At 34.2% G+C, this 72,089-nt stretch overlaps 2 protein-coding genes and 1 pseudogene across 6 annotated transcripts in view; 2 read left to right on the top strand and 1 right to left on the bottom strand.

Moving 5' to 3' along the window:
* LOC148308926 (inactive polypeptide N-acetylgalactosaminyltransferase-like protein 5) overlaps positions 1-738 on the top strand; it is a 3,768-nt gene extending 3,030 nt beyond the window's left edge. Inside the window, exon 4 of the mRNA XM_088260892.1 lies at positions 1-738. This exon is cut by the window's left edge and continues 517 nt beyond it. The gene's annotated coding sequence lies outside the window, so the exon portion shown is untranslated.
* Positions 739-13,520: 12,782 nt separating this feature from the next.
* Positions 13,521-44,231, bottom strand: LOC148308925 (nuclear receptor subfamily 2 group F member 6-like; annotated as a pseudogene). Its single transcript, XR_015837616.1, has 8 exons — positions 44,158-44,231; positions 32,050-32,181; positions 24,790-24,905; positions 18,754-18,927; positions 17,690-17,830; positions 15,979-16,446; positions 15,555-15,683; positions 13,521-13,880 (listed from the first exon to the last, which is right to left on the bottom strand). The product of XR_015837616.1 is annotated as a nuclear receptor subfamily 2 group F member 6-like (transcript).
* A 1,903-nt stretch (positions 44,232-46,134) lies between these two features.
* Positions 46,135-71,624, top strand: Jarid2 (Jumonji, AT rich interactive domain 2). Of its 4 annotated transcripts, none has more exons than XM_088260929.1 (16): positions 46,135-46,204; positions 55,085-55,129; positions 59,994-60,190; positions 60,746-60,946; positions 61,656-61,703; positions 62,447-62,583; positions 62,675-64,036; positions 64,394-64,630; positions 64,914-65,112; positions 65,848-66,101; positions 66,514-66,657; positions 67,108-67,274; positions 67,655-67,949; positions 68,298-68,471; positions 69,169-69,276; positions 70,307-71,624. In XM_088260929.1, the coding sequence occupies exons 2-16, from the start codon at positions 55,086-55,088 to the stop codon at positions 70,529-70,531; spliced, it is 3,792 nt and encodes a 1,263-aa protein (XP_088117055.1). In that variant the 5' UTR covers positions 46,135-46,204; position 55,085; the 3' UTR covers positions 70,532-71,624. The 4 variants fall into 4 exon arrangements, with proteins under 4 accessions (XP_088117055.1, XP_088117056.1, XP_088117053.1 ...); XM_088260927.1 differs by lacking the exon at positions 46,135-46,204 and adding an exon at positions 52,584-52,697; XM_088260928.1 differs by lacking the exon at positions 46,135-46,204 and adding an exon at positions 54,047-54,138.
* The last annotated feature ends 465 nt before the right edge of the window (positions 71,625-72,089 follow it).

Raw genomic sequence — 72,089 nt, 5'->3', positions numbered from 1 at the left:
AAAAATTTACGACAATGGTTTGGCAGAAGCACCAAATCTCTGTTCCGAGCTGCAGCATCAAAATTGAAGATAGCTGTGATGATTGCCCATCTTTGTTAAAAGTGGCACAGAAAGAAGAAGAAGACGGGATGGGGAATGTCAGATCAATTCTAGAGCAAACAAACCCTCCAATTATCAACATATCTTCTACTAAGTTTTTTTATATAATTAACTCTCTAAAATTACGAAAATGCGTATAATATAGTTATACTTAAGCATGTATATTTAATATTATACATGCTTAAATATTTTTTTAAACTTAAGCATGTTTAATATTAACAGGACGTTTTTTGTTGACAGGATTTCTTGTCTTATATTCGAAGTTTGTTAAATAGAGGTCTGTTGTATCGAGATTTTACTATATAGCGTAATCCCGGGCACGCGTGCTATGGCGTGCCGACAGTGTTTTGAAAGATACAATCTTTATTATCAGACTGCTCGGAAGCCCGTGTTTATTTTACAAGTTTGATGGTTTACAAACGAAATTCCCGCTTTGATGTGCGAGAATTGCATCTAACTATTTATTTATTCTAAAACATGTTAATAACATAAGTCTCATATTATATAATATTCCCGAGTAATTTCCATTACTCACTTTGGGATTAAGGTTAACTAGACTGAAACACAAATAAAAAAATAAAAAAAGTTTTTTTAAAAGAAAACTTATACAAGGCAAAATGTAAAATATAAAACAATAAACGTGTGTAGTAAATAGGCATATATAAAAAAAAATGTATAAACTAAGAAACCATTCTATCGATATCTTGAGATTTTTTCGATATTTTTCTATAGCTCTATTTGGGTTTTGGCATAATAAAAAAATTCACTTACTATCCCGCCGCTTCCCCGAATGGGTAGGCAGAGAGAGCAGAACGCCACACCAATCTGTCTTTGCAAACGATCTTTGCCTCTTCCACATGCATGTATACCGTACATACCATTCTCTTCATACATACCTGCCGATTATTCCGACTCTTGATCTGACAAATTTTCTTCACGGGTAGAATAGTGAATGTCACGCCTGTGTAAAGAGATCACTTAACCAGTCTATGGCTAGCCAAAATTCCTGTAAGCATACTAAGACTTCCATATTCTCCTTCATCTATGTTGAGATGTCAAAATTTATTGGATATATTTGTTTTAAGCGTTCTTTTCTCACTCATTCGTTCCACATGGCCATGCCATCTTAACACAGCTCTCTTAATTGTATCGATAATGTTGACAACTAAATGAAATAACTCCCTATGAGACGTAGTCTATTATCGTGTCTTTGAGTTTCTTTCAATTATCACAAGGAAATCCTTGAACAGTGCTAAGCTATATCCAATGCTAAAATGTATACCGTCCACTACTAAAATGATTTAAGTATAAAAATAGATTAAGTATAAAAATATTTAAGTATGAAATAGAAATTCACCCATTACTCATATCGCTCACTCCTTTCAAGAACGTCATAAATCAAAAATCGTCAATTTTCAGATGTGCATGTTTTCGGAATGCCCAGAAAATGTGCTATATCCCAGCTAAAACAGCATATTTTTAACTTATTATTTACCCGCTACAGGACAAAAAGCGTTGTTTTTGCATTTTGAATAAAAGGTTCTGATTAATTATTTTTTTAAATATACTAAATATTTTTCAAATGGAGAAAAAACCTTCAGGTTTTACCTTAAAATATCTGTTGCACAGTAAAAAGTTCAATAAGTGGCTTGATATTTATTTTTAATACATAAAGTTATATTTTTAAACTTTAAAAACGTTCTTTTTAAATTTATGACGTTCTTGAAAGGAGTGAGCGATATGTCATATTTTTCTGTCAATCCAGTTTTTCCATAAAATTGGAAAATCCTGTGCTGCTTGAGTACTAAACCATTGTAACCGTTACATCAAAATTCATACTATCACAGTTCCTTTTTTTTATCGAGTCCGTGATGTTCTTTTTAAATGCAGATGCAAATACAATATTGAAACTGAGAATGATGATAACTTTTTATTCACATTACTTACTATTCACTTAAAATTTTTTGCGCCATGTTCTATTTCAAAAATAATTTCAGCCTTTTCACGAATTAAGAGACAATTTTTATTATTAGTAGATATATTGATAATTCGAGGGTTTGTTTTTACTGACCTTCTCTAGAATTGATCTGACATTCACCACCTCGTTAAGTTTACTATACAATGTCTATAATAAGCATAGAACATACAAAATATGGAAACTGTCATAAAAAATCCCCGAAACAAGAATGACGTTCAAAAACTATAAAATAAGTTATTTATTGTAATAAAGTAGGATTAATTATAGAGTAATCCTTATTGTCTTCCAATATTGGCTGTAGTTAATGGAATAAATTCACAAAATATCTGAGGTTATTAAAAATAAATGTTGTAATCTGCAAATGGGATTTTTATTTATTAGATAATTGATATCACTGGGCTACAATGATTTTGTAACTGAAATTTTGATGACTGATTTGGACTAAGTTAATCTACATGGTTACAAGCTTGTATCACATCTAGTTTTGATGTTACAGTTATGTAATTGTTTGTATGGACCCCATACGTTGAAACCGTAATAATGACCGTAATAAACCGAAATGATGTCTCAGTTTGCTTTTAATAAGGTTCATGCTTGGAAAATATTGTTCGAATAAGTCAAAGAGGGGATTTTTGAGCCTGAGCCGCACTTAAAAGGTCAAAGAGTAGCATGCAGCTCCCAAGCCACGTCTTTCTTAGTCTAAAGAGCCAAACACCATGAGTGCAACGGTTTTGAGAGCTAATTTCTACACAAGAAAACCTTGTTTTCAAATAATCAGTTAAAACTAGATATGTTCAATGAAACTAGTTATGTATCATCCTCTTTATTTATAAAAATTACATTTATATTATTAAATTAAAACGTCGTCAGTTTTAGTACTTTGTTGAGAAGTAAAGATAAGACGTATTTGTATTTTGTTTTTGCAATTCTAGGCTGGAATGATTAATCACAATTCACTTTTGACCTTTTCACATAAATATGTAGAACTGAATATTGAAAGAACAGCAAATGCTTTGTTTTAAACTGAAAATGAGTCAAGAATATTATTCAAAGTATATTAATAAATATAAAGTTTATAAATAAATTAACAAAGACATAGAAAGGATAGTGAATGCTGGGAACAAAGTGAATGGTGCACTGCAATCAGTTATAGCAAATAAAAACCTATCAGCGAAAGCTAAACTGCATTACGTAATGGAGTCCTGGTTCCGACCCTAATGTATGGAAGTGAAACATGGAGTTGGCAAAAGAAGGATGAAAGTAGACTGAATGCGGTCGAAATGCGATCTCTCAGAAGAATGTGCGACAAAACGATGTTTGATAGATGTTCGAATAGTGAAATAAGGAAGGAATGCAAAGCTGAGACAAGCATTATCGATAAAATTAAGAAAGGTGTGTTGGGATGGTTTGAACATGTAGAACGAATGAGTGAGGAAAGAACGAAATAACAAATTTATGAGGCAAATGTAATTGGAAAAAGGAGCAGAAGAAGACCGAGAAAAACTTGGCACGATCAAGTATGTCAAATACTTGAAAGTGGTCAGGTTAGGAGTCAAAACAATCGGCGGGTATGTATGAGGAGATACATGAAAGTGGAAGAGGCAAAGAATGTTTGAAAGGACAGAGTGGTGTGGCGTTCTATTATCTCTGCCTACCCCTGCGGCGAAGCGGCATGATGGTTAGTTAGTTTTTTTTTTAAATTTTATATTAATATTATCCCGGGCATCTCAAAGCAGACCACTTTTTTTGTGAACAAATATCATAATGGATTTTCTACAATTTCCCATGCCATCCTTTAAAAATAACTATTACTGTATTTTATAAATATAACATATTATATTTGAATCCTGTGAATGGTGAGTTTCAACCTTTGGGACTTGTTTCAATGTACCTTAGTACATACTTTCATAAAATGTATGATAATAAGAAAAACACATTTTACCAAAAATGTTTACTAAAAACATATCAAAATAAGTTTAAAATCTCTTTTGAGAACTTTTCATAAAATATGGTAAAAAACAAAGATACATGCTTTTTGTCACTGCATTCTTTGCATGTGTTGTCGCGGTACTCCCCACAGATTGGATGTCCATCGTAGATTTTACAAATGTCCCGTAATCTAGAGTCAATGAAGATATCATTTGGAAAAAATGCAGGTTTTTTATTTAAAATATGTGATATTAAGATATGTTGGAACCATATGAAATAATATCGACATTGAGTATGATTCCACTACAGTCCGTACACATTAATTTTTTCAACATTTTCAGTAGCCGGGCCAGATTTTAGAAATCAGATTTCTTTCCGGGCCGTAAACAAAATTTCTTTTATTATTCTAAATAAACATGACATTTATTGTTTTTAAAAAAAAAGGTTTAAAAAAAATTTGAATTAAACATATTAATAAGATTATTGTTAGGCAATAAAAAAAATTAAATTAGTCTCTAGTGAGCGATTCAAGAACAATGTTTCAAAATTGGTTCACATATATAGAACTTCCAAGAATTTGAGTAGTGTGGTTGTCAATAATGGGTAGAATTGGTGAATGTTACACGTGTGTAAAGTGATCACTTAAACCAGCCTATGACGGTCGTCAGCCCCGTAAATGCCCAGACTTCCAGATTCTTCTTCATCTTTGATAAGATGTCAAAAAAAAAATTTTTTTTTTTTTTTAAATTGTGAGACGTCTGATTTTGTTTGTTAGAACTAAGTGTATCAACGTTGGTACGTTAACGATTGATGTTGCTACACGCAAACAGTTTTCCAAATGCTCATCAGTGATTCTTGTTCTTATTTGAGATTTAATATACTTCATTCGACTTGTATCATAGCCACTGTAACTAGCTTTTACATCGCATTTTGACTTTGAGTCGCTCTAGCACTCAGTTATAGCAGCTTGTATTATTATCAATGTGTATATAAAAGTCGATCGCAAAATGTGATTGTGACACGAATATACCATAGAAGAAATTGTGACAATAGTGAGATACTTCCATATATGGGATATGATACGAACTACGAACGATGGAATGTTCTTTTGGTTGTTTTATGTACACTTAAAGAAAAAATGTGTGAAATGCTCTGCGGGCCGCAAGTAGACACTGGCGGGCCGCGGGTTAACCACTTGGGTTCTTGACATAGAACTTACAAAATAATATGGTAAAAGTAGAGTGAGCTTTTTCTTCGCCGGGGTGCCCATAAAAGATATGGGCAAATCTGCAGCGGCCCATTTTATTGCCTGTATGTGGTAAGGGCAAAGGTGTCATTTATGAAAGAGCCGCATCTAAACAGCTCTGAGCCAAGTGAGGGTAGCAAGCCCCATTTTGGAATCTATGGTCTAGCCGCCTACTGCATAGTTTTTTCTTGGCTACCACATACACAGTTTGCTTCATTGCGTTCCAAGTCAAATATCAAATCAAGATTACTTATTCAACACAATAAAACATGTTCGCTCCTTGACCATCATAAACAGCTTACCATATTTTGTGAGAAAATTTATAAGAATAATTTGAAAGTACATATAGAAAGCTTAAAGCATTTGTAATTCATTGAAGATATATGTATGAAGTTTTTTTTATGAAAAAAATCAATATTACCCATCACTCAAAAACAAAACTGTTAACTTTCAAAGTCTGAGCAAATACACAGGTATGATTGGAAAATGGTTGCGTTTCATTGTTGCATTAACGAAATTAACACATTTTTTGTGGGAAACGCTTAAAAGAATCTTTTACATTCTGTTTGATAGAGAGCGGGATACTCTTATAAGCATTCTATTTGCTTTTTTTTGGTAGAGCTTGAGAGACTCTAAAAGACATTGTACAGATCGGAATCGGGTTTGTGGTTACTTGTTATTAGTATACTGAGGGTTGGGCAGTAGACTGTCTGATTACAATTAGGTTTGGGGTTGATGAACGAAACCGCCTTACAACAATGTGTAATTTTAAAACATATGTGAAGTTTTGCAAAATAATAGTTTAGCTTTTGATGATGCAATAGGATTGATAATTCTTTTGTTAGATTGTATTTAATGTCTCATGATAGCATGTGCAAAAGAGGTCAGTAAACAGATAGTAAAGGTCATAAATCTGATGATTAAATGTAAGATATTTTTCAAATGTGTTATTCCAACTTGTCCGTTAATTGTATAATTTTCTTTGTATCAAGTCAATAACCCGATAGTGGAGAATTTATCTCGGGTGGACTTTTGACATATCCTCATTAAGCTGTATATTTACAAAATAAATTCTGCTAACTGCAGAATTTATTTTGCGTATAAGGTGGAATTTAATGGTTCTGTTTACGCAGTTGACTATTTTCCAACGCCATTTTGTATGCATTACTTGCAATTATTTATCTTTAGGTAATTAACGAGTCTTGCAATGATAATAATTATCAATTTTATGAGCTTATTCTTGCCCCGCTTGCAACAGACTGTGACTATTTAACGAAAATTAAGATACGAAAGTGCAGGGGTCAAGCCATTTCTCATTTAATAGCATCACGCCATCAATGTAATCACTATGCTGACTTTCTATTCCAAATAAATACATTAATTAAAATTAATTGCATTCGAATATCATTTTTATTATCACTTTCCTAACTAGCTAACTGTCATGCCATTATTTGCAGGGGTAGGCAGAGAGAATAGAACGCCGCTCCACTCCGTCTTTGAAAACATTCTCCGCTTATTCTCATAATGCATTTCCTCACACATAACCCCCAATTATTCTCACCCGTCCACGCCCAAGTATTTGAAGTACTTAATCATGCCAAGCTTTCTTGGGTCTTCCGCTGTTTCTATTTCAAACTACTTTCACCTCTTATATTTGTTTTATCATTCTTTTCGATCCACAAGTTCAAACCATCTCAACACACCTTTCTTAATTTTATCAACAACTTATGCCAGCGTTGCGTTCTGTCCTTATTTTACCATTTGAACATGCCATTCATCGTTTTGCCACATCTTTATTCGATTTTTATTACGGTATTCATACGGTGATACCAATGCAAAGAAACGTATCAAGATTTTTATTGATATCTCAACATAGATGGAGAAGTCTATGGAGTTGGGAATATGAAAGTCTGGTCATTTACAGGGCTTACATTGCCTGGTTTTAGTGATCACTTTTTACACTGTTTAACATTCACCATTCTACCCATGATTAATTACTTTATTACCTTTATTTCGGCGAGTGCTATATGCTTTAGTTGAAAAGATCAGCTCCATTTTTTAATTAATCTTCTACAACATGCATGGTTGAAATAAGTAAACATTGTATATTTTTTCATCAAACGGTTCGACAGTTACTTTGTGACAATATCTATCCATTTTAAATTTCAATTTCACTTGGGAAATGTACAGATAGATAAATATTATAGAAATGAAACATTTTTTTGAAACAATTTTTTATTATTAATTTATTATGTACAACAAAAATGTAGAACTCCTCTTAAGCTATTTTTTTTGTTTATATAAATCTATTATACAATTATAGTTCTAAATTACATTAAATTAACATCCTTTAGAAGTATTGGAAATTGTAACAAGACGTGGAGTATTCGGGTTTTTCGAGAGATTTAACATATTGTAAGGATCCGGGCGATCTATCTCGATCTATCTATTGCGATCAACGATCTTTATCTATGTAAAAGGACAATATCGATCTATTGAGTGATTATTATCGTTAAGATAATATTTAAAATATTAAAAAAGAAAAGGGTTTTTCAATATTTCAAAAAACATTTATATTTTATTTTAAATATACTTTTAAAAAAAAAGGAAAACATACAAGAAAAGTTCGCACTCGTGAAAAAACACAAATTTAATGTTTATGTATCGCACCCCTAGACCAAAGAGTAACTAAAAAAACACTGTTTTTTCAGGAGAGACGAAAAACGTACCTACAGTGATTCGGCTGTCCAAATTTAAAACACAGTAAGGGACATTTTTTTTGTAGTAGATTTTTTTGCATTTATGGACTAAGTAGACTCTACTTATTCCAAAAATGCAAAAAAAACCTACTACAAAAAAAATGTCCCTTACTGTGTTTTAAATTTGGACAGCCGAGATGTCGCCTTATGTAATACAAGTTTCCTGTTTTTTGTATAAAATTAATATAATGCATATTAATTAATATTTACATTAAAACATTTCACACTAACTAACTAACTAACCATCACGCCGCTTCCCGAAGGGGTAGGCAGAGAGAATCGACCTCTTTTTTTCACCAAAAGGAACATATAGTGCTATATTTTGAAGAATATTTAAGATATTGACAAATCGGATAAATTGATAAATGCGTCCTCGTTCGTAGAATCTGAATAAGTGATTATCTAAAAATCATAATTTTTGAGTTGATACAGTTTTGATCTAGGTGTGCGATATGTTATCAAATACAATCTCGATCTGAAAATTTTAGGATTGCCTCAAAGTGTTAAATTTTGTAGGTGCCTACAATATTTTTTTTTGCATATTCACTAAAGCATAGTATATCGTGTAAATTTCCTGTCGATATGCTGACTACGCTGATATAAAGTCCAATTTGATTCATGCCTCCATACAAAATCTTTAGTCACAATAGTCTTTATAAATTACAAAATTTTCTCAAGTTCGTAATTTTATTTCTTCGGACAAAATCACATGAAAATCATAAAACTTCAACATTTTAATTTTGCAGCAAAAATAACAATATGTCGCTCTCTCATTTCAACAACGTCATATTAAAAAAAAAACTTGATTTTTCAGGAGATCGTTTTTAAAGTTTAAAAATATAATAAAACGTTTTGAAAATAAATATATTGAACTCTTTACTGTGCAACAGATCTTTTTGGGTAAAACCTGAAGGTTTTTTCTCCATTTGAAAAATGTTAAGTATATTTAAAAATTTAATTAAACAATATCATTTCTTCAAAATGCAAAAACAGCACTTTCTGTCCTGTAGCGGGTAAATATTAAGTTAAAAATATGCCGCTTTAGGTGGTATATGGTACATTTTCTAGGCATTCTAGGAAAATTGACGATTTTTGATATATGACGTTGAAAGGAGTGAGCGATGTGATGACACAAAACAACTTTTATATTTATATATTTTTATCTATTTAATGTATTCCATTTTTATTAATGATTACAAATTCAATAAATATTAAGATGTTTTTTATTATTTTTTGTATTATTAAAGGAAGGGGTTATATTTGATATTTATTGATAAAAAATCTTAATAAGTAAGGTATCCGTAACACTAATTATTGCGAATAATGTCCTCGCATCATCACGTTTGATCAAGTGAGATTTTTATGTCATTTTTAATTTTAAACGCGTGTCCAAGTTCTTGTCAATAAGACGATTTCTTGTTTGTTTTTAATAAGGTTCAGGCTTGAAAAAGATTTTTCGCATGAATACGCAGAGTCGAAGAGCCTCCCTTCTTGAGGATATTAGTGCCGCAGCCGCACTTAAAAGGTCAAAGAGCCACACTTTGCCGACCTATGGTCTCGGACATATTTGGTAATATGCATATTTGGCTCGGGCAGATGAGTTTGCCAACCACTGGCCTAGACGTTCTTGGGCAATGTAAATAGACTTCACGAGAAATGTCTACGATATTTTTTCAATCGAATGAGAACGCTTTCCCTTGCATTGGTAGAAATGTAAACTAGGTTCCCTCATGTGGGATTGAACACAGGGTATCTCTTCATCTCTTACTTAACGTTTCCGGAATACTTATTCAACCATAAATAAAAGGTTTAACAAAATAAAACTTTTAACCACGCTCCAGAAGGCACGGGATGTTCTTCGATGCTGCGTATCTCATCGACAAAATATCAAAAAACATCCTGCGGAAATTACGACAATAGTTTAAAATAAAAGTTAAATAAAATAACGTTTTATTTGGGCTAATTGAATTTCGCTAGATATCGCTTTATTGTCGCACGCGTATGGGAACAGAAATAATTGTTTGTCATGCTTATTTTACAGAATGAATTAGCGGGCTCATTGCTGTGAAACAATATCTTTCAACTAACCAAAAACAAACAAGCAATTTTTTATTATGGTTTTTACCCTATACGGTTGTTCGAAGTAAGTGATAGTGCTTCTACATACATATGAGAAAAAATTAAATAATTTTTTTTTTCAACGATGAATTAATTACAGTATTGTACGATTATGAAACAGCAAATCGATAAAAACCAGGAAGTTCTAGGGAACGAGTTCAAGTAGGGAGTTGAGGGCGAAAGGGAGAGGATTATGTATATATATATATATATATATATATATATATATATATATATATATATATATATATATATATATATATATATATATATATATATATATATACTTATGTATATATATATATATATATATATATATAAATATTTATGTATATATATATATATATATATATATATATATATATATATATATATATATATATATATATATATATATATATTATGTATATATATATATATATATATATATATATATATATATATATATATATATATATATATATATATATATATATATATAAAATGGTATGAATAAAAAATGTAATTGTATGGATGTTTAAAAAAATCAGGCAGAACGGTGAACATTGCACAAGTACGCAAATTTATAACTTAAGCTAGCCGATGACAGGTTGCTAGCCGAAAGGAGATGAGTCATTTGAAACATTTGTTTCCTTATATAAAAAATACACATAATTTGAAAAAAATATATTATTCGATACTATTTATTTTTAATTTGTTTTGTAGCTTAACTGTAACTTTTCGACCTACGAAACACAACCCCAATCTGATACAAATTCAACCGTAAACGTTTTATCATATTACCATAAGTTTAAGTATTGTTATTTTCATTCAAACTACAATAGTTTTATTTAACATAAACGATACCACTAACAAAATGATGAAGAGAGGACTTCTAGTACTAAACAGTAAGTTAAACTAAATAAACACAAAAATGGCACATTAAGGATATTTTCAACATAAAGTACGTTAAACTAAATAAACACAAAATTGACACAAAGGGTTATATTAAACATAAAGTACGGTTAACTAAATAAACACAAAATTGACACATAGGGATATATTAAACATAAAGTACGGTTAACTAAATAAACAAAAAATTGACACATAGGGATATATTAAACATAAAGTACGGTTAACTAAATAAACAAAAAATTGACACATAGGGATATATTAAACATAAAGTACGGTTAACTAAATAAACACAAAATTGACACATAGGGATATATTAAACATAAAGTACGGTTAACTAAATAAACAAAAAATTGACACATAGGGATATATTAAACATAAAGTACGGTTAACTAAATAAACACAAAATTGACACATAGGGATATATTAAACATAAAGTACGGTTAACTAAATAAACACAAAAATTCCACATTTGAGATATATTAAACATAAAGTAAGTTAAACTAAATAAACCCAAAAATTACATATTTAGCATATATTAAATAATAGAAAGTATGTTAAACTAAATAATATAAAAGAAAGAACGTTAATATAAAAGAAAGTACGGATAAAAGAAAGTACGTTAAACTAAATAAACAAAATAATGACACATTTAGAATGTATTAAACGTAAAATACGTTAAACTAAATAAACACAAAAATGACACATTTCGAAGAATCGTCGAAAGATATTTCCTGTCATATCTTAAAAATAAATGAACTAGGTTTCAATTCGTAATAACCCATTTATAATGATTGATTAATTAATAATTAATTAATTAATAATTAATTATTTAAAAATTAAATATGAAAATTAATTAATAAAAAATTAAGGATTTAATAATTAATTCATTATTTATTAATTAATTATTAATGAATTAATTATTAATTAATTAATTATTAATTAATTAATTATTAATTAATTAAAATTAATAAATTAATAATGAATTAGTTAATAATGAATTAATTAATAATTAATTAATTAATAAATAAATAATAATTTTATAATTAATTAATTAATGATTAATTAATAAATAATTAATTATTTAATAATTAATTAATTAATAATTAATTAATAAATAATTAATTAGTTAACCACTAATTAATTATTAATTATTAATTAATAATTAAGGAACATTTCGTGCTCTCATTAAAAAATAAATAAAAATAAAATTAATAAAATTAAGAAGAAAAAACTATACTAACTAAACTATCCTAAATCACGAGAACGTGTTGTCAAAAAGTATTCATTTTGAATTATTTTTTTATTGAACAATCTGTTCTGGATTAAACGCAGGTACATGTAACGCAGGTATTGTGTAACAATGTTATAAACATGTTAAAAACACATCTTAGATACTATTGGAATGGTTCCAACTAATATAAAGTTTAATAAAATGAGTCATTATTGAAAAACGGAAGTTGTAAGGCTCACTTCCAAAAATAACTATAATAAAAAATGGACATACATTGGAATGCAGTCTTGTATAAAAAATATAAATAATTATTTTTATTTGAAGTAACCGTTCTTTAGAAAAAAAACAAACTTAATGTTTAATATATACATACATATAAAACAAGTAAAAGGAAATTTATAGTAGTAAAAAAAACATAATTTGACGGTAAGCCGAAAGTCAAATCCCTCTACAAATTATATTTATATATATATATATATATATATATATATATATATATATATATATATATATATATATATATATATATATGTATATATATATATAAATATATATATATATATATATATATATATATATATATATATATATATATATATATATATATATATATATATATATATATATATATATATATATATATATATATATATATATATATATATATATATATATATATATATATATATATATATATATATATATATATATATATATATATATATATATATATATATATATATATATATATATATATATATATATATATAGTAGAAGCCTGTTATAACGCGTTGCCATAACGCGCATTCGGATTTACCCGGGTCTTTTTTTATCATTCTTGTTTTAAGGCGCCCAGCGTACAAAAAAAACACAAAGCTCTGCAAGGTAAATTAAAATAGACCTTAAAAGAAAAAAATGTCAATGTTTTTGTCAAGTAATATTTTGGTGGTCACCCAATCGAAATAGATCAGAAATAATGAATACGACTTTAATAAATTAATTTATCCCTCGTAAATACAAAAAAAACTCTAATTAATGTCTAATCTTTAGGAAAAAAAACAAGCAAGAGATTAATGCTTTCTTTTTTAATTAAGTGATTTTTAATTGTATTTTATAAAAATGTATAAAAGTAAAAAGGAAAATTTTATATATTTTTTTCTACATAGAAATCATAACTGTAAATAATTCGTTTATACTGCGGTGATCACACAATGCAGGTCAGATACCTTCTTAGCAAAGCCGGATTGTAACCGACTACCACTGTATTTCAATGTAACTGAAACTCATCGGTTCATTGAAACAAGATAAAACCTTATCATTCTAGGTCATATTAACTTACGTGACTAAATTATAATGTATGGAGTTCTACATGATAAAGAGTTGTTGCCTAAGGAAGGATGTGCGCACTCAGGAGTCAATGTCCCTGAGAAGGGTCTCTATGGCCACGTCGCCTACGGTGGGGCGGAAGAGCATGCGCTCGAGCTGGCCCCCCGCCGCCAGGCGCGCCACCTCGGGCAGCAGCAGCAGCAGGCGGCCGCAGCGCGCGGCTGTGCCCCTGCAGCGTCAGCAGCGCCTGCCCCTGCAGCCCCTCGGCGCGCGCCGCCGCCCCGGCGCTGCTGCACGCGTCTGCGAACAATCAATCCACTGTGGTCCTTTTTGGGAAGACAGATAACAACGTGGCTCCGGGGCACAAACTATGAACCAAGACCACTTGGTGTATCTTTATGATATTAGACCAAGCCACAAACTATGAACTATGGCCACTTGGTTTATCTTTATGATTAGACCAAGCTACAAATTATGAACCAAGGCCACTTGGTGTAACTTTATTAGACCAAGCCACAAACAAACTATGAACAAAGGCCACTTGGTGTATCTTTATTATAAGACCAAACCACACACTATGAACCAAGGCCGCTTGGTGTATCTTTATTAGACCAAGCCACAAACTATGAACAAAGGCCACTTGGTGTATCTTTATGTTTCGGTAGTCATTTTGTTCCCGATTTGAGAACATCTCAAAAAGGGCCTTTTGATTCAACAGCCAAAGACAAACGAAGACATTCGGATAGTGTGATTCTCAGCCTTTGAGCCTAAAGAGCCGTAATACAGGCACATAATATTAGGTGGCCCAAGAATTAAACCATTATTTTGTATTGTCGCATTATTTTTTTTAAATGATGCTAAAATTACAAAAAACTGATTGGCATCATTATTGACAACCTCTTCCCATCTTTTTTTTTATTCTTGACACATCGACAACATTTTGCATTTTTTTTTATTTCAAGAAGTACTCCATAGACCGAAATAGATGATAGTCAGACGAATCAAGGTCTGGTGTATGTGGAGAGTGAGGTATGTATAACCTTCCACTTTAGGTCTTAATTTTTTACGGGCTTTTTTGATGAAAGAGGGCGTGTATTGTCTTGATGCAGTATTACTCCACTTCGGTTAACTAAAGTCAAGTTTTTTTCTCAGCTTCAGGTAGAGTTTTCAAGTAGACTATTTCTTTCACCTTAAATTACCATTAATTATCCACTTTTCCTCCCAGACATAAGGTGTGCCAAAAAACGGCGGATACTTTGGCTTGGTAATAAAGAATTGCATATTTTATGTTTACGCGGGCTTTTATGTTAGCGGCAGATAGCTCGCGCGACATCCAAATACCCATCGTACATATGCACATTCCATATGTCGCTCACTCCTTTCAAGAACGTCATAAATCAAAATACTTGATTTTTCAGGAGAACGATTTTAAAGTTTAAAAATATAACACAATGTATTAAAAATAAATATCAAGCCACTTATTGAACTTTTTACTGTGCAACAGATCTTTTTAGGTAAAACCTGAAGATTTTTTCTACATTTGAAAAATATTTAATTTATTTATAAAAATAATTAAACAATACATTTTCTTCAAAATGCAAAAACAACATTTTCTGCCCTGTAGCGGGTAAATATTAAGTTAAAAATATGCCTCTTTTGCTGGGATATTGAAAATTTTCTGGGCATTCCAAAAACATGCACAACTGAAAATTGACGATTTTTGATTTATGACGTTCTTGAAAGGAGTGAGCGACGTAAGATCCAAGTCTCCAGCTTAATTCTTCAATTGACGCAAACTGGTTCAAATCTGAACGTTTCAAAATAATGGCGTAATTCCTGGTTCACATATTGAATAAAAGTAAATTAATTCGCCTGATGCATTAGTCCAAAGCGAAAGTGTATCTAGATTCCAGCTTACCGGAGTTCTTTGCCTAAAAATCAATCAGCAATACTAAAATGAATAGTTTCGCTCACCAGGTCGGAAGAGGACGACTGCCTTGAGGCAGGCATACTCCGTGTGGTCGACCCGGATGCACGCTGTGCGCTGGGTCAAGCTGAACAGTTGTCGCGCGTGGTCTTGAAGATCATCCGCCACTTCGCTCTCTGTGAAATAGCGGTAATATCTTATGAACTTATTGTAATTTGCGGTATATCAGATAAGGGTTGCTAACCGCTTATTCACTTTCTCAGTCCGGTTTAAATATAACTGCAATATAGACTAGAAAGATTTAGCTTAATTCTTCAATGGTTTAAAGTGATCGGACGTGAATCGTTTAAAAATAATGGCGTAACGAACTCCAAAATATTGTGATATCTGACAAATTTACGAACAGAGAGACAGTTGTTGGCAACTCTATCCCCGTTGTTATATAAACAGCGCTTATAAGCGCAACATTACCTTCGATTGGCAGTCCCCACTGAGTGGCCGTCAGGATGAAGAGTTCACGCCAGGAGGCCCCTAGTAGCTTGTCCTGGTCAGTCCTCCCCATCTGCATGAACGAGGGGATGGCTCTAGCCCACTTGACGGTGAGGAACAGCACCTGCGCAGCAGTCTCGTGGATGCTCTCACTGAACCTCGGCCTGCCGATGTCCGGGCTTCCGAGTCTTCTCCAAGGTCCCGGCCCTAGCACCCCGGAGCTGTTGAGCACGTACGTAAGGTTCTTGGCCTTGATGAAGATGTCGCACATGTCGTTGAACGCCTTGTTCTTCCTATCCGAGATGTGATGAGGATCGTTCGTACTTATGAACTGACCGTCAGCATCGGTGGTCGTCGAAGGAATGCTGGTGTTGCTCTTTTGTTCGGCCTTCACTCCTTTATCCATGAAAAATGGTAAGTGGGAACTTGTAGGACCATTTTTTTGAGAATCTGTCATGAAATTAAATAAAGTGTACGTTAGACTCTCGAGCGTTAGAAGTGAACTTTTTAGATTTTAGAAAAAGTTCCTTTTATGCAGAACAGAAGTGGAACTGGGCAGGATATATGGCACGTACATCTGAGGATAGATGAACGAAAAAGGTGCTTGACTGGAGGCCTAGAACAGGACGCAGAAGCTTGGGTAGGCACTAGACAAGATGGTCTGATGACATCAAAAAAGTGGCGGGCCTGCACTGGAAGAGAACAGAGAACTGTGGAAGTTCAAGGGGGAGGCCTTTGTTCTATACTGGACACAAGAACAAGGCTGAAGTAAGTAAAAATTTATGTATGCTCTCAATGCATTTCTTGAGGATTTTTTTATTATTTTAGGATTAGAAAACAGTTATGTAGAATAGATGAAAATCTCTTAGATTAAATGAAATTTTTATTTTATTCGTCATTTTCCATTGATTCATCCTCTAAGAAAGAAATGGTGCATGCTCGTGCACTGTCTATGACATATCGCTCACTCCTTTCAAGAACGTCAAAAATCAAAAAACTTGATTTTTCAGGAGATCGTTTTTAAAGTTTTAAAATAAAACACAATGTATTAAAAATAAATATCAAGCCACTTATTGAACTTTTTAGTGTGCAACAGATCTTTTTAGGTAAAACCTGAAGGCTTCTTCTCCATTTGAAAAATATTTAGTAAATTTTAAAAAATAATTGAACAATACCTTTTCTTTAAAATGCAAAAACAACACTTTCTAGCGACAAAACAACACTCTAAAACAACACTCTAGCGGGTAAATATTAAGTTAAAAATATGCCTCTTTTGCTGGGATATAGTAAATTTTCTGGGCATTCCGAAAACATGCACAACTGAAAATTGACGATTTTTGATTTATGACGTTCTTGAAAGGAGTGAGCGATATGCGACGGAGAGAGTAAAAATGATACTCCAACTCCTTCCTTTCAATCATTTTTTTCAACCGTTCAACCAAACGTTCAACCAGTTCAACCAATTTCAAGTTGAATTCGGAGAAGGAGTGTTTCACTTTCATCTGACCCAGACCAATTTGCCCTGCCGCGCCTAAAAAAGTTTCTATAATTTCGAGTCATTTATTGTATAAAGACTGGACCAAAGTTTCTCATTTCGAACACTGGAGAAAGTTCGGTCGTATTTTCAAATAACTTTGTTTTGTGAAAATATGACATAACTTTTCCGACGATCAATAATAAACGAAATATTGACCTGAGTGTCTGTTGTAAGCAGGCATAGTGATGTTGTACGCAGGCATAGTATTGTTGCTGGTTTCTTCGGAGCTGGAGACTTCATCTTCCTTAGCAGCAGGAATACTAGCACTAGGGACCCACATGCTGCGATCGTCGTTCACTGCGTGGAATTAAATGGCAAAGTTGGAATGGGTATATCAGTTCTATACAACATCAGTTTTACACAGTATCAGTTCCAAGTTTTAGAGACGTGTTGAGATCAAAAATAATACTGTATGTACTTCATAGTGTCACTTGTTTACAGGATCACATTCTAACAATTTGATATAGTTACGCAATGCCACCAATGTCTACGATTAAAAATGAATGTTATCATATTATTTTTTGACATCTCATCAAAGATGAAGAAGAATATGGAAGTCTGGGCATTTACGGGGCTGACGACCGTCATAGGCTGGTTTAAGTGATCACTTTACACACGTGTAACATTCACCAATTCCACCCATTATTGACAACCACACTACTCAAATTCTTGAAAGTTCTATATAAATGAACCAGTTTTGAAACATTGTGCTTAAACCAGCCTATGACGGTCGTCAGCCCCGTAAATGCCCAGACTTCCGTGTTCTTCTTCATCTTTGACGAGATGTCAAAAAGTAATATGAAAAATCCTTCTATAATTGGATATAATCCAGATTGGTGAACAAATATTTGGACACACCAAAATGTTGTAAATGAATGTTATCAATTAAAAATGATAATTTGAATTTAATCTTGATTCTATGGATTGTAGATCCTGAAAAGATGGCTCTTGGGTTCAGATCGTAAGGTATCCATAAAAACACTACGTAATTATTGCGAATCATGTCCTTGTATCTCGTTTGAAAGTTTGATCAAGTCAGTTTTGAATGTCGTTTTAGCACGTTTGCAACTTAGTTCATAAAACAAACAACAAAAAATTGCTGTGCAAGAGAAGTCTGTCGGGAAGCCCAGATGCTTCAGATCTGGGAATGCGGTGGGACAGCTTGATCTGAGTGCGACGATCACGAGAAGACACGCGCTAAGGTGGGAGGAGTGGCTCACCTGTGTGCGAAGAGTAGACGGGGCTGTTGACGAACATGGTGGGGTAGATGAAGTGAGGGTTGTAGTAGGTGGTGGAGTTGGCGCGGTAGGGCAGCGGCGGCAGCAGGGGGTCGTGCTTGGGCCCGCCCGGCCCCGACCCCCTGCCGGACCGCGGAGCCCGCTCGTGCTGTACCGCTGCAATAAGGGGTTTTATTGGATAACCTTTGTATGTACAATATAACTAACTGTTGCAGCTGGTAATCACGGGGTTCCATCCCCGTACTTGTGTAATGTAAACGATTGCCTTATTATTGCTAACTAACTAACTGACTAATTAACCCGCAAGGTTAGGCAGAGAAAATATAACGCCACCTTACACCTTACGCCACGTATATTTAATATGACCGGTACCTGAAGCGGAAGGCTGATCACATTTCCTTCGTGAATTTATGATCCAGATAAAACTGCTTCTATACGATGCAGTGGCCTTTGCTCCATTGGGTGCGGATAAGGGCTAGAAGGAAGAATATAGCGCCACACCAATCTGTCTTTGGAAACAATCTTCGCCTCTTTCACATGCATGCATCTCCTCATACATACCCCCCCCAAATACGCCCAAACGCTTGATCATGACAAATTTTCTATTACATTACTATAATACATTCGCATTATAAATTGTTTTTTTTTTTCTTTATTCACTCATTCGTTCCACACGTCCAAACCATCTCAACACATCTTTCTAAAATAATATTTTTAATTTATTTTTGATATTTCTATTGATATCTAAATAAAGAATGAACGTCTTAAAAAAAGTATTAATTTTTTGACACGTCGAACACGGCGCCCGCGTCCTTACAGATATTGCAGACACGCGTTGAACATGGTAGTCGTGTTGATTAAAGATAATGATTCGTAGCGGGTTTTATGCGTTCTGAAAACTCTAAGGGATACTTATTTATGATATTTAAATAGAAAGTAGTATTTCATTTTGTATAAAGCGTGGTTTTCCAAAATTCTTTAATATTTGTTTGAACATCCGTTTCCTACATTTAGGAAAAGATTTAAACACTCTGAAAATATTATTCATAAACAATAAAAAATATATATACTTAAATACATAAAATTGAACACATTAAAATGATAAAAAAACATTAAAATAACATATACTTATGTACTCGAATAAAAAAATTCACAAAAAAAACAAATAAAAATTATTTTTGCCACCCACAAACATAAACAATAAATAATAAGTGTAAGTCCCTCTCCAAGCACAAGGTCTAGTCTATTTATTGGAGAGAACAGCGTTATTAATTTTGAGATAGTAAAATAGAAATATCTAGAAAATTAATTAAATTATTTAAAAAAAAAACTCTTATAACTATATTAAATTAAATATAATTAAAATTAAAATAATGTGCATGTAATGGTAAATAACAAAATAAAATTCCGACGCTTCCGATATCAAATATTGCTGAATCATTGATCTTAACATTAGCGCGGTGCAAGCGGGTGGATGCCGATATTTCCCAAGTAGGGAGATATCTCCTACCTACCTACACTGTTTTTACATTATTTTGTAAGTACCCCCCTCACCAGACGGTGTGTGTGGGCGCCCCACCCTAGCGTAGTGGTGACAATAATGGAAAAAAGAAATTCCGTCTTGTCAGTGTCAAAATCAGCTGTTGTTTTTCACACGCACCATAATTGTTGCAAGACCATCCACCATGTTACTAGGGGTTGTCGATCGTCCGAACGGGACATGAGAACAAAAAATAGCGGGTTGATTATGGAATGTCTTCTTCTATTTGTGCCCTAACATTGGCGGTCACTCTGGCAAAGGTTTCCCAGAACTCCTTCACCCTTTTCATCCCCGTCCAATCTCTTTTCCTCATCCCCTCATACATTCATCTTAATGGGTCACACGAATCTTTCATCTTTGTGGTGATTGATATGCTTCTTTCATAGTCAATCACCACCAGTCTCTTCAACTCGGCGCACCTGCTACAGCGCATGTCGGATATAATTTGGTCCATGTAAGTTAAGCGGGTCATCCTCTGTAGTTTGTCCCTGCACACATGCCTTCTGTGATCACAAGAACCATGCCTGGCTGACTTTTATTATGGTCTATCCATTTAGCTTGCTGTTGTGTTATTATACTTAGAAAGCATCGAGACTTCCCAGTCCTGCTTGATACCTCGTTATTCGCTTTATGTTCTGATCAATAAATCCCCAACATAGCCCCCGTTCTACCTTTTTCTTTAGCCTTTAGCCACTGCTGGATATAGGCCTCTTTCGTATCCTTCCATTTTGCTTCTTTTATGTTTAATTTTGTTTCATTTTTCTACTATTTTGTTTCATTTTTCTACTTGCAGCCAATTTCTACAGTGGCTATGTCATCGGACCATCTTTTTGCGGCCTTCCGACGCCTTTTTTATTCCAAAATCTCCATCTCAAAATTTTAGGGGTCCACCTTGTAGGGTCCTGTATCGCAACATGACCCCCCAAACATGACACTTGAGTCTTATACATACCCGCCGATTATTCCGACTACGCTTAAATATTTGAAATACTTTATCAAGACATGTTTCTATTACCAACTATATTGCCTCATAAATTTGCTTTTCTTCTTGATATTAGCATATTTCCAATATCACTTCTCGGTACGTATGGCCCAAAATACATTTGTTAAGTGTACCTTTCCGTTCACTTAGCGAGAGAAGCATTTATTCTCGCATTGTGGCCGGAAAGCTGGCTGAGTAAAGCTTAGCAATCGATATCCGGAAAAGTATTTGGCCACATTTGGTCGAGACTGTTTACCATCCACACTTCGGGGTGAAGCTGTCATTTCCCAAACACGTTCTGAGACTTGGGTCAATATTTACTTCACCCGGCGCTGTTCCCTCTTTTAACCTTCGCACTCTGTCCCAGCGATTCTTCAACGGAGGGTCACGACTTTTTTTCTTTATTATTTTTTTTCATTTCACAATATAATATAATTATAAGTGCAAAAATATTATATTATTTTAATATAAAAAAGATCCCACAAAGACATGGCTAGTGTGTGGATATACATTTTATTTGAGGTTATAATTAAGGGTATTGGAAAGAATACAATAGATATCAAAAATATACATATATTACGAGTGCTAATATAAAATACAAATATTTGATTTAAACAGAAAAGGTAAGATATTTTAATAAACTCTTTTAGAGGTATCCTCTCTCAAATTCTCTTTAAAAGCTCAGAATTAGTTCGTATGCTATATTAATAGACTAATATTAATTAATCATTTATAACCAAATTCAACTGTTTTTAACCAAACATTAGTCATGTTCTTGCAGTTTATTTCTTCTATTACTATTACTTAGTTATTACTTTTTAACAGGGGTGGCCAAATCGCGGCACATGTGATAATTACATGTGGCATCTTCTTCATCATGTTGAGATATCACAATAAATAAAAGCCTAACAGCGGAAGCTATGGAGTAATGGAAGCTATGTATGAAAGTGGAGTTGGCAAAATAAGGTTGAAAGTAGACTGAATGCAGTCGAAATGCGATCTCTCAGTGCGGCAAAACCATGTATGGTAGATCTTCCAATGGTAAAATAAGGAAATGATGCAAGGTTGAGATTATAATCGAGAAAATTAAGAAAGGTTTGTTGAGAATATGCTTTGGATATGTGGAACGAAAGAGTAAGGAAAACAGTATAATAAATGTTTATAGCAAATTTAGTTATAAATAGGTAGAGGATGACCGAGAAAGACTTGGCACGATCAAGTATTTCAAATACTTGAAAGTGGTCAAGTTAAGAGTCGGAACGACCGACGGGTATGTGTGAGGAGACGCATGAAGTTGGCGAAGATTGTTTTCAAAGACAGAGTGGTGTGGCGTTCTATTCTCTCTGCCTATCCCTGCGGTAGGCGTAATGGTGAGTTTAGTTTTGGTAGAAAGAATATTCCTACCTAAATAATGTACCCAAGACTATCTGGGAGTGGGGTCACAGTAAGATGACCTCGACCAAATTTTCCACCTAGTGGCTCTCTATGACGTAAGCTAATTGTGAAAATAAAAAATATATCGTTTTGAACTATTTTAAATCACCCAAAGTGGTTTTGAACGGCTTTAAACCACTTTCGTGGTATAGCTCTGAATAAAATAGTTCAATAGTGCTAGCTATTTCAACAGAATTGAAACCCAACGATAAATAAGTATATTTTTTATTATACATGACATTTAAAAATCTACAAATAAATACTACACGCTACAAAATAAAAGTGAATAATTTTGTGGGCCACGAATACATTCGAAGGAATGTAATCTGAACTTCTAAATGTTGAATGTTTTGAGTTTAGGCAATGCGGAATCGAGTTTATTTACTGTTTATATGAACTTTTCGATTCTACTCATTTATCACATTTTAAATAGTTGATTTTTTTTTAAATCGCCAAACTTCCAAGCGACTCTGAACTTAGTCCCTACTTAGTCTTCAACTTTTACATTTTTTTGATATATTTAGTAATTCCTGAGTTACAAAATTTAGCTTTTTATTTTTTAAATCCGTATTATTTCAAAACAAATATGCAAGATCAAAGATGTCGTTAGGTGGGGAAGGCAACACAGAAGACAATAGAGATTGGAACCATCCAGACCCCCCTAAATAACACTACACGGCCAACCCCAAGGTAGACGAATCTCGGACAAACCACTAAAGAAATGGACTGACAACTTGGAATCGATATCGCAAAAGGCTAATTCCTCTTATAAACAGACAACAAGACCTACATAAAGAAGAAGAAGATTAATTGAAAGATGGCTTCCTTTTTATTCCCCTGAACACTGAACTTCTAATGGACCCGCGGTACTCTCCGGCTTCAAAAAAACACATCGGATCTCAGTGGTGATTTTTTTAATTGCACACATGAACACATCCTCACATCTATAAATAATGGTAAAAAATGGCACATGGTCACGAAAAATAGTCCATAATGTTTTTTTTTTCAAAAAATATTCTCTAAAAATACTATCTGAAAGTGTCGGGTTGTGGTCCCGCGGTTAGTGTCGCGGACTCTTGAGTTAGAGTTTCTCGGTTCGAACCCACTTTACTTCAATTTGATATCTATTTCATATAAAATGAGCCGCTTAGGCTCTCAGAAATAATATGAAATTGAAGTTTTTTTGTAAAAATAATAAAAACACAAATATTTCTCTTTTTATTAAAAAAATATAATATTTAGGAACCGCAGGTCGCCATTACAAAAAGGTTAAGAAGCCCTGCTCTAGTTCACGCCGCCTCCCTTCACTTCACTATTTAATTGTACAACTCTAATACAATGTCGCTGATATTCATAGAGGATTGAGGGGTTACTGTAACTGCTAATAGGCGTTAATGGACACATTGTCAATTGTCATCAATTACAATATTTTCATACTGCAATCGGTTCTAAGTAAAAAAGGGTAAAGTAATATATTTGTGGCTGTATTTTTGTTATAATCTTTTATGAAAGGAATGTAAGAGATACTTAATTGAAAAGATTAAGAATAGTTCTTTAAGGTGGTATGGACACGTGGGATGTAGGTACGGAAAACGAGAGAATGAATAAAAAGTGTATTTAGCAAATGTGAACTGGATAAATCACAACTGGCCAATTCTGGTAGTTCTTTCTGGATTGCTTCGTTCAAATGGTCAAGTTTTGCACAGTACAGGACTGCATTGATGGTTTCGCCAGGTTACAACACTCGTAATGGACAACATCCTTCCAATCCCACCAAACACTCAACATAAAATAACATTAGCAACCCGATACATCGGCATCAACATCATCTAGTGGCAAAAAACCGCACAGACTTTTTATATGATCTATTATATATATATATATATATATATATATATATATATATATATATATATATATATATATATATATATATATATATATATATATATATATATATATATATATATATATATATATATATATATATATATATATATATATATATATATATATCGAATATATTTTTTAGGTTCGTATAAGTTTATTTTAAAAGACTTACCATCTTTCTTCATGTTCACCCTCAAACACTTTGCAAATCTACATGCTTGGCACTGGTTTCTCCTGGTGACGTCGACGATACACGCATTCCTCTCCTTGCAAACATAATCCAGGTTTCTAAAACCAAAACAATTCAAAAAACTAATTAATAATCTGCTCAGCAGAGAAGCCATCGGTTTGAACAGTGTGCGCTGGATGCGTAACATCCTAATGCGAGCTGAAATTATAGCGACATCTTTAAGTAGAGAAAATTCCCCAATAAGATAAAACCAATTTTATGGCCAAAAAAACGCAAACAACTGTACAAAATAGCAAAAAAGTTATCCCGCGTATATTTTAATTTATTTTTTAGTGATAAGAGTTATCGGTTAGAACGGCGCCACCAGAGCATGATGAAATATTTAAATATTATTTTTTGACATCTCAATATAGATTTTTTTTATTTATTTGTTCAGGAATTGTACAGTTTTACATTAGAAAATGTAAAACAAAAAATACTTACACTAACAATAATAAACATATAATAATAATAATAAAACCCTTATCCGCACCCCAATGGTGCATAGGGCACTGCGTAATACAAACGCAGTGTAATCTTGATGAACACATGAAGGAAAGGTGATCAGCCCTCCGCTAAGTTTATGTAATGTAATAAACATTACATTACATAAACAAAAATAGTTACATTATTAATAATAATAAAGCCAATTAAACAATTACACATTTATGTTAAAATTACAATTAAAAAATTAAGAGATAAAAAAAAGGAAAAAAGGGTGGGAGTGTGTGTGAGGAAGGGAGTAAAAGGGTAAGGGTATAGTATAAAAAATGGAATATGCAGGAAGGAAAAGGAAGTTTTGAAACAATATATTATTACAATTATTAAAGAAAACACTTCGTTTTTTACCACTTGAGTTTTATTGTAGACTACATGTTTCAGAAGTTAAACTTCCATCATTCACGTCTGTATAATATGAATGATGGAAGTTTAACTTCTGAAACATGTAGTCCATAATAAAACTTAAGTGGTAAAAAACGAAGTGTTTTCTTTAATAATTGTAACATGTCTTACCACAAAGTTAATGCCGAAACAATAAATACAATATATTATTTATTAAATTATTTTAAGATTTTTTTTGACAAGTGTTTTTCTTTTACAATTCCATCATGTCATACCACTAATCAGTTTGAAAATAAAGGAAAAATGGAAAGTAAAGGTGAACAATTTTATTTTATTTGTTTGGTAATTTTACAGCTTTACATTAAAAAAATAATTAAAGTAAGAATAATAAACATTACACTACATTAACAAAATAGTTACATTAATAATAATAATGCCACTTAACCTTTCCGGGAGTACAGAAATTGATGTCCGACTTTCTATGGGATGTGAGTTCTTTTTACATGAAAATCATATAGTTTTTTTTTCCGAGAATTCAATGTATCATAAAAATAGAAAGTATGTAAAAATAATTTTAAAAAAAATAAAACTCACTAACTTTAGGTTTTATTGTAAAAAAACGAAAAAAAAATATTTATTTGAAAATTAAGTAACACTATTGTTTTAATCACTTTTTTTTTTTAAATTAAAACTAATGTAAATGTCAATCATGGGTAGATTTGGTGAATGTTACACGTGTGTAAAGTGATCACTCAATCCAGCCTATGACGGACGTAAGCCCCGTAAATGCCCATACTTCCATATTCTCCTTCATCTTTGTTGAGACGTCAAGAATAATATGAAAAACAACTCCTATTATTGGAGATAATCCAGATTTGTATTTCAGACAAGTATTTGGACACATTCAAAATGTTATAAATATTTAAGTAATGTAATGTCCGCTTCCTTAGTGTAATGGTCAGCATGCTCGGCTACCATTTCCCAGGGAGGGTCAAATAAATATAAATGATTTTTTCACTGTAATATTAATTCAATATTACCCTGGACTGGTACCTGAAGCGGAGGGCTGATCACCTTTCCTTCATGTGTAAACGATCAAGATAACACTGCGTTTATATGAAGCAGTGCCCTATGCACCATTGGGGTGCGGATAAGAGTTTTATTTTTTATATTTTATTCATGTAATAAGTTTACGTTATTATGTAATTAAAAAAGGCATCATTGATAATATATATGTATATATATATATATATATATATATATATATATATATATATATATATATATATATATATATATATATATATATATATATATATATATATATATATATATATATATATATATATATATATTATATATATATATATATATATATATATATATATATATATATATATATATATATATATATATATATATATATACATATATAAATAAATATATATATCTTTTTCAGATCGCACCATAACGAACTTAGAATTTCCGATTTTTTGTAAAAAGGTAGCAATATCAATAGCGCACAATAAAGGGCATGAAAACTCACTCAAAGCCTATTTAATACATAAAAATTAAGGCATGAAATTCGAAAGTTCTGATGATTGATTTTAAGCAGTTTGACATCGTCTTACGCTCATCGATAGATCATTTTCAGAAGCAATTGATGTGATTACCATTAACGATGAATGATAATTTAATGTGATGTAAATATTCACAATTTTATTGTCCGTCCACAGGGTCCTTTATGTACTACTGATCAGTGAATAATGATTGTTTAATCTCCCGAATAGTAAGATTATGATGACATTTTAAAACATTGTTTATTCAGTCGGTAAAACATGTAATTAAAGGATAAACGATTTATTTGTGTTGTCACCAACAGACAGCGTTGGTAGTCCAAATCCCGACGTATTCTGGAAATAATCTCTACCCGTAGGTACAATTCTACGATATTACATGGAATTTCTAGGAAATAATATTCTTGGCTTAACAGTAATTAAATCGAAGTTTGTGCGTCTTTTCAAGACTTTTGAACTTTTTTTAAAAATGTTATTTTAAAAATCAGAAAGCACAAGACGTCGCATGAAACTGCTTTCTATTACGTGTTATAGGAAATAAAAAATAATAATATAAAGATTAAAAAGTGATCGATCATTGGCAACAAATTTCGTTGTCATTTTTCAAAAGTTAGAGGTGAATTTAATACCCGAGGAGGGTAAATGAACCAAACTGTGATCTGTATTTACATATTCCTCTCAAACTTTCCCCTATGTCATCTTTCTGTATATTTCGTGACGTCACTCCCCGGGGAAGGCAGGGAAGATAGCTCGACAGTACTCTGATCACACACATATTGGAGGTGGGCAAGATATGGTTATTCAGAAGATTCGGATCAGTAATGATTCGGTCAATAAAGATCGAATCATCTAAAAACCGGATCAGTTGGATTGTGGATCTTTTCGGTTATTTTATAATCCGAAGAGGATAGTAAATAAATCGTCTAACAAAAAGACGTCGGTGAAGGTAGGGATTTTTATAATCAAAGATCATCGAGTGTTTTTCCCGAGAATTTAGAATAGTAACTTTAAACACAAAAGTAAATCCACTCACGAGAAGATATAGCCTATTAAACTTATAAATTTGAAGTCTAAGTAGGGCCATGATAAGCGGGGTTGCATAAGCCATAGCTAGATTTCAGAGTCACTCGGACGTTAGGTAATTGAATAGACAGCCAAGGATAAAAGAAATCGCATCAATTTTTTTTGTCAGTGGGGCATAATTTTGCTACAAATCGTATAGACATCAACGAAAATCAACCAAAAATGGAACCGAATTAATTTAAAAAGTCAGTAAATAAGTAAATCAACGTACGATGGTCCTTTAAGGTAGTATTTTACGAAAATGACGCTATATAATATTGTTAATTATCTAAATTTATTATTTTCATAGGCCATTAAAACCGAATCATTAAAAGATTCATCAAATCGGATATTCATCTCAGTATATCTAACGAATCTGGACGGGTTTCACTCAAAACTGAGATTCGGTCACTCAATTAAGATATTTGAAGGGATCTAAATGATCTGGTCGTTCACAAACGATTAAAGTTGTGAAAATATCTGCTTAGTGTATACTTATGTCTATTTGCCAAAAATTTACTGGACCTTATTTTCTAAATCGCTCATAGAAAAACAGTATTTTCCTAAGTTCTTAACAGTTTGATTCTTCATCACCAATGAACTTAATGTTGATATATAGGGTCCGCCATCTAAAGTTTTTTTTTTCAACTAGTGCTTATTTCGTGAATGGTAACACTTAGCTCATGTCTGATTTGACAGATAATTAGTTTTATCCTTCCGCTGAGCGAATATGGTTGTGTATACGCTTGAACAACGCTGAGAAATATTGCGACATTACTTTGAAAATCATGGTAATGTTGCAGAATGTGTGCGAAAATTGCGTACGGTTTTTGGAAGAAGAGAAGCACCGTCAGCTCCGTATGTTCGTTATCTTGTGAAAAAAGTGAAAGAAACTGGCATCCTCATCGATAAACCAAAGCGTGAAAAGCCAAAAACAGTGCGTACACCCGAGAATATCGATGTTGTGGCAGAAAGTGTGCGTGAAGCGCCATCAACATCAATTCACCGTCGTTCTCAACAATTGAACATTTCGGAGACATCATTGAGACGAATTTTGCATAAAGACCTTGGTATGACGCCATACAAAGTCCAATTGGTTCAGGAGTTGAAGCCAACTGACCATCCAATGCGTTTTCGCTTCGCTGAGTGGGCCTGCGATCGACTTACAGAAGATGCCGATTTTGCCAAAAAAATCATCTTTTCGGATGAAGCTCATTTTGATCTTGGCGGGTATGTAAACAAGCAAAATTGTCGTATTTGGGGCACAGAAAACCCGCACGCATACATTGAAAAGCCGGTACACCCAAAACGAGTCACTGTTTGGTGCGGATTTTGGTCCAGAGGCATAATTGGGCCATTTTTCTTTGAAAATGAGCAAGGAGTGGCCGTTACAGTCAATGGCGATCGTTATCGGGCCATGTTGAACGGATTTTTGTTCACAAAAATTGAAGAGGAGGATATTGGCAACATTTGGTTTCAACAGGACGGCGCTACGTGCCACACAGCCGAAGTTTTTTAGTTTTTTTTTTTATAGCATTTTCAAAAAAAAAAGTTATTTGGCGGACCCTTTATTATATGATAACATTGTATATTTTGAAAAAAAAAGATTATTAATTTAATATTATTTTAGAAAGATGTGTAAAAATCACATCTATACGTTTGAAACATTCAGTTTTTCGATATCGTTGATGTGGTTTTTTGAAGTTATTTTTCAATATGATAACATCAAATGGTAGAATCCTTTTGTCTGACTTACAAAATATCTTCACGGAACAACACATTTACACAAATATCATGGGATACATTTACATAAAAACATAATACGATTCTGCATCTAGAATTAATTTTATTTTTTTCAGTCCTGTTTTTAACTCGATTGTATGGGAGTGAAGTATGGCGTTGGAAAAAGGGATGAAAGTAGACTGAATGCAGTCGCAATCTCTCAGCGCGGCAAAATCATGTATGATAGATGTCCGAATGGTGATATAAGGAAAGAATGCAAGGCTGAGACAAGCATTATCAATGAAAGATGTATCGAAATGGTTTGGGCAGGTGAATCGAATGAGTGAAGTGAAGTGAGAAAAGTAAAACAAATTTATCATGTTAACGAGGTTGGTTATAAAAGCAGAGGAAGACTGAGGAAAACTTGTCATGATCAAGTATTTCAAATACTTGGGCGTGGTAAGGAGTAGAATAACCGTCGGAAATGTATAAAGAGTTGCATGAATGCGGAAGAGGTGAACATTGTTAGCAAAGACGGATTGGTGTGGGGTTCTCCCTTTGGAGAAGCGGCGTGATGGTTAGTTAGTTAGATGGTAAATATTTTTCTCATCGCTAATCAAAGTAAATAAACAAGAAATAATAAATATCGCGCGTTTGCATACCGACAAAAATGACTATAGGTACGTACCTTAGTCATTTTTGTCGATATGTAGTCCATATATTTGTCGATATATAGTCTACGTAGACTTAACGCCACCAGAGTTGATCTGAACTTGGAACTAACACATCCATCGCTTCTACCATATACTGATTGCTAGAAACTTACTACGCAGTGTGTTTGTTAGATCAACTCTGATCGCGTTAGGAGTAGGTACCTTCGCAAAATTTAACAGCAAATAGTATTAAATTATATTAGACTTAAATAATAAACACATGATTTAAATTTAAGCTAAGTTAGTGAATTTTCATTTGGTCCATACTTAAGGTTAAATGTAATATGTATAATATATAATATGTTTATTAAAATTTATTTTATAAGTATCACTTAATATAAGTGATCACTTAACCAGCCTATGACAGGTCATGAACCCAGACCTCCATATTCATGTTTAGGTGTCAAAAAATGTATAACGTCAGATTGGTTGAGAGTGTTTTGTCACACTCAAAATTTACATTATTTAGAAGTTACACATATCTGGGTCCCCTTCAAAGCATTCACCCCCCCAACGCACACACTTATCCCAACAGTGTTTCCACTTTTGGGAACAGTCCTGGAACGCTTATTTTATGATGTAGTTCAGCTCCTTCGTCGCATTTGCCTTAATCTCGGAATCGTCTCAAATTTTCTTCCTTTCAAAGGTCTTTTGAGTTTGGGGAACAAGAAGAAGCTCAAACTGTTGTGAAATACAAATTCGTAAAACCACCATCAAGTATCTTTCAGTGCCCCAGTGTAGGCAGTAAGAGAGTTTATAGTTAGTTAGTTTAGATAGGAGGTTTTGGGAGTGCGTTTTAGGACTCGCAGGGGCTATCTGGAGATCGGATTCATACTCGGTGGAGACCAAATGCCGCCTGCATTATTGCTCCTGTTCTTTTGTACGGCTGTGAAACATAGCATCTTACAAGGGCCCAGATCAGCCGTGTACTAAGCTTTGAGAATAGTTGTTTGCGGCGAATTTTAGGCGTGCGGTGGTTTGACTTTGTGAAGAATGAAGAGATAAGGCGTAGGACGCAGCGAATCTTAGTCACAACTGTCGCGAAGTAAAGGTGATTCAGTTGGCTAGGCCATGTACACCGCATACCTCCCGAGAGCCGCCATCAAGCTTGCCTCTTGTACAAGGACAATTCGTCGACAATTCAACTTTGGAGGATGCAAGGGAGCTGGCGTGCGACAGAAAAGCCTGGAAACAGTTTGTTGACTCTATATGCTCCACATAGGGAGTCGAAATGGTTTAAATAGTTCAGATAGTCGCTCGGTTAAGGTGTCAGTTTGTACAAGTACCTTCGAATACTTCTCTTGAAGAAGCCTCGGCACCCGTCGCAAGATGGTACTCCGTAGTGGCGTCCCGACGCCTTGTCTCCACACACCTCACAGGCCGACTCTGGTCGCCCATTGCAATCCATCACGCAATATCTAGAACAAACACCACGCATTAATTAATCAAAATGAATAATTTTGGATAATTACTATGGCGCCATTTTCATAATATAAAACACAGACACACAAAAAACAAAAAATACTTCTTTTGGTCAAAAAGAACTTTGATTATTATGCAATAAAGTTTACAATCTGCTTCCTTTATCCATATAGTCATTAAATAACAAATCTAATTATAAAAGAGATCTCGTCCTCAGGTTGTTATTATAAACAACGTCACCTAGGCCATCTTTCTGCAGCATCCATGATTTTTTTAATCTTTCTCTAGATGTTTTTCTAGGATGATCTATGGCGATTGCCTGGTAATCAATATGATCAGGATGTTTGCGTCCTATGTGCCCATATCAATTCAATTACTTTTCCTCTACCTTATTATTGATGCCTGTTACATCCAGGCTTCTACGAATAGCCTGGGTGTAACAGGCATCAATAATAGTCAATAATAACTAGCCAGTGAGCTCTTAAGGACACTCCAGCTGACCATCTAAGCAGTTTCTAGTTGCCTAGAGTAGGTGTTATACATCGTCCAGCATTCGGAGCCATGGAGAAGTGCGGGTCTGACAATAGTTTGGTAGTGTTTTTTTCATTATTTGTACCATGATTTATGTTATAACTTAAACGCAATAAAGTAAATACATATTATGAGAAAATAAAAATACATGGTTAAATCGGATATTCCTCAATAGTGTAGAAAGATCCCATCGTCCTATTTATTAAATTATTAAGAATACATCACATTACTATTCTCTCTGAAGTGGCTTCTATTGAATAGACATTTTCATACTCATATGTCCCAAGTATATTATTACTACATGTCAAATAAATATTATTTTCCCGATGGTTAGAAAATAGATAGGTTTGAAATGCGACCGTGAATAAAACATGTCATGTTATGTAGGAACAGTGAATACATATTAAGTGGGCAATACTTTTACCTAATGATGGCAGAGGTGCTCAACCGCTTCGCAGGTTAGCAAACTAAGCGAACGAGGAACATACATAAATTTGGAGGTTGTTCAAGATTTATATATATATATATATATATATATATATATATATATATATATATATATATATATATATATATATATATATATATATATATATATATATATATATAAATATATATATATATTTATATATATATATATATATATATATATATATATATATATTTAATAAATATATATATATATTTATATATATATATATATATATATATATATATATATATATATATATATATATATATATATATATATATATATATATATATATATATATATATATATATATATATATATATGTATATATATATATATATATATATATATATATATATATATATATATATATATATATATATATATATATATATATATATATATATATATATATAAACGGCTAATGACTTTAACAATATTAACAAAAATATGTACAAAACAATAAAGAATACTGTAATAAAAATCATCACTATCAAAAACAATAGATTTTCAAAACAATTCGTCAAATAAACGATTGTTACATACTACAAAAAAAATCAGATAATTTGTAGTTCAAATAATTTGTATCAGCTTTCATAAATCGGTAATTTTATGTCATAAAGAAGAATATGAATAGTTTTAATAATAAAAGGGTCCCTGCTTAATATAAAGCTTACTCGAATCAACCATAGATACTGCCGCAAACTCAAACATGAACCGACGTGTGTTGAGAGGTCAAAATGTAAAAATGACTGATCAGTGGAGAATACCCCGATTTTTTTTTACAAGTATTAGGACACACTCAAAACGTTGTTAATGAAAATAAATAGTCAAATTATAAGCTGCATTAATCATGTTTTCAGGTGTCTCCCAGTATGTAAAATAATAATGTAATCTTGCATACATTTCAATAAAGGGTTTCTGCTAAATAAGAGCTTTCTTTAATCAACCTTAGATGGCTCCAGTGAACTAAAACACGAGGTATCATGAGATTTATGATATATGAAAAAAACTCGAATACAATTCGAATATAATATTTTAAATTCAACGACCTTTTTCACCTTTTTGAAGAAGAATCCAAATAATCGTATTCGCTATTTAAAAGTCACTCAAATTCGTCAAAAAAGGATTTAACAAGAGTTTTTATTTTTCTTTTACAAGGGATATGTTCCGTGGAGTGTGACGACTACCAGGAGCGCATAATACGGGGTGGGTCACCCCTGGCTGCTAAAAGTCGGCAGACATGTCGAGAAGTCAAGCGAACAGGGAACTCGATAGTCACCTCGGGGTTTATAACACAGCACAGTGTGTTGCATCATTAATGGCTTGTGGGAACCGCCACGTGCCTCTGCCCCCCGCGCCCCCCGCGGCCTCCTGAGCCCCCCGACTTGACGTCTGTCCCTCGACCAACCGCTACCGTCGCGCAAAGGCCAAAACCTTTACAACCGAGTACGTCCATGTTTGGGGCAATTAGAGATGAGCGACCGAATTACAAGTAAAACGACTTTTTGTAAAATAAGTCGTTATGTTACTTTAATCGGTTAAAGAATAAGATATAACATTTTGAGAGTTTCCAAATACTTGTTCACAAATCTGGATTATCTCTAATTATAGGAGTTTTTATTCATATTATTTTTTGACATAATGTTTCGAAATTGGATAATATAAGCTTCCAAAAACTTGAGTCGAACTTGTTTCGAATAGTGAAATAAGGAAGGAATGCAAAGCTGAGACAAGCATTATCGATACAAGTAAGAAGGATATGTTGAGATGGTTTGGACATGTAGAACGAATGAGTGAGGAACGAACGGTAAAACAAATTTATGAGGCGAATGTAATTGAAAAAGGGAGCAGAGGAAGAGCGAGAAAAACTTGGCACGATCAAGTATGCCAAATACTTGAAAGTGGTCAGGTTAGGAGTCGAAACAATCGGCGGATATGTATGAGGAGATGCATGAACGTGGAAGAGGCGAAGAATGTTTACAAAGACAGAGTGGTGTGGCGTTCTATTCTCTCTGATGATGGTTAGTTAGTTGGTTAGTTAACAGTCGTATGCCCCGTAAATGCCCAGTGTTAAATATTCTTCTTCATCTTTGTTGAGATGTCGAAAAATAATGAATAATATCATTTGACTCACTACTTGTTACTTACCATAAGAAACGCTAGAAAATATCATTTTCATTTTATTATTTTAACTTATTATTTGACCAGTCAATTTATTTTACAACATTTTGAGTGTGTCTGAATACTTGTTCACAAATTTGGAGTATCTCCAATCATAGGAGTTATTTTTCTTTTTTTGACATGTCATCGTTGAGATGTCAAAAAATTAAAATGAAAAATAACTCCTGTAATTGGAGATAATCCAGATTTGTGAACAAGTATTTGGACACGCTCAAAATATTGTAAAAAAATGAGACTCCTTTCAACAACGTCATATATCAAAAATCGTTAATTTTCAGTTATGCATGTTTTCGGAATGCCCAGAAAATGTACTATATCCCAGCAAAAGAGGCATATTTTTAACTTAATATTTACCAGCTACAGGGCATAAAATGTGTTTTAGCATTTTTAATCAAAGGTGTTGTTTAATTATTATTTTAAATATACTAAATATTTTCAAATGGAGAAAAAACATTCAGGTTTTACCTAAAAAGATCTGTTGCACAGTAAAAAGTTCAATAGGAGGCTTGATATTTATTTTTAATACATTTTATTATATTCTCAAACTTTAAAAACGATCTCCTGAATAATTAAGGGTTTTGATATATGACGTTGTTGAAAGCAGTGCTCGATATGTGCTTAAAGTTGGTCACCCACTCAAATAAAGACTGGAATATTATTATTGTTGCTGCGTTTGATATGTTGAAATAATCTTTGTACCTAGAAATTCCTCACTCTGCTTATTCATGTGCTTATTTTATCTTAAACGTTTTTGCTGATACTTTGTGACACACATAATAGACATAGTAAAATAAAGCTCAAACAATGTTTATAACCACTTTTATTTTAAGTACTTTTTTCGAATCGGTACATGTCCATCCCTAAAGGTGACAAGGTGCTTGTCAAAAACGGTTGGAAAAAAATACCAAAAAAAACAGATTCTCGTTATTTAGATAAAATTAAGAAAGGTGTGGTTTGGACTTGTGGAACGAAAGAAAGAGAAATAACGGTAAAACAAGTTTATCAGGCGGATAAAGCACCAGAAGAACACCGGGAAAACTTGGGATGATTAGGTATTTGAAAGCGGTCGGCGGTAGCTGAGGCTTGTGTACACCGTTTATCATGGTCCTACTTAGGCTTTAACTTTTTAAATGTCATCAGGGTCAAGCCCTATCCATTCTTGATGATGCATAGGGCACTGCATTATATAAACGCAGTGTTATCTTGATCGTGAAGGAAGGTGATCAGCCCTCCGCTTCAGGTATTAGTCCATGGTAATATCGAGTAAATATTAGAGTGAAAAAATAACTTATGTTTATTTGACCCTCCCCCCCTGGGAATCGAGCTCGGGAGCTACAGTACAGTAGCCGAGCATGCTGACCATAACACTACGGAGGCGGACGAATACTTATGAACATTATAGGTAAGGACACTCGTTAAAGAATGATTTTAAGCAATTCAATGGTTCTAAGTTAGTAATCAAGTTACTTACATACGAGAATATGATTTTATAGGTTTATAATTTGACTCGTGTAATTTAGTACCTACGCGATTGGGTACATACTGTCGCGTTTACAGCCGCGACATATTGTGGTCTGAGCAGTAATGACACGTATTACAGTACAGCCATATGTTAGCGTATTTCTACCCCCGGATGCCAATAATGCCGTGATTCATTCACCCTATAATCATTATTACTTACTTACCGCCCTGACAGATAGAAATGTCCGAATCGAACCGATATTTACGTCATATTTGACTCCAGAAATTATCTGCGTGAATAATCAAAGGGTCATTTTTGACAGCAAATCAAACAGCGCTGAGTATTTTACGACTAGATATTAAATATGCATTAATTCATACTAATTTCAGTGCTTCAAGTCACTTGTTCACATTATCATGCAATCTATTATTCCGTTTTTTTAATCAAAGTACCTACTATTCCTCCTCCGTTTTCTTCCTAACATAGGGCGTTTGTCCACTACACAAAATTACACGGAATTTTACCGTCCGGCACGTCAGTTAGCGTTTTGAAACGACGATTGGCTTGGATTAGCTTGTGCTTTTGTACATCTTTTTTCGGATCGGTGCTCTTGATCGTCTAAATTCGCTCACGCTAAACTATCGTAGTCGCTTTCATTTTTCAAAACCAGACTGCCGGGCGGTAAAATTACGGGTAGTGGACAAGCTCCCATAGACGTAAAAAACTGTAAATAAAAACCCTTGTTTTTTACCAATTCAATATTTAAAACACGTGTTCTCATTTACAATTTTATCATGTTTTAGCACTAAGTGAATGCCAAAACCATAAATAAAGACTTAATAAACATTCGAATACAACTTTTATTATTAGCTGAACCCAGACAAAAAGAAATAGAAACAAAAAGAAATAGAAATAATTGTATTTTTTATTATCTACAAAAATACTTAAATTTCATGCAATTTATCAAATTAACATCGCAGGAGGCTAATCCCTTAAAAACAGGCCACAAGGCCTACACCAAGAAGAACTTTGTAATATTTTATGTACTTTATTTTTGTCCGCCTCCGTAGTGTAATGGCCAGCACGCTCGGCTACCGTTCTGGAGGTCCCGGGTCCGATTCCCAGGGGGGGGGGGTTAATAAATATAAGTGATTTTTTTTCACTGTAATATTTGTTCAATATTACCCTGGACTTGTACCTGAAGCGGAGGGCTGATCACCTTTCCTTCATGTGTAAACGATCGAGATAACACTGTGTTCATATGAAGCAGTGCCCTATGCACCATTGGGGTGCGGATAAGGGTTTTATTATTATTATTATTATTGAAGAGATCAATGTGTCATGCAAAAAACGCAAATAATCACGAGCATATATGTATAAATAGTCGCATGCACGATAGGTAAATGATTGTCGTTATGCACAAAATAACCAATCCGTAATCTAATACTCAGATATTTAGGTTGCAGGCTATCAAAATGAACTTATTTATTAAAATGAAACAATACGAAAGGTGACATTGACTTATCGAATTTTACAGAGTGCATTGCACTGGGTACGAGATGATAAATGAACAATAAATCCCATATTTATTTATTTATAGATTTGGCGTTTAATTTGTAGAACTCCATTTTTATTTATGTATTAAATGTTAAATCAAAAAAAAAATTTACAACATTTTGAGTGTGTCTAAATACTTGTTCACAAAATCTGGATTATCTCCAATTACAGGAGTTATTTTCATATTATTTTTTGACATCAATTCAAAGATGAAGAAAAATATGGAAGTCTGGGCATTTACGGGTCTGACGACCGTCATAAGCTGGTTTAAGTGATCACTTTACACACGTGTAACATTCACCAATTCTACCCATTATTGACAACCACACTACTCAAATTCTTGGAAGTTCTGTATATATGAACCGATTTAGAAACCTTGTTCTTGAATCACTAGAACTTCACTAGAGACATCTATTGGTGAGATGTAAAGAAGCTTTTATTAAGCAGAAACTCTTATATTAGTATGTGAGGTCCGAATCCTGGATCATAATCACACACATGAGAAACGCCAGAAAATACAATTTTTTTACTGAATACTGTTTTTTTTGTTTACCAAGTTGCATTTTATTGATAAAACATGAAATATAAAGTTTGTTACAATTGTTTCGTCTAGTTATGGAATTCACTAACGAACATTCGTTTGAAAATGCCATAACCAGGCGAAAAAATTATCAAATAAAAATAATTATGTGTTTTTAACAGTAAAATACAACTTAGTAAACTCAAAAAATCAGTGTTTGATTTAACATTTGATACATAAATCCCAAACTTGTTTGGTGTCTTTTGATTTGTGGACTGACCCCTTTCTGCACAATACCTGCAAACTTTGTCACATCATGACATCCCTTGGGAAAATTTCATATTTTAAACGCGTTTAGAATAATCATATGAAATACAAAAAAATAAAAAAAAATAAAAAAAAAATAAAAAAAGTGGATTATGATATTTTGAGTGTGTCCAAATCCTCGTTCACAAATATGTGTTTCTCCACTTAACAGTTTATTTTATATTGACATCTCAACAAATATGAAGAAGAGTATGAAAGTCCTGGTATTTACAGGACTTACTACTTGTCCAAAAATTGAGTAGTGTGGTTGTTAGTCATAGATGCAAAGGAATGTTACACTATAGAAAATGATCACTAGCCTGCGACTGGTTGTAAGCCCTGTAAATACTCAGACTTTTATATACTTCTTCATCTATGTAAAGATGTCAATATAACAATACATGTACATATGTTATAAATTGAAGATAAAATTAAAGATAGTTCTATGATGGGTTTTACTGTACGTGCATTTTTAAATGGGACTTCTTAGGCTGCGATTCGATAATCGATGGTTGGATGAGAATGAGACTAAAATTTCAAGGACGTATCACGTTTACTATTTCATTTCGCATTTCGTTACATGAAAGAGAAGAAAGATGTAACGTAGAGAGAACGAGAAAGAGAGCTATACATTTCGAAATCACGGGAGTGGAGCAAAAAAATCATGGACAAACTATTAATATTAAAACAATTGAAGCACCAACCAATGACAGTGCAAATATTGAATGAATAGAATGTTTTAATGCAAATTTTGTATTATAGTTTTCATTTTGGGACGCTCTCTTTCTCTCGCTCTCTCTCTCTCTCTCTCTCTCTGTTTTCACACAAAATCTCTCTTATTTTTTATGAAGTTTCACTTTTATCGTGTGTTCGGTTCTACACGCAAATAAAAATAATATATTATTCATAAAAACCGATTATTACGTTTTTTTCAAAAAACATATAGATTTAACGTAATCACATTTGAAAATTGGGATATTACTTGATGATATTTGTAAAATGAAGGTATATTTACCTGAACTTTAATTGTGATTTCTTAGGCGCGTCTGTCCCAAAAAAATACAAATCAAGTTTGAGTTTATTTAATAAGTATGATATGTTATTTTTTATTGAATGATAGATATTCATATCTGTTTGCACTTAGCGAGGTCGTTTAGAGCCAAAAATCATCAAGTTACAGTCCCACCACTTTCCTTTCAGCCGATTAGTCCGACTCCTGACATGCTTATGTTAAGCTTTTCTCGATCTTCCTCTGCTCCCGTTTCCAACTACATTCACTCCATAAATTTGTGTTACCGTTCTTTCCTCACTCGTTCGATGCCCATGTTCAAACCATCTCAATACATCTTCCTTGATGTTTTTGATAATGATCATCTCAGCCTTGCATTCTGTCCTTATTTTACCATTTGAATATCATTCACTTTGAATCATTCACAAGTGATTGCCTTTCTACCGCTCATTCCTACACCTATTTATGATATTCATACGGTAATACTAATGTAAATAATAACAATAATAATAAAACCCTTATCCGCACCCTAATGGTGCATAGGGTACTGCGTCATATAAACGCAGTGTTATCTTGATCGTTTACACATGAAGGAAAGGTGATCAGCCCTCCGCTTCAGGTAACAGTCCAGGGTAATATTGAATAAATATGACAGTGAAAAAATCACTTATATTTATTTTGCCCCCCCTGGGAATCGAAGCAGGGACCTCCAGAACGGTAGCCGAGCGTGCTGACCATTACACTACGGAGGCGGACAATGTAAATAAACGTATCAAGATTTTTATTGATATCTCAATGTCATCTTTCATACATCGTTTTGCCGCACTGAGAGATTGCATTCCGACTTCAATTACCGTCCTTATTTTGCAAATTTCGTGCCTCTCTTCCATACATAAGGGTAGTTTATACATTAGCCTTTGCTGTTGCGGGACCAATGGCATGGAATGCCATACCACCAGTTAAAATGTGAGAGTGATGACCTTTAGGACAAAAATTAAAACGCATTTGTTAGTTTAACCACACCCACAATCAAATCAAAGTAAAGCGCCCTTGAGGTAGTATTTTACGAAAATGGCTTTAAATCAATTATAAATTATGGAAAGAAAGTAGAGGAGAATAGTGGATTGGTATAAAAAAGTTTTTTAAAAAACCCAACTCTGCTGTATTACCCGTCTTCAATCTTCTGTGTGTAATTTGTGTGAATGTGCTGTAATTTTTCGCAATTTTAGCCTAGGACATTTTCAGATAAAAATCGATATTTTCTTCATTACCAAAAATGTTAAATATGTATATAATAATTGTTTGCACGAACAAAGAAAATTTTAAAGTTCAAAAGTAGATAAACCTTAAATTTATAGTTATTTCGAATTTGTACGTATTTCTATTGATAATATCGTTAAACGTAGCGAAATTAGTTTTAGTTAGCTTATTTTGTCCGCCTCCGTAGTGTAATGGTCAGCACGCTCGGCTACCATTCTGGAGGTCCCGGGTTCGATTCCCAAGGGGGGTAAAATAAATATAAGTGATTTTTTCACTGTAATATTTATTCAAAATTACCATGGACTGGTACCTGAAGCGGAGGGCTGATCACCTTTCCTTCATGTATCAACGATCAAGATAACACTGTGTTTATATGACACAGTGCCCTATGCACCATTGGGGTGCGGATAAGGGTTTTTTTTTTTTTTTTATTTATATATCATATATATATATATATATATATATATATATATATATATATATATATATATATATATATATATATATATATATAATGCTTATGTCTACTTGAATAAATTGGTAGTGGTATTTTCATTTCTGATGTAATTTTGGACAATTTTATGTGGAGTACAGCTCGAAAAAATACTAGAAATTTCTATTTTAGCGGAGCGAACGAGAATGGATCTTATCTCTTCTATCGTAGGTATAAATTTCGATAACATGTCAAAGTTTAACAGGATTTATGAATACTAATGTAAACAATATGATACAAAGCAATTTGACATTGAAAAGTCATTCGATGGACGTACATTGGCTAGAACAATGTCATGAGGGGTGAAAAGTCATCAAATAAAAATAAGATGCGATAATTCAACGAATACACAGTTTAATCTAACAATTCGCTCACTCCTTTCAAGAACGTCATAAATCAAAAATCGCTAATTTTGAGTTGTGCATGTTTTCAGAATGCCCAGAAAATGTACTATATCCCAGCAAAGGCGGCATATTTTTAATTTAATATTTACCCGCTACAGGGCAGAAAGTGTCATTTTTGCATTTTGAAGAAAATGTATTGTTTAATTATTTTGAAATGTACTAAATACTTTTCAAATGCAGAAAAAACCTTCAGGTTTTACTTGAAAAGATCTGTTGCACAGTAAAAAGTTCAATAAGTGGCTTGATATTTATTTTTAATACATTGTATTATATTTTTAAACTTTAAAAACGTTCTCCTGAAAGATCAAGTTTTTTGATTTATGACGTTCTTGAAAGGAGTGACCGAATTGTCAACTCGGAGACTATGCTAATCAGAGCTTTAAGCAAAAAGTAGAGTAGCGAATTGAACATTCATAGGGTCATTCTTGATAAACAAAACATTCTTATTTTTTTAATTTTTATATCGCCTGTCCAACGTAAAAACCCTGTATACGACATTTAAATTCAGACACTTTCAATAAATATTTTGAAGTATTTTTTAGGCGCGTTAATCGGCTTGGATCAGACGAAATAGTGAAACGTTTCCCCTTCTCCGAATTAAACCAGCAGTGAAAGGAACAAGTGAGTGAATCGTTTCTACTCTCCGTCGCATGCGTCATAGACAGTCTGCGGGCATTTCTCCACTACACGGAATTTCACCGTCCGGCAGTCCGGTTTTGAAAAATGAAAACGACTACGACAGTTAACGTGATTGAATTTACGCGCAACGTGTTCACGCACCGATCAAGAGCTCCGATCTGAAGAAAAATGGACAAAAGCACAAGCCAATCCAAGCCAATCTTCGTTTTAAAACGCTAACTGACGTGCCGGATGGTAAATTTACACGGAATTCCGGGTAGTGGATTGGCTTGCTCTTGATCGGTGCGTGAACACGTTGCGCGTAAATTCGATCACGCTTAACTGTCGAAGTCGTTTTAATTTTTCAAAACTGGACTGCCGGACGGTGAAATCCCGAGCCATTGCATTAAGAAAGCGGACAAAATTAAGAAACTAATTAGAGAAATTTCATTGATTGATCAATTGTCACTTTGTGGTAAAATCTATCCATTTTTAATTTAAGTTTTGCTTTGGTGAATTCCACTTAATGCATCGAAACACGTGTCACAATAGATTTGAAGAACTACTGGTATTTGCCATGAAAATTTTTATTAAAAATAAAAATAATAATTAGAGAACATTCAGTAGACTCATACAATACAGGCCTTAGAATTGAATTGACTTCTATGTGATAGCATTTTACGCAATTGATGTGCCCAAATGCGTATTAGGGCTCTTGTGCACTACACGGAATTTCACTGTCCGACAGTCAGGTTTTTTCAAATAAAAGCGACTACGACAAATTAGCGTGATCGAGTTCACGCTCACCGCGATCACGCACCGATCGAATGCACCGATCCGAAGAAAAACAAACAAAAACACAAGCCAATTATCCGTTTATTCCGTGTAGTACACAAATGCCGCTAAACCGCTTGTGCACTACACAGAATTTTACCGTCCGGCAGTCCGGTTTTGAAAAATGAAAGCGGCTACGAAAGTTTAGCGTGGACGAATTTACGCGCAACGTGTTCACGTACCGATCAAGAGCACAGATGCGAAGAAAGATGGACAAAAGCACAAGCCAATCATCCAGTTTAAATGTTAACTGACGTGCCGGACGGTGAAATTCCGTGTAGTGCACAAACGCGCTTAGGGTGGATCGAAAAGTCGGACTCACCTTGTTGAGGGTGACGCGTGTAAGGCGGCGGCCGGCAGTGCTGCAAGTCGGGTTGTCGGGGAGCGAAAGGCTGGCACCCGCCCCGGCGTGACGCCTTGACCGGGGCGGGTCGAGGGGTGGCTTCAGCCCTGAGGGCGGAGCCTGCCGCTCCATTGGCCGCGACGTCCCGCTGGGAAATTACAGGAAAATAAGGCGGCGGCGGAGGCGGTCGCGGCGGGCGTAAAGCCACCGCGAACGTGACAATAGTATAATACAATTCCACCACCAATACCTTCGCGCGAATGGTAACACATAGCGCGGGCAATTTCACAAATTATGACACAATTCACAGCCTTTTCCGTCAACCCGAATGACCTTTTGTTCGTGGAGGTCCTCGCCAAAAAGTTACATTTTCAATATTGCATGAAAAATCTTTTAAATGCAAATCTGTTTTGTTTACTGTATTCTAACGAAATCTTAATTAAAGTTGCGTCAAAACGTGACCAATCCTGTGTTAAACCAAAACGTAACAAATTTACAAGCTAGAATTCCTGATAACTATAAATCATTTATAATGGAAATGTAACGTTTTGATGAGGACCTCCACATACATGTTTATGTTTACATACACTACGGTGTACTAAAATAATAAGTCCTGTCCTTAAAATAAGTCTTTGTCCGTCTCCGTGGTGTAATGGTTAGCGTGTGTAGCTACCGTGCAAAGGTCCCGGGTTCGATTCCCAGGAGGGGTGATAATAAATATTGGTGCTTTTACAATAATGTTTATTTAATATTACCCTGCACTGGTCCTTGAAACGCGGGAGTGATAACATTGCCTTCATGTAAGCAACGATCAAGATAACAAGATGCAATGCCCTATGTACCATTGGGTGCGGTTAAGGGTTAGAATAAGAAGATATGAAATAGACCGCATCATTCGGCCATGTCGTATTTGATTGCATGTCATATTTTTTTTTCATACGGTTTTAAAAATAAAAATTAAATAATTAACTAACCACCACGCCGCTTCCCCTCAGGAGAAGGCAGAGAGAATAGAACGCCACACCAGTCTGCCTTTGCAAACTTTCTTCGCCAGTTCCACATTCAAGCATCTTCTCATTATTATTCCGACTCCTGACCTGGACACAAGTATTTGAAATCGTGTAAAATTTTCCTCGGTCTTCCTCTGCTTATGTTACCAACCATATTCGCCTCACAAATTTGTTTTACCATTCTTTCTTCTCTCATTCGATATTTTTTTTCTTCTTAAAGGAATAACGTCCAAAGCGTCTGTTTTAGATGCTTGTCTGCAGGTAGGACAGTAAGGATAGGGAAGGTAAATGTGAAAAATACATCACAAACACCCAGACCAATTGAAAATAAATCTTTCTTGAATTCTTTTCGCAATCGGCGGATATCGAACCCGCGACGCCAGCTTCGCAGTCGAGCGTCTACCATACTTGGCCACAGCGCCTGCCTGATTCACATGCCCAAACCATCGCAACACACACTTCTTTAACAGTTTTATAAATTAGTCTCGTAAAATGTGTCCTCGGCACGAGAAAACTCGTTAAGGACACATTGTTTGTAATTTGTGATTATGTTTGTGATGAAATAAAAAACAAATTTATGTAGTTGGAAAAAGAAGCAGAGGAAGACAGAGAAAAACGTCACGATAAGGTATGTCAAATGCTTGAAAGTGATCAGGTCAGGAGTGGAAATAATCGGCGGGTATGTATGACGAGCTGCATGAATGTGGAAGAGGCGAAGAAATTTTGCAAAGAAAGCGGCGTGATGGTTAGTTATTTTTTTATGAAATACAAATAAACACATTGTCTAGTAGAATCAGAAGTGTTTTGTTTTATTTATTAAGTAATTTTGGTCTATTTAATATGGAGTGTACAATGTTCTGATATTAGCTCGAAGAACATCGCTATCTGAATTTATCTCCTAGAAAAATTATTGTTTTTTTTAATCTTTTTAACAGTTTTATTTATAAAACAGGTGTCGCTATTTTGCTGAACACAAAGTGGTGATACTGTGCTGATGCATGGTGCGTTTGCTTATGGTAATTATTTTATATATTTTAAATGTTTTCATAATTATTTGTAAGTACTGAATTAATATTTTAGTATTTTTTTTTTAGATTCAAGTTTTGTACTGACATTTCTTGGTGGAACTGCATTTTATAGGATAAAATAACAACCATGTACTTTTTTCCACTTTAATCTTATTTGACCAGCGACCGGGGTTCACCAGTCTGAATATGTCGGTCAAATAAAATTAATGTGGAAAAAACTACTAAGTTATTTGAGTCTAGTGTATGATGTTTTCATTTTTTTACAATATAAATAATAAAACAGTCTTTTTTGACATCTCAACATAGATGAAGATGAAAATGGAACTGGGCATTTGACCTTTAAACAGAGCTTATGACCTGTCATATGCTGAACAAGTATTTGTACACACTCAAAATATTGTCAATAATAATAATATAATAAAACCCTTATCCGCACCCCAATGGTGCATAGGGCACTGTGTCTTATAAACGCAGTGTTATCATGATCGTTTTACTTATGAAGGAAAGGTGATCAGCCCTCCGCTTCAGGTACCAGTCCATGGTAATATTGAATAAATATTACAGTGAAAAAATGACTTATATTTATTTTTACCCCCCTTGGGAATCGAACCCGGGACCTCCAGAACGGTAGCCGAGCGTGCTGACGATTACACTACGGAGGCGGACATAAAAATGTAAATTATAACCAAACTCATTGTCAATCAAAATGTAAATTATAACCAAAATGTAACTTTGTTTTAAAATCGTGATTTTAAAACAAAGTTATATTTTAATTATAAAATGGAATCACAAATTTAATGCTTTAAATATAAATTATAAAAATATTAATGTACGTTGATTCAAAATCTTAAATCTCCTAAAGTGATTTTACTCTACTGTGTCTATTTTGTCCGCCACCAAAGTCCAAATGGTCAGCCCGCTCGGCTACCGTACTGGTGGTCCCGGGTTCGATTCCCAAGGGGGGTCAAATAAATATAAGTGATTTTTCACACCAATATTTATTAAATATTAACCTGAAGCGGAGGGCTGATCACCTTTCCTTCATGTGTTAACGATCATGATAACGCTGCATAAAAATTACCTAAAATATTTTTTTAAATCTGAACATCAAAAAAAAATACCGAAATAATGTATCTATTTTATAAATTCAACGCCACAAATATATTACTAATAGTTTTGGCGTTTAATTTGTAGAACTCTATTTTAATTTATATCATAAATGTTAGAATCAAACTTTTTTTTTAAATTGTATTTTATTGTAAAAAACGCATAAAAATCTGATTTGTGACATTATTTCGCCTTGTTATGGCATTTTCAAACTAATGTGAACCAAAAAATAGTTTTAAAATGCCATAACAAGGTGAAACGATTGTCACGAATCCTATTTTCAAGTGGTTTGAACAATATAAAACAATTTAGTTGACTCTAAAAATAAGAAGAAAAAAACTAACTAACTAACCATCACGCCGCTTTCCCGCAGGGGTAGGCAGAGAGAATAGAATGCCACACCACTCTGTCTTTGCAAACATTCTTCGCCTTTTCCACGTTCATCTCCTCATACATACCCGCCGATTGTTACGACCTGATTGTTACTTAACCTGACCACTTGAAAGTGGTCAGGTTAGGAGTCTAAAAAAAAATTCACTCTAAAAATAAGTCGATCCATAATCGAATCGGCAGTCACTTTGTGATAAAATATATCCTTTTTTTACAACATTTTGAGTGTGTCCAAATACTTGTTCACAAAATCTGGATTATCTCCAATTAAGTACAGGAGTTATTTTCATATTATTTTTTGACATCTCATCAAAGATGAAGAAGAATATGGAAGTCTGGGCATTTACGGGGCTGACGATAATTTATTGTTGTAAATAAATTATCTGGTCAAATTATAAGCTTAATAATAAAAATGAAAATGGTATTTTCTGGCGTTTCTCATGTGTGTGATTATAATCCAGGATTCGGACCTCACATACTAATATAAGAGTTTCTGCTTAATAAAAAGCTTCTTTACATCTCACCAATAGATGTCTCTAGTGAAGTTCTAGTGATTCAAGAACAAGGTTTCAAAATTGGTTCATATATAGAGAACTTCCAAGAATTTGAGTAGTGTGGTTGTCAATAATGGGTAGAATTGGTGAATGTTACACGTGTGTAAAGTGATCACTTAAACCAGCCTATGACGGTCGTCAGCCCCGTAAATGCCCAGACTTCCATATTCTTCTTCATCTTTGATGAGATGTCAAAAAATAATATCCATTTTTATTCAAGTTAAGGTATGCTAAGTAAAACTCAAATTGAATTTAACATATAATATTTAAAACAAATATATTAGCCGACCATAATGATATCCGAATTCAATCAAATGTGGTCCTCTGTGTATTTTGTAGCGATATTTACATAGAAGTTGCCTATTTTCTTTCATCACCGATATTATAAAACCAAAAATAAAAATACTTGCCCACCGACGCCGACGTCGATGGCGGGAACGTCTGCCGCCCTCCGGGCGCCGCAGTGGTCTGCCGTCCTGTTGGTTGGAAGATATTGCTATAACCCCTATAACAATGAAGGCCTGTGTGAGAGATAAGATGAGAGAAACAGGGGTCTAATTCTTATTTGATTCAATGTGAGATAAACATATTTTCCAATTTGTGCAAAAAAAAACTAATATTTATATACCATATCGCTCACCCCTTTCTACAACGTCATATATCAAAAATCGTCAATTTTCAGTTGTTCATGTTTTCGGAATGCCCAGAAAATGTACTATATCAATGCAAAAGCGGCATATTTTTAACTTAATATTTACCCGCTACAGGGCAGAAAGTGTTGTTTATGCATTTTGAAGAAAGGGTATTAATAATAATAAATTTGGATAACTTACATAGCGCCATTTTCGTAAAATAATACCTCAAGGGCGCTTATTGTTTATTTATTTTTTTAATATACTAAATATTTTCAAATGGAGAAAAAACATTTAGGTTTTACCTGAAAATATCTGTTGCACAGTAAAAAGTTCAATAAGTGACTTGATATTTATTTTTAATACATTCTATTGTATTTTTAAACTTTAAAAACGATCTCCTGAAAATCTAGTTTTTTTTATCTATGACGTTGTTGAAAGGAGTGAGCGATATGGTATAAATATTAGGTCTTTTTTGCTTCAATATTTCAAATAAAACACAAAAAATAATATTTTAAACCGTTATCTTTATTTCGTATTCTGATGAATGTGACAATTAATTTATTATAACAATGCATATTCACAGCAAAACATTATTTAATATATTTTTTATTAGTTTATCGTAATTTGACGAAAATACACACACATACTCGTATTTACGCCAGCGGTCTTACGGTTTGAATATGTGTACAAGGCTCAAAATAGAGTTTAGAAAATAAAACTAAAACAAAATACATGATAAAATAAAACAAAATACATTTTGAGTGTGTAAAAATACTTGTTCACAAATCTGGGTTTTCTCCACTTAAGAGTTATTTTTACATGTTTACATCTCAACATATGTAGATGAACAAGAATATGGTAGTCTTGGGTATTTATCGATTTTCAATGATATTTACTAGTTTCCCAGTATGTAAAAACAATCCGGGTTTCGGATCTTGCATACAAATAAAAGGCTCTCTGCTAAATAAAAGCTTTCTCAATCCGACATACATGGCTATTGTGAACTCATATGTATTGTGTGTTATGAGATTAATCATATATCTACGAGTCCCGACAATTTGAGTGTTGCGTTTGACAACCATGGTAGAAAAGCCTGTAAATACCTATAATTCCATATTCTTCTTCGTGTATGTTGATATGTCAAAATGTAAAAACACGTGAGTTTCTTAAATTTCTGATCGATTTGCCGAATATGTTTTTTTTTAACCAATCGTTTTCTGATGATAAGTCAAACTAAATGTAATCTAATATAAATGTAAGCTAATATAAATGATACAACAGAGGACTTCAATTAGATTAGGCACTTAGACATATTAGAAATCAAAAAGGCAATTAATACTAATTTACAATTATAAATACACAAGTAAATGATTTTTCTATAAGTCCGTTATTAAATATGTTACCAATCACTCATCATCCCTGATCCCTTTTGACTGTGACTGCAAATCAACAAAAAAAAATAAAGCCACTGGAGATCTACCCAAGCTCCTTTGCCTAATCATCAAAATATTTTGAATAATTTTGTAGATGGTGTTTTAGTATAAATCAGTCTTGATAAAGAAGCGGTTTGCTTCGAAACCGGTAAACGTTATAATTAAGTTAGAATAAAATATTTATAGTGATTTTAAAACAAAGTGTTACATTTTCATTTATGTATTAATTTTAAATCAAACACAGATTTTTTGAGTCTACTAAGTTGTATTTTATTAACAAAAAACACATAAAAAATTATATTGTGACAATTGTTTCGCCTTGTTAGGGCATTATCAAACGAATGCCCTAATGCATTCGTTTGATAATGCCCTAACAAGGCGAAACAATTGTCACAATATAATTTTTTATGTGTTTTTTGTTAATAAAATACAACTTAGTAGACTCAAAAAATCTGTGTTTGATTTAAAATTAATACATAAATTAAAATGGAGTTCTACAAATTAAACGCCAAGTCAATAAATAAAAAAATGTTACATTTTCATTATAAAATGGAAAATCACAAAGTAAGTGCTTCCAATATAAGTTATAATATAAATGAGTTGCGCCACTCTAATTCTCATCTCTCCTAAAAATATCAATTCGTAATATAGAGTAACAAAGTCATTGAAAATCCATTGTAAATTTTGTTTGAACACTGATGAATATTATCTTTCTAATGCTCATTTGATGTCAGAGGTCAGTCCAATTTGAAATTCAAATTGCCAAACAAATGAAATGTATATTCGGAAAGGAAAAACATCGCAATCTTATCTGTACTTTTGAAATCACAAAAATGACATCTATAGGCGTTTGTGCACTACAAAAAATTTATCGACCGGCAGTCCGGTTTTGAAAAATGAAAGCAACTACGACAGTTTAGCGTGATCCACTAGTACCATGGGACGGAAGCCATCTTTCAATGCTTGCCCTATGAACTGTCAGATCTATAGTTTAAGTGCGTCACTATTTTCTTAAACTATTAATATCATAGGTTTAATAGATCCAAATAAAAGAAATCTTACAGCTACCTTGTCAACAACAAAAAAATTTGGAGATACAATACTTATTTGAATAACAACGGTTTGAAAGACTGCTGACAGACCACCTTTAGACCTCTAAAAATATTCAAATTCGCGCCCATACTGTTCTCTCAATCTTCAATCCTGTAACCATTCTTCTTCTGATTTTATTCAATTTAATCGTATTTTCATTTTTTATTTATTATTTGGAACATTTTGAGTGTGTCCAATTCCTTATTCGCAAATCTGAGTTTCTCGACTGAGGAGTTTTTTCTTCATTTTGACATCTCAACATAGATAAAGAAGAATATAAATAGTATAAGAATATAAATATAAAGTTTATAAAATGTGCCACAAAGTATCTGCGAAAAACATTCAAGAAAATATAAATAGTATTTAAAGTAAAATGTCCGCCTCCGCGGTGTAATTAATAGCGTGTTTAGGTACCGTGCTGGGGGTCACTGCTTTCTTCTCTCTCATGTAACAAAATGTACATAATAAACGTGACGCGTTCTTGAAATTTCACTCTCAATCTCGTCCAATTATAAATGATCGAATCGCTTTCACTTAAAAAATAAGTTTTTTAAATAAAAATAATTATAAATAAAATACAAAAAAAAATATGAAAAAAATAAGTTTAAAAATATATATATGTAAAAAGAAAACCCAACGACAGGTTATGTTTATTAGTTCTGTAAACTACAAAGGAAAAACTATAAACATAGTATCTTGGTCACGAAATATTCAATAATGTAATTAAATATTCAATACTGTTAGAAACAACGCCCTGAAGAAAGCATCCTCACAAATCAATAACGACATACGAATATGTCCGAATCGTGAAATAAATAACACTTCAAAGTATGACAAAATTAATGTACGTAAGTAGGTACCTAGAAATATCAGATTGTTTGGACGCTACAACTACAGAGCGACTAATGAGTAACTGTTACTTAGCCGATTTTGATGGTATTCGGTACATTTTCTCGGTTTATATTCTTTACAGGTTGAGTTTTTGAAGTCGAATAGTCAAATACATTACGAGCTAAACACACGCAGTGCGCAACCAAATTTGTGCACTGATTGGCGTGATTAGATTCAAATGATCGAATGAAGTATATAGTTAGGGTTTTTAATTCGATCCCCCATGACTACAAGCATCGCAATTTTTTTTCGTTTCTGTTGTCTTTGGTTTTTCGCCGTGAGTTTAGCCGGTGCAAGTTTTCGGACGTGCCGCGGATGCCCTGTTTAGAGTTCGAACGGTGTGAAGATTAAGATATAAAGCTGGTTTTTATTTAGCAGGGTGAGTTTATTCATCTGTCTTAATGCCTGTACCAAATAAGTATGCTTGACAATACGTTTCGTCCGGAACTGACCTAGTATTTCGTGACTGAAACAACTATGTTTGTTTCAATATGGCGTCATTTTTTCAACGCCGATGAAACTCGGTTATGCCGGTTGCCGGCAAATTGGCAAAGAGTCCTACTAAATGGGGCATTATTGTCACACCATAATGCTTGCCTCGTTTGTTTGAGTTGCTACGGAAGTTTATTGTGATATACGCTGAACGATAGTTTGTGACATATCGTTTGTTGTTGTGGCTTCGGCGCTATTATTATGTTGAGTGTTTGATTCTACTATTCTTTTCACTTTTTTGTTGTCAATATGTAATATTAGATGAGTCGATGATAAAGCTTTTATTTCTTAGTGTTATCCAAAATGGCACCGAAAATACTGAAATGATTTTTTTCAGCTAAATCAAATAATTTTCGGTCTAACAAATCATGAAGAAAGGACTCTTTACTCAATCAATATATTTTAATTTAAAGATAAAATATCGTGTTATTTTCCTGTTATTCTTCTCCCCTCATGTTTTTGGAACTTTTTACGACGTTTTTGACGCTACAACAAAAAACTGGAGTCGGCCATTTTTTCTTTTCCCTCTATTTATTGCTATTAAGGGAAAACACTTTCCTTTGAATCGTCTTATTTATGAATACTATTTGCCAATTCCGTCTTCCAAAAATAGATCAAGGCCGCAATAAATTGAATAAATCCATTTGTTATCTTCTTTCTTTTCCCTCCAATTTTCAGAGAGAGAAAAAACTTCTGAGATACTAGTGTTTTTTTTAAATCATGCTACTCCTGAAAGTTTGTATACTTAATACTTAATGGTTTTATCCTGGAAAAAAGACAGATTTGCGGCCAGGGTACTTTTAATTACTATGTGTATAACAGTTACGAAGGCATGGCCTATCAAATAATTTGATATTAATATTATGTACGCCTAAATAGCACTAATGTACACAAAATGAAATCTGGGCAATTTTGCCTTCTATCAGGATGCATTCACTAATGTACAATAAATAATAAAGAAGTAAATATGATAGGAGTACATTGATCTGTCAAAGTAAAATTATTTTTATTAATTTTTAAATTGATAATTTGACAATAGATATCGGAATGATAAAATAAAAATTATCACTGTTTCTGACCGTCCTATAAACTTATCATTCCTAATATAGACGGTATCAAAATGGAATACTCTTTGACAGTAGTGTCAATGATACCCCTGTTTACTCTATATAGATTTTTATAGTCCGCCCACACTTTGATAAAACATTATCTTTTTTGCAAATGAGCCAGACACTGATCACTTGCATCTCCAATCTTGTGGAGAGAGCTTGTGTCCCTACAGTGGACTGCTAAATGTGAAATAGTTTCGCAAACTTAGTCGTACGGTGGTGAGTTTATTTTTTGACATTACTAAGTTATTTTCAGTTGATCTTAAAAGTATATTAATAGCCAAGTCAATTTATATGCTATTACATATATATATATATATATATATATATATATATATATATATATATATATATATATATATATATATATATATATATATGTCCGCCTCCGTAGTGTAATGGTCAGCACGCTCGGCTACCGTTCTGGAGGTCCTGAGTTCGATTCCCAAGGGGGGTAAAATAAATATAAGTGATTTTTTCACTGTCATATTTATTCAATATTACACTGGACTGGTACCTGAAGCGGAGGGCTGATCACCTTTCCTTCATGTGTAAACCATCAAGATGACACTGCGTTTATATGACGCAGTGCCCTATGCACCATTGGGGTGCGGATAAGGGTTTTATTATTTATTTATTATATATATATATATATATATATATATATATATATATATATATATATATATATATATATATATATAACTTCAGAATGGTGAATTTAATAGCGTATAAATTGACTTGGCTATTGATATGCTTTTAAGATCAACTCAAAATAACTTTGATGTTTTTTTTTTTGTAATTTTAAATCATTAGAACATTTCAGTTTTACATATCGTAGTCGTACAGGAGAAAGTGACCAACTAACAAAACGTCAAACGTTCGGGAGGGCCATTTAAGTCACGTTTGCTTGTCAAAAAAATAAAAATCAATGCAGTTAGTCATATTTAACAAGCCAACATATCATACCTCCAAGTTTAAAATCCTTTGGGATTTTTTTAGTTCAATATCAAGCTAATAAGATATCAAATAGTCAATGATCACTTTTTTTTAAAAAATGCACTTGGTCACTTTCTCCTGTATGACTACGATATGAAATAATTTTTCTGTTTTTTTGTTGCTATTGCAAATGCATCTTTTATTAATTTTTAATTTTTTCTTACAGTATGGGGAAAGAAAATTCCCAAGAAACTACGACCACAGCAAAAAGGTAAGCTGGCAAAATTTAGAGTATTGTTGCATCCTATTCATGGCGTTGACACTTCCCGGGACAGGGACCAAGACTACGGCATTTGATTGTCTTCACATCAAAAAAATAACTTCCGACATATCTTACCGCTGACTGAAGTAAAACTTTTAGTTTCCAGTTATTATTGCTTAAATCGATAGAGAAACTATCTAATTATATGTTTACAAAGTGACGGGACAATTCTAAATCTTTCCAAGAATATAAAGCTGAAAGCAGATGACCGTCGAACCAGATATATAACCGCTCGCCTTGTTGTTAAAAAGTTTGAAACGTATTTCTTCCCGTTTTTATTTTCACAGTTTTTCTAAATTAGCGGGCGTGAAAGCTAAAAAACTAAATGACATGTTTAATTGAACTTAAGTTTTTTATTTACTTCAATATTAAATTATCTTGTATGTCATCTAAAAAAAATGTCTAAAAGTTTATTTAAATAATTATTATAGCACTTTAAAGTTTATTTAAAAATTTTAATAAATTTTTTTTTAAACCTTCAAAAAATATATTTCTTTTTTTTCTGCCATTTTTTAGTTTCTTAGACATCTTTTATGTATATTTTTTATTCTTTGAATATACAGTCGAACTCCGTTATAATGAGGATGAAGGGACCGACTAAATTTGCTCGTTATAACCGTTACTCGTTATATTTGAGAATAGGTATTTTTTTTAAACATACCTATCACACATAAAGTATGTTATATGGAATGATCACATAACACAATATGCCGCAATTGAAACAAAATTTATACAATTCACCCATCACACACATTGCTCACTCCTTTCAACAATGTCATATATCAAAAAACTTGATTTTTAAGGAGATCGTTTTTAAGATTAAAAATACAATACAATTAATTAAAAATAAATATCAAGCCACTTATTGAGCTTTTTACTGTGCAACAGATCTTTTTAGGAAAAATCTGAATGTTCTTTCTCCATTTGAAAAATATTTAGTATATTTAAAAAAAAAAATTAACAATACATTTTCTTCAAAATGAAAAAACAACACTTTCTGCCCTGTAGTGGGTAAATATTGAGTAAAAAATATACCGCTTTTGCTGGGATATGGTACATTTTCTGTGCATTCTGAAAATTGACGATTTTTTATATATGACGTTGAAAGGAGTGAGCGACATGTCAGATATTGCTGTCAATCCAGTTTTCCTATAAAAATTGGAAAATCCGGTGATTCTTTCAGTACAAAACCATTGTACCAGTTTTATCAAAACTCATACGATCAAAGTTCCTTTTTTTTTTTTTAATCCGTGATGTTCTTTTTAAATGCAGATGAAAATTAAAACTGAGAATGATAAAAACTTTTTATACACCTCAACATTTTTCGCCCCATGTTCTATTTCACAAATAATTTCCGCCTTTTCACGAATCGAGAGACACTTTTTATTATAAGTAGATATGTTGATAATTTGAGGGTTTGTTTTTACTGACCTGAAACTATCGCAAAAATCCCCGAAACAAGCATGACAATCAAAACTATAAAATAAGTTATTTATTGTAATAAAGTAGGTCCTTACAGACATGACAAAGCTTGCAATTTGCAACATGCAATTAAAACCCACATGCGTGAAACCTTTTTTTTACTGTCGGTGACAACAACAATTTAGTACTAAGAGTCATAAACGTAATCCGATCCCGGCGGCAATGGTCTAATTGCCCGGGCGGATTTTATTGCTTAAGGTCTAAAATGTTTTAAAACATTGAAATATTTACAACATTTAAATAAAAGGATGATATTTTTTTTGCTCGCTATAGCCGAGAAGTTACTTGTTATAACCGTGAATAAATGTATTGAAAAAATCAGAAACCAAAATGTCATTGAATGTTTCCTCGTTATATCCGAGATCTCGCTATAATTGTGCTCATAATAGCCGAGTTCAACTGTATATAAAAACATATCTCAAAATTCAATAACTTTTTTTTCTTAAAAAATAAAAACTAAAAAGTGGTGTTTTACAACATTCCGATTCAGGACACCCCCTTAATCCTAAAACTAAGCGTGGCAGTGGCCATGCAGGACACGCTAGGGAGAACTTTGGGCTGCAGCTCCCGTGTGATGCTGTGATGCAGATTGTATCATAGTTTGCTGGCGTGAGGCTTAGCCGCAATCACAATTGAAGCGCAGAATGACACCTGTAGACAATTTGTCTAGTTTGATGCCACATGGTCACCGGTACAACAAAGCTGGATTCCGTATGATGCTGGTAATCAGGCACAAAACACAGAAGGGTTGACTTTTCTTCGTCACAAATTACGTGGATCCCATGTTCTCCAAGTTAAAGTATTGTGACCATCTGTTTTTCCACTCTTCCAAATCCCATATAATGACAGTATTCTGAAGGGTAGAGGCTTCAAATCCTTGATGGATTTTCATGATAGTTTGCACACCCAAACTCCAAGTTACGGAATATTTTTACCATATGGCGTTCTGGGCCATGATAAATGTTTCTTATCGTAATGTAGACGTTAGCTGGAAAATAATCTGTCAAACATTCAGATTTTATTTATTTTTTTATTTACCGTGCCCCACTCAAGTGACAATTGTTATTACACAATTGAGTTTTTATCAATCCTATCATTAATATTATTAAATATAATAAATCTCAATAATAACTTGAGGATCGAATAATAGCAATTGCCGATACCTACGAAAACATTTCTCAGAACATGCAAAAGGCAACTATTTAAAATGCATTATACATGTGGAACGATGACCAGGAACAAAAGGATTACATTGTTTCAAGAGCAGTGGACCTGAAGTTGTTGAGTAGGCTTTTCAGCAAACGTGTTGAAATTCAGACTTTGAATTCAGGTTACCGAAACAATTGAACAATGCCTTCAGAAACAATATAATAGGGGTTTGTGCCAGCATCATCACACAGTCGACACCAGTCTTCCGACGACGTCGCGAGACTTCCATCTCATACCCCCACCGAGAGCTCCACAAGTACCATCTCATTCCTCCACTGGGAGCGTGATTAGGACATCTCTATATATCCAGCGGTGAATTGTTTGGTAATTGTGATTATAGTCTCTTGCAAATAGCCATCGGTGGGCTGAGGACTGTTAAACTCACCTCCCGCATAAGATGTGTTAAATACGCAATAGCAAACGTAAACACGATCGACTGATGCCGCAATGGCATCCGTGGCTTGTCACAGATGTAGGTACACAGTGTGCATGCACAGGATACCTACCGCAATGCTGCCTCTGCGGAATTTTAAAACTGTGCTTACTTAAAAAACGCGCCTCGTATATTGTAAATATATATATATATATATATAAATAAATACCTATGTACCATTGAATTGTTAGAAGTGAATTGTAAAAAAAAAAATTATATAATTTGTGTATTACAAGGGGGATGGTGATATCTGTGCGTGTGTAGCTATTTTCATGTTTTATGCGTTTGCACATTTTCCAATTTTCATTAATCTTTTTTTCTTCACAAGATTCAGCAGGAAACCCACTGGCAATCTCAATATTATTTTTGTTTCTTTAACCGTTTAAGTGCTGAGATTTTTTAAAAATAAAAATGCTAAAAATGTTAAAACTTGTTTGTTAAAAAAATGTTAAAAATATTTTTGCAAAAAAATGGATGTCTATTTTTCACTAAAAATTAAACAAAATTTTTTTTATTTGTCGATATTATTGACAAATTGGTTTAGAAATGTGCATGCTGCGGCACAATCTCCCAGCCCAACCGCCAAAATACACTGGCATCATTGTCGGTATACCGACGGCCGCACTATTGTCAAAGTATACTATAGTTGATGTCTCAGCTCTGTAATGGTTAAATTTTATTGATTCATTGGTAAACTGCTGCAGACCAACTCCAGTTGTGACTTGTATGCAGTTTCTCATACTTGCGTCCATGCCTCAGTGAGCGAGGCATCTCTCATGGCCTGGATCATCAGTTCATCTGGACTAGGATAGTATAGTATTAGTACTAGTTTTGATGTTTATGTTAGAATTGCGAATATACAACATTTCACCCACCTTTTTAAAATTTGGTCGCTTTACATTGGAAGGCACCAACACGCGTAATTAATTTATTAAATGTAATGGAGTTTTGTATTGTAATCAATAGTAAAAGTTGTCTTTTCAAAAATGTGTATTTATGACTAGTGTTGTCATAAATAAACATTTTAAAAAGATGTTTTTCAATGGATTTTCCTTTTTGACCCTTTGCACTGGAATGTTTTTTGCATATCTCCAACTTAATCATATTGCCAGACTTATTACTGTTTAATTGTACTTGTATGATTCTGGTTTACTTACTGAAAAGTAAAAAACCAACATATTCAAAATATTGAAGACTTTATTTTCTTGTCGCCATAGCAGCGGTAACTCTAGTAGTATGGCAAACCATGCATGCCGCCTCTATGGCGGCACTTCAGTGCCAAGGGTTAAAACTGATTGCTGTAGAAAATTACATTTACAAATGCTTTGTACGGGGCGTGGCAAGATATTGATTTATAAATAAGGGTAATAACTTAATTCAATGCGATTCATTTTGAAGAAAAATAATTCTAAACTTTATATGGCATTCACTTATTTTCATTAATATTATATAGCATTGATTTAGCGTCCCGTAACTGTAACAGGAGTTCCCGTATCTGCGAGGATGTTTTTACTCCAGTGATTTCCAGTTTATGTAATACACTAGCAGATAGCAGCGTCATTATATCATGGTCACCTCGGAGCTCCCATCCAGCGGGAAACCCATCTGCTCCGGGGTAGTCTGTGTCAAGTTACCCGCGAGGATACGGCACAGACTGACTGCTGGTGTTCAAATGAATATTGCTTGCAGATCTGGTGTGCAAGCTCAGAGGAAGTACGCCCATGGGGCGCCCACGCCCCCCTCCCACCTGAGTGGGTCGAAGAGCTCCTCGCTGCCGGCCACACCACCTACCCAGACCCAAGAATTTATGATGCAGAGTCAAGATTTTATGGCCCAAGAACAAGCATCCTCAGCTGCCGATTTTTTGACATTCGTCGCACATAAAGGTAGATCATAAATCAAACTTTTGTGAAAGTACAAGAAAGACACCCGCAGCCGGAAGCAATTGACGGCTTCAAATCTGTAGTACATGCTGTTTGCTAAAATGATAAAAGTAGATATATCGCTCACTCCTTTCAAGAACGTCATAAATCAGAAAACTTGATTTTTCAGGAGAACGTTTTTAAAGTTTAAAAATATAATAGAATGTATTAAAAATAAATATCAAGCCACTTATTGAACTTTTTACTGTGCAACAGATATTTTTAGGTAAAACCTAAATGTTTTTTTCTCCATTTGAAAAATATTTAGTAAATTTAAAAAAATAATTAAACATTTTTCTTCAAAATTCCAAATCAATATTTTCTGCCCTGTAGCGGGTAAATATTAAGTTAAAAATATGCCTCTTTTGCTGGAATACACTACACGTTACACACATGTAAGTGATCACTAAAACCAGCCTACGACGGTCGTCAGCCCCGTAAATGACCAGACTTCCATATTCATCTTCATCTTTGATGAGATGTCAAAAAAATAATACTGATAAATTTCTTTGTGCATAGGTAAAACCACAGGTTCGGCGTCCAGACCCTACTCGATTCCTAAAAATGACTCGACTGTTGCGGACTCGTATCCTACGGTCGACTCGACTCTCATGGCCGACTCGACTCCCATGCCCGACTCGCCTTTGGTCGACTCCACCTCAGTGTTGGGCTCAACATCATCTAGGCTCTACTCGTCACCCGTCGCCAAATCCTCAAAGAGTATGTTCACTAAATTTTCACTATTTGGTATAATTCAATTATTACGAAGATTATTTTGTTTATTTTATATATAAAAGCAACGGTGTACGTAGCGGTACATTATTTGGCAATACAACCTCACCCAGATGGTGATAGGGGGACCAACTACACAAAGGGAAGGTGATCAGTCTGCACTCCAGATTTTAGGATCTAGAATGGAATAGAAATATTCCTACTCAAATACTATCGTATAAATTACTAAAGTGCAGAAAAATAAAGAGTTTGATGTAATTTGTGGAAAATAACAATTACAAATTTGTGATGTGAACATTACTTAATGTTTTCATCATAAAATTAATGTTTTTAAGAAGCAAGAGATTCAGTTGGCAACATTTTTATCAGGGTACTACATGAAGTAAATCAGGGTTTAGTTTGTATGAATGTGATATAAGAAATACCTGATCCCGCTTCCTTATTCTATCATCAAATTAGTCATGAAATTTATTTTTAAAAAATTAACAAAATTTCGACGCGTATAGAGCGCGAGAGACGCCCAAACATTATACAGATGGGAATTGTATAGTGAGGGTCGGGCGGCAGACTGCCAGAGTATAATTAGGGTCGAGGTTGATGAACAAACCGCCCGACCACAGTCTGTTAAATTTTTCGCATTTGTTAATTCAAACATCGGTTTAACGGTACGAGCCTTGATTTTTTAATTGGTTTCCAGTGTCATACATGCCATGCGGCGAACCATCAGCTATTCCACCGGTGCGAGGTGAGTTGCAATTTGTTCTTTGAGTTCAAAAGTCTCACCCGACTATACCACGGCACCTACCCGTGCCCTACTCACTTTTTCTTCATTATCCAAAGTTGGTAAAAAATGGATTTAAAAAAAAATCTTTTATTTGCGCTTATAAAATTCACTCTCTAACCGCAAGGAATTTACAAATGTAGTAGTACATTCGTAAAGATTTTAAGCACAATTCACGTAATTTACTAGATTATGACATTTGTACAGATTTAAAGCACAATTCACGTAATTTACTAGATTATGACATTTGTCAAGATTCAAAGCACGATTCACGTAATTTACTAGATTATGACATTTGTACAGATTTAAAGCACAATTCACGTAATTTACTAGATTATGACATTTGTACAGATTTAAAGCACAATTCACGTAATTTACTAGATTATGACATTTGTCAAGATTTAAAGCACGATTCACGTAATTTACTAGATTAAGAGAGGATCTGTCCAACCCCCTTTTTTATTAAACTTTCTATCTTTTCTAAAAAAAAAATCTGAAAATCCCAAAAGAATTTTGTTTTTTTTTTGTCATTAATTATGATTCTGAGCTAGCATGTACATCACAATGCGCAAAACCAGCCATGTTATGAACAAGGATATTGGGTGACATGTAGTAATACAATACTTGAACATTGCCCACCTATGTGGTGGGTGGTGGGTCAGGTGGCGGGCGAGCTGTTTTGTTAGTGCGTAATGTTTGGGTTTCAGACTTCATCCCGTTTGGGGTTCGCAAGCAGGCCAGCATGACTCCCGCCCCCGCCGTGAGACCTTACACGGGCCCCACGCCCCTGCCCAGAAGCCACATGGGCCCGGCCACTCGCAGCGCCTTAGCTTTGCAAATTTTGGTAACACTATTTGAACTATCCTGTTTCATTTCATTTATTGTCGCTATAATTAGCCCATGTCAATATGAGTTATATTTGGCTGTTATTTCAGAGAAAGCCAGTGGTGGATGCTGTGAGGGCCAAGGGAGTTATTAAAAGAAAGAAAAGAAGATTACGCGCAAAACCAAAGCCAGTTCCACCATTAATCGTTCCGGCGAAAAAATTTACAACAACCATGTCTTCAGCGACAAGAGTTACAGCGACGAGGGTTTCTGCAACAGTAGCTTCAGGAACTAAAGCTTCGACGACAACAGTTCCAGCGACAACAGTACCAAAGACACAAAGTTCTGGAACAAATCCCGATGTTGTTCAGCCAACGCCTTCATCCTCCGGCATGATGTTACGGCCCACGCGTAAGGTAGTTCAAAAAGCGAGGGCTGCGAAAACTAAAATCGTGAATGATAATCCCGCATTTAGGACAAGGTCAAAAGCCAGCACCCCAAAACGCCAGCACTCCGAAACGAAAGATTCCACCACTCCTCAAAAAAGGAAGGTATCGGAGGCTGAGGGCGCAGGCGCAGTTCCCTCAACCAGAACCAGGTCTAGCTCCAAGGCCCTGCGCTCCATTGATTCCGACGAAGAGCCATTGGCTGCCAAGGTTGCAAATAAGACCCCAGTGAAGAAAGTCGCTGTTCCGGCTCCCGCCAACCTCACTCCACTCACTCGAAACGTCTTCCAAACTCAAGCTCAGGTACACTTCTCCCCCTCGCGTGGGGAGGAGTGTAAAAAAACTAAGTTTGTAAAAAGACATAGTGAAATTGAGCGTTGGTTGAGGGAGTCCATCGAAGCCGGTTGCGCCTCGGAAATCGGCACCCAAGAATTGAGAGATGCGGTGGAGCAGTGCGTACCACCACTTCCGGCAGAAGCCAGGAAGCATACCAGCACTTCGGAAGTGTACGAATTCGCTTCCGATAATGAAACCGAAGTCAGGGTCCCACGAGAGTCCTGCGAAGACAAAACGGGACATCTTTTCTATATTCCACTCCAAGGAGATCACGTCATCGAGGGGGTCGGAGTAAAAGTTAACAGCCCCAATGAAAAAATTATCATGAGGGCAAAACTGGTCTCCAACGCTCCCGTCCAGGATATGGGCAGCAAGGATCACAGCTCCTTGCACTTCAACAGGACTATTACTTACCCCCAGTCGAGGACGTTGACGCAAGACATTTTTGATCACGTCTCCCGTCGGGCTACACCCCGCAAGACAGTGGCAACCAACACGTTGTCGACTACCGGCGCTGCTGTTCTGGTGGCCGCCGCGTCCGCCCCCCCGGCCGCCCCAGCCGCTGCCACCGCCGCCGCCGACACCTCCACCTCCCCCTCTCCCGGAACCGCTGGCTCCAACTCCAGCGCTACCAGCGACGTGCCGCTGTCCAGCAGCATTGTCTATAGACCGTCAGAACCAGAATTCAGAGTACGTATTGCCATTAACACGAGATGCTTATTGAGACCGAAGCAGCCACGGCACACCATTTATGGCCCCTCCTGTGCGGGGTAAGAAGTGCATGCGGGTTTTTTGACTCTTAGTAAGCGTTAAGCGATTATTAGTAACATTAATATAATTTCATTTAGTATCAATGAACACTCGCCTTTGATGGGATATCAATTTGATTTATGAACAGTGCAAATTTCACAAAAATACTAATCATCAAAAACATCTTCAATCAAAATTAAAAAATTATCAACCAGTCTTATTGTGTTGGTTAGTTTTTTTTTATGAAAAGGTTGGAAATTTCTATCTGCTTTTTTTCACTGTGTAAATTGTTTCCAGGATCCCATCACATTTGTGGAAGGGGTGACGGAGGAAGTGAAGCGCTTTGGGATGTTTCTGGTGGCGCCTCCTGCCGAATTCCAGCCCGAGTGCCTGGTGTCGGAGACTATGCGCTTCACACCGCAGAGCCAGTACGTCAACAGGCTGTTCCGGCGCTGGGGGCCCGCCACCCGCTACCTCTGCGCCTTCCGGAGACATATGGAGCGCGAGGGCGTCAGCGCCAAAGCAGCCCCCAAGGTACCGAGCCGCCTTGCAAATGTCAAAGTTGTACAAATATCACTATAATAGTTGATCATATATCACATTTAATCACCGAAAATGATGCGGAATGCATCCAAACACATGTCACAGTAGATTTTAAAAAATAGTGGTATTTACTAGGCAAAACTTAAATTAAAAATAGATAGATTTTACCACAGTGACTGCCGAATCAATTACTGAAATTTATAATTTATTATTGATACTTTTGGTTTTTTGCATTTCCCAGATACTTTTCACACTTTAAATGTTCTTTTTTCAGATCAATGGGATGGAAGTAGATCTCTTGAAGTTATATGTAACGGTAGAAAACCTCGGTGGAATACAAAGTGCGCTGGAAAAGAAAATTTGGGCCAAAGTAGTGGAGGTGCTAGGCTTTTCGCCCAAAACGCCAGGCATCAACATCAAGCTTCAGGAGGCTTATTGGAAATACCTGCTCCCTTTCTGCGCTCTTTCAGACAGTAAGTACCTTATCATAATTGACACATTCACTGCTAAATTACAAAAAAACCCACAGAAACAAATCGACGCACAATATATTTTAGTTATTAAAATATCCAAGGAATTAATAATATTCTAAATTTGTTCATGGTATATGTCATGATGCGGGACCAAGTAGGGCTTGCATCTTACAATAACACAATGAAAACAACTTCAATGAAAATCACAAAAAAAAATTATCTCAACTCCTCGTGTAGACTCACCTTTAGTTTGCAAAACAATGATACTTACGAAAAGTCCGAACGGAATGAAATTTTCCTACCAAATGAACAAATACTAAACGATAATGCAAAAAACTAACAATGTCAATGTGCTCAGATTTAATTTTTGAAATACAGTAAAACCCCTATTTTACATGAGGTTTGAAGTACTTTTTATCATTATTAATATTAAAATGAGTTTAAACTTTATAACGGATAGATCTTTTTTTCTTCTTAGAGAATTTTGAAAGGCAGTTTTGGTAAAAAAGTTATAAATTTTTACATTATTTATCCACAGAAATGCTTTATCCTCATTATAACCAGAAAATTTTAACATTATATACCGAGACTTCAAGAAGCAAAACGAAGTTGGTGTCTTCAGTTGTAAATAGATTTTGGAAAGAGACATCTACGGGCAGATTTTTCATCTTGCATTAACTTTGCCAGTGGTTAGATGAATATATTCTGATATAGAAATTTATTTTTGGTTGACAGCTGAAAAGGAAACTGTTTTGGGTGAGGTGGACGCAGAGTGGGCGCGGCGCTACGAGCGCATGAAGGTGCGCGCGGGGGTGCCCGCGAGCGGGGTGCAGCTGCGCGCCTCGCCCTCGCCCTCCCTCAGCGATGTGTGCGAGGACATAGAGGAGTGCGTCGTGCGCGGCAAGTCCACCACGCTCAGCGCCTTCCACCGCCTCGCCAACAACATGCACTACATGCTGTTCAGGAACGCCACACCCACTATCGTACAGGTCAGCACACACCTTCGTCCTACCGACTCGCGACAGGCAGAATAGAATTATTAGAATAATATAAGGCATAAAAAATTTCATATCTAAATGAACTTTCAAATAAAGCCATGTAACTCTTTAAGTATTTTAGTCTAAATAAACCGCAATGCCAGTATTTTTATATCTAATCCATTTCTGTTAGAGAAAGGATGTTTCTTAACGAAGCAAATGGAGATGATTGATTTGAAAGCATCCCACGGTAGGCTCAGTAGATTTAATCTAGATTGTAAAGCATCTTAGTATACGGCAAAGTACATAGCGAGAAAGTTTCGAACTGGATCAGAGAAAAGAATAGAATAATTTAACCAAATGTTCCATTTTTTTAAATTATTTAAGCCAAAGTTTTTTTTTAAGTGAAAGCTTTCTTCAACAGGTGGAAACCGAATTTTGGGAGAAAGTCAACAAGAGAGACTCCCACATTTGTGTGAGTGCAGGCTCCATCGATTGCAGCAATGGTTATGGATTCCCCAACAGGGGGGTGAAAAACCCGATATCCCGTCATCCTTGGAATCTTAAGGTAATAATTATAATAATTTATTAAAATTTTATTGTGTCCATTAACAGAAATTGACAATAAAAAAGTTTAAGGAGCATTGCAATGTTGTATTTCTTTTGTAAAAGAGTATGATCGAAATCTCATGATTACATTTTCCCACTTTCTGCACAGAAAGATAATATTTGTACATCAGGAAAAAAAGTTGTGATAATTTCCACTTCATAAAAGTGGGTAAACAAACCATTCTTTGGCGTTGTGTCAGTTAAGTAAGGTAAATGCAAATATATAATGAATTATTCGACATCTTCTGATGAATGTATTAAACCTGATGTCATTCAATTATATTTTTCCATGCATATTTCTTGTATTTGTTCTCAATGTTCTTGACACATGTTTTGGTGGTATGACGGAATGAATGCCTCTTGGTTTTGTGAAGAAGCCATCGTGACGGTTGCGTTATGCTGTTGGCAGGTGCTGAGCACCAAAAGCGAGTCCTTACTGAGAGTGCTGGGATCTGTAGTGGGTGTCACGGAACCCACGCTGCACCTGGGCATGGCGTTCTCCTCCTGCTGCTGGTACCAGGACCCACACGGCCTGCCCTGGGTGGAGTACCTTCACAGTGGTGCACCTAAAATATGGTAACTAGACTGCATTCTTACGCTTAACTTACTAGGGTGTATTTTATTTTATATTTGGTTTCTGCCAAATTTTGCCATTTTAAACTCTTATTTGGTGACAATTCACCTGCATTGTAGGGATTTTTTTTCTGTATTAAACATTACATGCGCATACCATTGTCGTCTTCGTTGCCTTCCCCACCTAACGACATCTTGTATATTTTTCTTATCCTTGAGTTACTTATTCCATCTCATAGACTCTTGCCGGATATACTCATTAGAGTCTTGGTTTCTTCAAGTAATTGTAATTCACATTTTAGTCAGCAAGAACTCCGGTTTATAGTAAACACGAAGAAGTTAGAATGTACATGTTTGCTGAGTAGAGTGGTTTTTGCTCGCAGGTACAGCGTGTCGTCAGCCCAGGGCAAGCAGATGCGCCGGGCCATGGAAGCCATCATGCCGGAGATCTGCCATCAGAAGAAGCCCATCTGGCTGCTATCGGACACGGCCATGGTGCCGCCCAGCGAGCTGAAGGCGCACGGCGTCATCGTGCACCGCACCGTGCAGGAGGCCGGCCAGTTCGTCATCGTGATGCCCAACACCTTCACCTCCAGCCTGTGCACCGGCTACAGCGTCTCCGAGAGCGTCTACTTTGCCCCCGTTACCTGGCTCTCAAACGCCATGAGCAGTTTTGATGTGAGTGAATGAATGACCTTCCGTTTCCTTTCTACTATCCAGTAACTCCGTAACTAGAGTAGCGAAGCAAAATATGCATCATTTTATTTACGGTATTACACTGTTACAAATATTTCTATTCCAAATTGAATGGCATTCATATTTCGTCATGAAAAATACAAATGTCGCTTTGATTTCCAATTAATTAGTACTGTTTGGTGGTTAGGCAAATAAGAACTTTGTTTCTAGCCTCTTATGCTTTTGTTTCCAAATTTGCGGATGATACAAGAAATGTCATTTTTCAATTTGATTTTTACAATTTCCCTACCTGAATTGTGTATATAACATTGGAGTTTTGTTTGTCATTAGGCCATATACCAAAGCTCAGAGCCATCGGTGTTCAGCCTCGAACAGCTGATTTTGGCAATCATTGCGGACGCAGATATGAGCTTCGTTATCAAGAGGAAAGCGGTTACCCTCCTCGCCATCATCATGTCGAAGGAGGCGGGCCAGCGCCGACTGCTAAGGAACATGGGACTCCAGGTATTAGACACTATATCGACATTTCTTGATTGTCTTCTCCAATAATATAGGAAAGTACCAATTAGACATTTTCATTCAATTTGCCATCAGGAAATGGGATGGGTAATTCGGACATGTCCGTGTGGGTTGCATACTGAACTAAACGGTAGTGGAAAATTAGCCCCTACTACAGACTTTGCCACATTAGGGTATTATCACTCGGGAGGAATATCTAATTTAACATACTCGTTTTGTGCTTATAACAGCCAATATAATCAATATTTTCATTCACCATTTTCATTTAAAAATTCGCCTTCGTAAAAACGTTGTTTTTGTAAGTTGTTAGTAAATGACGTCACAGAAATGAATCCACATTACTACTTTTACAGCTCTATAATGCAGATACATAAAGGGATATGCCCCATAACACACCCGATGACGTAAAATTTAATGACGCATAGCGGTGTCCGTTTTTCGTTTTATTCAAATATCTAAGGTTAAATAAACCTTAAGATCTGCCTTAGTTCTCTACAGATTTCAATAAGAATGTTTCCGATAGTCTTGTGATTTTTCATATTAATTTATTAGCCAATAAGAACACATCATGAGAATGATCAGTGTTGAGTCATAGAGTACTCTTGCCATATGTGTGTATTGCGGGTGTTACATTGTGACGGAACTGCGGCCTGATAAATGACCAATCTCACTTATTCAACAGGGTACGTTGGGTTTGCCCCGGTCGCCTTCCACGGAAAAGAAGCGGCGAGGAGTGCTGCCGGAGGTGGACGAATGCAACCGTTGCCGAAAGCAACTGGTGCTGTCTATGGTGAGTAGAAGACTTCCATAAAACCGCTCTTAGTTATAGTAACAACTTGGCTTATAGTTATGAAATTGTTCAACCGGGTGCCAAGAATTTAGGAGTCGCATTGCCCAGTCAACAAAGGTGCACGTTGCGCCGTAGAGAAGACAAGTTTGCTAACTCTGATTAGTCGGGTATTTGATTATAGCTATTTGTCACTTTGTGCTCCATTTAATAACGATAAGAATCATAGAAGAAGAAACATCATAATAAAAGCATCCTCTTACTTTATTTAATTACTCAATTTTAACTCTTTGTCCTTGAATTCCAAAAGTATGTATCTGAGAAAGGGTGGCTTTTGTTACTTAAAAGTAAAAAACAAAACTAAAATATTGTTTAACTCGCTATATACGGTACAAGAACTGCAAATGTAAGTCAATTAGAAATTTTTAGTTTTTTAGTGTTAACCTTTCCGGGAGTATGGACGTAAATGAACGTCGATGCGAATTTTCTTCAAAGGAGTATCGACGTTAATGAACGTCCAAGTCCGTCTGTCAGTTAGTATGATGTAACTTGTATAGCAATGACATCTGTGGATATTTGTATGTAATTTCGAGATAAAATAAAACCTAGAGATGGTCAGTTTTATTTCTTAATTTATTATTTTTACAAAATGTCTGTAATTATAATACATAAATTTTGTGAAAAAAAATCATGTAAAATGAAACCATTCCCCAGAGAAAGTTGGACATCAATTATTGCACTCTCGGAAAGGTTTTAATGTAATTAGGACACGTTTGAAAAATAATACCGGTCTTGTTGCCACCTCAGTTTCTGTTACAGATGAGGACTAAATTTTTAATAATTTATTCGCATAAATGAGTACCTATTACGGCGATGATAGTGGTTTAAGGATTCTTAGGAAAAAATCTCTAACTGATTTCGACTCTAAATTTGTTCGCTATCCTAAATAATAGCATTCGCGCAATTCTAGAATAAACTAAAAAAAACTGAAATTGCTCTTGAACTGGTTCAGAAATAGGTAATTATTTTGCAGATGGTGCACAGCAAAGATAGCGCCAAATATTGTTTGACCCACGGAGCCGACCTTCTCAAAGTCCAGATATCAAAGCACCACCCGTTGGACTTGTCTGTACCCTCCCCGCAAGCCTCCTGGAAGCTCTACTTTATGTACTCTCAAGAAGCCCTGGATCACATCAAGATGTCTGTATGCAAAATGGTGTTTGACGTAACAAACCCTATACCAGAGTTGACAGAATAAAATCTCATTTGTACCTTTTGCTGCTTTTTACACAGAAAAATTATATTCCCGTTTCACCTTCATATCAATAAACCAAAATTTACTAAGATTGCGCGCGACACCACCATTTCAAACTTTGAATTACAATTTTTTTTTTTAAATGTGTACTCATTTACTTCATGAATTTTTTCTGCGAATTTAAAGCCAACAAAATAAAAGAGGTAAATAAAACCTTCAATGATATCTGTTTGCACCAAGTTGTGCAAAATCAGAGTTAATTTATGTTGCCTTTTATCGCAGTGAAATGGTAGTGTAATTTTTCTGTGTAAGCAAGAAAATTATGAATAAGTTGATTGCAATGCTCTTGGATATATGTACAATGTTTTTGGTGATTCCATTCTCTCTGCACGGGAGCACTCGGTGTATGAGAAAAACATGGATTCTTCAAATTCCATCCACGCACTTGCAAACATAAACCTTGTGATTTATGTATCTAAATTGTGATATTATTAAAGCCAGTTTAATTGAAAAGTGAATGGTATACTCGTATCTATTGGTCTCATTGGTATACCCACATATTTATTATATCAGCACATTCTCTCCTTTTAATTTGACTTGTAAAATTGTTGCTTCAATGACATTGTCTGATAATGTTTTGATAGACGATGATATTGTGGACCATTATGCATTATATTTGGTGCATTTTCCCTAGTCTGTAATAGATACACGCACAAACCTTTTATATTTATAAATAAACATATTTTATATTTTCAATGTGAAGTAATATATATTTATATATTTGTGCATTGTACGTATATGTTGCGTACCTTCATAAATATCCAAGTATAAATTAGCTTTATCACTTACTCAGATATATTTTTATTAATTAATGCAAAAATTTAAATAATGTAAATAATTGATTTCACTAAAATATCATTCATTTAACTAGTCTTGTAAAATACACATAATGTAAATATGTGCATATAAAAAATAAAAATAATCAAATTTTGCCATTACAGCATTATACCAGAAATGTTTATGCTAAATTACTTCATTATATTTACTATTCACAATAGTAAATGTGTCTAAGATGTATTAAAAAAAAAAATACCATTACTAAACTGTTACATCATTATTATTATACATTGTAAGGATGTGAAAGATACAAATATAAAATAAAACAGAAATGTTATACTCTAACTGTACTATTACAGATTATTGGAAATATTTATGTGTAAAATAAAAATAAAGTTTAAAAAAAATCATACTACTGTACATAATATTGTAAATAAGTGTAAATTAAAAAATATAATATTTAAAAAAAAACCTAACCGAAATATAATTTTTACACATTGCATGAAATATGTGTAAATAAAAATATTTAAAAAAAATCATACTCTTGCTAAGCTATTTACACATTGTAAATATGTGAAAATAAAATAATTGAAAAAGATCTTAAATTTCATACTTCTACTTTACTATTATTACACATTAAATCAAATATGTGTAAATAAATATATTTATTAAAAAAATAGAAATGCTGATCAATTACTACATGGTAAATATGTGTATGATAATA

Source organism: Brachycentrus maculatus, unplaced genomic scaffold, assembly GCF_059751285.1.
Source record: "Brachycentrus maculatus isolate JH-2025_06_01 unplaced genomic scaffold, ASM5975128v1 h1tg000144l, whole genome shotgun sequence".
NCBI classification, from domain to species: domain Eukaryota; kingdom Metazoa; phylum Arthropoda; class Insecta; order Trichoptera; family Brachycentridae; genus Brachycentrus; species Brachycentrus maculatus.
The sequence above is the reverse complement of the archived record's forward strand: the minus strand, read 5'-3'. Positions and strand labels throughout refer to the sequence as shown.

Coding starts and splice junctions, on each gene's coding strand:
- Jarid2 (XM_088260929.1), top strand. CDS start 55,086: ATGGGGAAAGAAAATTCCCAAGAAACTACGACCACAGCAAAAAG. Junction 65,113..65,847: donor TTTCTGCGCTCTTTCAGACA/GTAAGTACCTTA, acceptor TTTGGTTGACAG/CTGAAAAGGAAACTGTTTTG. Junction 68,472..69,168: donor TAAGGAACATGGGACTCCAG/GTATTAGACACT, acceptor CTTATTCAACAG/GGTACGTTGGGTTTGCCCCG.